General features: G+C 42.0%; 2 protein-coding genes across 2 annotated transcripts; both read left to right on the top strand.

Annotated features, from left to right (window-relative positions):
• The first annotated feature begins 11459 nt into the window (after nt 1-11459).
• On the top strand, nt 11460-43980 carry LOC142969630 (fibronectin-like). The gene is made up of 49 exons (XM_076109628.1): nt 11460-11634; nt 12676-12801; nt 12935-13072; nt 13408-13539; nt 13809-13946; nt 14371-14529; nt 15140-15337; nt 15558-15740; nt 16056-16232; nt 19725-19880; nt 20280-20408; nt 20602-20745; nt 23860-23981; nt 24134-24302; nt 24671-24856; nt 25074-25202; nt 25443-25532; nt 25657-25851; nt 28664-28942; nt 29192-29455; nt 29887-29981; nt 30376-30544; nt 30703-30789; nt 31109-31300; nt 31980-32252; nt 32859-32973; nt 33096-33172; nt 33262-33351; nt 33543-33809; nt 33926-34042; nt 34247-34411; nt 34521-34676; nt 34804-34917; nt 35038-35307; nt 35481-35692; nt 36089-36176; nt 36388-36573; nt 36676-36765; nt 36997-37188; nt 37307-37396; nt 38350-38458; nt 38635-38854; nt 39213-39383; nt 39476-39614; nt 39885-40052; nt 41017-41142; nt 41374-41480; nt 41649-41768; nt 42573-43980. Exons 1-49 carry the CDS (start codon nt 11505-11507, stop codon nt 42639-42641), a joined length of 7518 nt encoding a protein of 2505 aa, XP_075965743.1. The 5' UTR covers nt 11460-11504; the 3' UTR covers nt 42642-43980.
• Nucleotides 43981-44857: 877 nt separating this feature from the next.
• On the top strand, nt 44858-49468 carry umps (uridine monophosphate synthetase). The gene is made up of 10 exons (XM_076109616.1): nt 44858-45094; nt 45368-45521; nt 46050-46174; nt 46308-46495; nt 46572-46669; nt 46900-47060; nt 47144-47261; nt 47355-47530; nt 47638-47752; nt 48093-49468. Exons 1-10 carry the CDS (start codon nt 44945-44947, stop codon nt 48269-48271), a joined length of 1464 nt encoding a protein of 487 aa, XP_075965731.1. The 5' UTR covers nt 44858-44944; the 3' UTR covers nt 48272-49468.
• The last annotated feature ends 5901 nt before the right edge of the window (nt 49469-55369 follow it).

Below are 55369 nucleotides of genomic sequence, written 5' to 3'. Positions count from 1 at the left end.
GCAAGAACTTCACAAAAGCAATAAACCAGAGAGGAGAAGAGGAAGGACATTTACCGGAGAAAGCAGAGCAGAAAAACAGATGCTTGAGAGGGTAGACATAGAAAGTAAAAGACAACCTCTGCCAGACGACTTGCACACATTTCCAATACCTCACTACTAAAAAGTCACTGCGACCCTCCTGTGTGGCTGAATGGATGACTGTAAATGTGCGTAGTGTTGTGGTTGGCAGTGGTGGTTTCCGTCCAATGTGAGCAGGGAACTGGACATGTTGAAACACATATCAGATGCACCAGATGTGCATCTCAACACACTCTAGATAGTTCTAGTTATTAAACACTGTAAGTATACATTATAACTTCAAAACAAGTCCCGTCACAGCCAAGCAGGGTTTTGAATGCTTGTTGAAGCCCATTCTATCTATTTGAGGGGATGTTTGCTAAAACATTGTATGAGCTAAAGAGAAAAGAGAAGTTAATGTGAGAACCCATGTGAGCTGGCCCGGGAATCTGGCCTGGAAAAGGTAGAAGTTGGATGTATGAGAGAGAGAAAATTCTTTCCTTGTAACACCAGCATGCGTTATATAATTAATAGCTGCTACAGCACGCCTGCTTCGTCTAGTCTGAGTCTCTTGCATGCTTATTTGCTTGCAAGAGACGTCCGAGTGCTTCAGCTCACGTTGTCCAGCTCGACTCTGCCACGCATCAGCTATTGCTGCAACGTTAGTGGATCCTTCTTGTAACATTTAGTTTGTTTCAGGTGTGTGCATGTGGGCAAACAGCGGGACGACAGCTGCAGTTTATGTGGCGTGTTGACACATAAATTGCACTATGCTACGTGAATTACAGAAGTGCCATTTGGGGCCGGCCATTGCTCTCATTTGGGTTTTCAAATCAGAGCAGACAGCCTGTGTGTGAGTACTGAATGATAAATCAGTTGTAACAGCAACCTGCACCAATGCTGGCAGAACGTTATTAGAGTAGTTTACAATGACCGCAGCTGGTGGGCAAAGAGAGAAGTTTGTGCTAAAATTGTATATGTTTTTTCAAAAAACAAAAGCGATAATGTTGCAATGTCCGAGGCAACCAAACATGCGCACGTACACACACACACACACACACACACACACACACACACACACACACACACACACACACACACACATCCAGAGCAGCAGACTATGTCCATCTATGGAGGGGAAAGTGTTACAGAGTTTACAGAATGTGAAACTAAGTTGTGAATCATTGTTATTTCCCTCGAATTTAACAACCCAAACTGTTTTTTCTCTTTATTATATTGACTCATGTGCTGGTTGTTAAAGTGCTCTAACTTTGACATACTCTCAGATACAGAAGAAAAAGCTATCCATGTAGTTGGATCTGATCTCATACAGTCTAGAAGCTTAACAAGTTCCTAATTTAATTATTTTTAATTATTAAGTGGGCGTGGTCATGTCATGTTTGCCCCCCAAAATCTACCATTTGCTGCTGCACTCCTCACTACTGAGCCATCTATGATGTGGCATTTGTCCCTTCTCATTTCCCTCTCTCTTCTCTGCACCATATATTACCAGAGGGATTAATAAAAAGCTTTGGGCAGCCTGCCCTCTATCCAACAGTCCCTCTTCTGTTCTGATAGCAGAGCAGATATTTGGGCTAAGGTCACTGCGCAACATCAGAAGAACCGACCTGATTTCTCTGTTCTGGTTCAGTGGACAGGTAGCAAAGGAAAAGAGGCTCTTCTAATAATGCAGCCCATCTAAAGACATGAAAGGAACCAAAACCTTCTCTTGATCTACTTACTGCACACATGCACACACATGCATACTTCTTTACTTTAGATTTAAATCCCCCGCTCCTCAACAAAGATCTAAGGATACAGGAATTCACACTGTTAAATCCTGCTCAAGCACCATTACATTTATATCAAATCTTTTATATGAACAGCAACGTAAACATGCTATAACAGAATTGATCACATTTGTGATGCATAAATGCACTGAGAAGTGTGCGCACACACACACACACACACGGTACACTAGTATATACACACACTGCCCCATCCCTCACTTTCTCACTGGTTTCCCTGTAATAACAGCCCAGTTGATGTATTTCCAGTGGAGTGTCTAGTACAGTACAGAGCCAACTGCAAGTGTATGAATTTCCCAGTCTGTTTCCACTCACACCAGACGGACCCATGCAGGTTATGGTGTGACACTCCAATTCAAAGAGGGGTAGAAGGAAAATAAAGCTGCAATCTATACAAACCAATACCATAAAGCTAGACGACGGGACGCTGGTAAGTAGACTCAAGCCTGCAACATGATTAAAGGATCAGTTCACAACTAAAAGGTAAGGCAGGCAAATATAATTAGTTTCTCAAATCACATCTTTAAGAAAGATTGTCCGCACGGTTATTTGCATGTGAACAGATCCGATTTGTCTGTCTAGATATCACCAACCTCTAATCTGTATGGGTTTGCATACTGTCTGTTGCAAATGGCGTTTGAATATCATTTGCAAAAATCGCATTTCTTGTATTTTGTTTTGCTGTCCAGACTTTCTAATCTGTATACACTCTGGATATGCCTAAAAAAAAGGCATCAGCATCAGTTACGTATATCAGGACCTCCTTCATTTAAAGGAAGAGCAAGGAATGGCACTGAAGGCTTTTCTTGATGGAAAATACGTTTTCTCTCTTCTCCGGACTGACTTCGGTAAGAGTTTAATTGACAGACTCATACATGCAATCACGTTGCAAACTATCTTTTTGGAAGTGCCGATCCTGCCCTTTTTTTCCAAACAAACCATCTGGCTGGAGTCGCTGAGCCACGTGTGATAACCTGTGTTGATGCCATGGCTCGTGTAAAGCTGCTTGATCTCCCTCCAACTACTCTCATAACTCAACACATTTCAGTAAACTCCTTCAGCTCCGTCTTCCCTCGTGGAAGAGGGATGGAAAAGAAATGTGATGTGAGGCAGGAAGATATTCCTCAACCTCGGATGCCACATCGCAGTGTTCTGCGCACAATGTAGTCATGATACTGAACTCTGCCCCAAGAGCATAAAAACACACATGCAAATAGATTCCCTCACTGCTCCATCCGGGACACACATACACGCAGCTCTTCCCAAAACATCTCCATCTGTAGTTATATACCTCTAATTAGAACATGACTGTGTATGACTCAGACGTTTGAGGGAAGTCATCATTTCCCAGCTGTCCTCACTTTCCATGCCCGCTGTGCTCAGTGACTGTTTTTGTAGGATATAATAATGGCTCAAGCTAACATATTTTGTGCAGGTTTTCTTCTTTCTTTCAATCTCTCTCTCCCCCCTCATTCCTTCCATTCAGTATATGGTTCAACCCCCCCCCTTTCCGCTTGGAACGGACAAGTTATGACTCTGGAATTCCTCACCAGTGTTATATGGTAACCATGGAAACCTCAATTCTGAATCTCCCTGGGTAACTAACACCAGATTTTTAGCTTCATAAAGAGTTGAGAAAACAGTCAACTCTGGCAAGTGACAACTGCCATAATAACAATATAACATATGTATCTTATTTTGATCACCTGTAAGCATAAACAATTGGATTAATAAGTCATTTTACTGGAATGAGGTAACATTATTCTCTTAATTTATTTCCTATTTCAATATTTCCCACGTAATTTATGTTTAGAAACTCGCACATATGCAAAGGATGTTAAATATTTCCAGGTCAGACAGGGGACAGCAGGGTCAGACGGGTCACTGTCTGGGGTCATACATCTCTGTTAAGTAGCCCAAAGAGGACTCTGTCCATTCAACCACTAATGCAGAGTAACATTTTTCAATCTGCCTCGACGTTTACAAGGCAAACCCCTTCTTTCCTCAATAACCAAAGGCAGGAAAAACATATCATTCTTGTCCAGGGGGTATTCTGTGTTTAGTAGAAATGGACACCTGATCTGGGAACCAACACTAAAAAATAAACCAGAGGTTGATTTGTGATCCCAGACCAGCGTCCAAATTTCAATCATGGGCCCAGACTTGTGAAAACTAGTACTTCTGCCATATATAGTGACGACGCCTCAGAGAGGCCTTTTAACACATGTTAGGAGAGTGATTATCCAGAGTCTTGGTCTGAACTGAAAACGGATGAGATTAAAATCGGTCCCCAAGTTATTGTTTCAAACGGTAAGTATAGTGTTACATATTTTGCATATTTCTGCAAACTTTTTAAAAATGCTAATGAGAATTTTTCCAAATCTTCAGTAATCAGATCTTACACGTTACACCTTTAAGGTCTTGAGTTCACTTTAATTCAATAGCCTACTATAGCACAACAGTTTGAAAACAGCTGCTCTGAGAGGCGGTGCTGTAAATCCATTTGATCCTTATTAATAGATGCTATAGGTGTGTGCAATGGCCCTCACTGAGGGCTGCTGGGAGAAAAAGGTAGAGAATATACTTTTATGGTGCCGTTAGGATACAGCACAATTCGCATCTGTCTGTGAGATCTGTTGGCTGTAACTCACACAGAGAGACCACCACACCCCCCTTGTAACTTCTAACTTCCTCTTGGGTTCCCTGCGGGGGTCGACAGCCCCAGTGCATTGTGGTCTGTCACCAGGAGATAAACCAAATGCTGCAGTGATGACGTCATCTGTCTGTTTGTTTACAGGGGGTCGAGGGGGGGGGGGGGGGCGATGGAGAGATGGGACGAAGGAAGAGGGAGGGATTGGGGACATTCGAGGAAAGTGGGGTCTTGAGAAAGACGGAGAAAGGGAGAGGAGCTGACATATAGAGAGAATGAAACAGGATGCATTCATGAGCCCTGAATAAGCAAATGTAACCCACTTCTGGACACAGTTTGTTTAGCCTGCAGTATGCATAATCAAACACTCACAGTTTTCTCTTACTGGCTGTTTGCTTTCAGAACACAGCTGCTTAGTCTATGGGTGAGCTTTTCAATTAAGTCTAGCTTCCATCTGTGTATTATTCTTTGAAGTTAACAGATATGTCAGTACTGCATACCGCATATCTCCAAAAAGTCGTCTCATTCAGGAACTACTGATTTTCCTTTGGTTTAATGATTTGGTTCGGGGGAAAGATCATGAAATATTGTCTACATGTGGGACACAGTTATTGGTAAAATGCAGAAAATACATGTCTCAGTGTAGCTCCAAAATAGCTCCAAATATCTAGAAAAGGATACAGGTCAGACAGAGAAACGTACCAACTGGGCTAGACTCAATCAAATTGACGCAAAGTCCATCAGAAAAAGTCACAACACCAACAACAAAGATAAGAACAAGAAAGATAAAAGACAGTTATACCAATGTTTCCACAGGGGCGATACCGGGGATCATACAACACCAACAAAAAGAAGAACACTTTGTTTTTTCTATCTGAAACAGTACAGACTTATTTCTCATTTAATTTGCCTAATCACAAACGGTGACGTATAAAAAAAGCTTACGAGCAACGAATGCAAGGAATGACTATTGACCAAACTTCACTTTGGGTTTAAGAATAACAAAAAAAAAAGCTTCTGATGCAATAATAAAAGGAAAATGTTGCGTAAAGCAAAGGTTTTTGATAAACAATGCAGAAATACTATTGGAACAAAACAAACAAAAGTCAAATTAAGTCGAGACCATTGATAGCCTCATATTTCTCATGTATATAGATGCATTGTACATTATGAATTGTACTAAAATGTACTAAAATGCACACGCAAAGTCTTAATCATCACATTGTTATGCATAGAACGAATAATTCACTTTTTACATTGCCACAGCAGATTGGCCATTACGTTGACAATCCTGACTGTTCCATTTTCCACATGAATGAAAAAAACATAAAGACAGTCCTCATTACCACGGCAATAACGGTGGAAGTGGTCCATGAGGTGTACATGACACACTTGGAAGTTTCCTGTCTATCCGTAAAAATTCAATGGTTAGAGATCTGAATCACTCATGTATGTGGTGTACTGTAGCTAGTTGTGGTTAGGGGGTATGTTGCTCTCACGCTCTCTTGTGACTTTTCTTGCACGTCTCCGAAGCAAAAGGCTATGAGTGAGGTCACACAGAGGGGGCAGATATCAGACTCTCCCCCACTAAAACAAATTATATTCACTCAATATGAACTGAAGTAAGATATTCAATATCTAAACATTCCTGATACTGAGAGACAAATGTTGAGAGGTGTTCCTGCGGCTACCGAATGGATGAAGGATATCAGGACAATAGTTTAGCCTTCTCAGTTGCACAATGATTTATATCACATTTCAAACCAGGTCTGACCAGCTATAAATACCGAGATTTTTTTTTGAAGATAACCAGAACTTATCCAGAACTTATCCAGCTAAGAAAAGTGTGGAGTCTGAACTCCTAATCACTCCACCTTTCCTCAGACTGTGACCTCATCTCCCTGGAGGATGGGGGAGGCTGGAGGAGGAGGAAAAGAGAAAAACAGGGGGGGGGGGGGGGGGGGAGGGAAACAGAAGAGATGTTTACAGAAGTTTTTTTTTAAATAAGACATGCAGGAAATCCTACTTGGATGAATTGGAACCTTTGTTGTAAATACATTAATCGTGCCCAGAGGATAAAGCCCTCTGAGTTCGATGATCTCCTGACTTTTCCTCGAATGCAACCATAAACCGACATTCATGCTCCCCTCAGGATGAAGTGCAATAACTTTTCCTCTCGTGCCATTATCAGGTACAATTTATATTTGTCCTATACGTTGGCTACAACTAAACACCTGCAAAACTAATGACATTGCCTTGAGCCTCAGCTGTACTTTTTGTTGAGTGCCAATTAAAAAATCTTAGCACGCTAACTGTGAAGCCAATGCAGAGGTTCCAGGACCTTGTCTTCTTTCTAATGGCCTTCAGGGGGCGCCTCCTCTGGTTACAAAAAGAAGTCTGATTGTATAGAAGTGTATGAGAAAATTACCCTACTTCTCACTTGATTTATTAGATCAGTAAACATGAGTTTATGGTCTAAAATTGCTAGTTTCAAGTCTTCTTCAATACAGCAAGATGTTCATTTAGTAAACTGAAGTTGTCTGGTCTGGGTGTTTTTGTTTTACAATTTTAACCCTTTCACGGTGTGTTTTCATTTCATGAAAATTAAGTTAGTGAAGTAAAGTTGAAAGATTTTGGTCGCCTAAAAATGTTTATTTGTACTAAGCTCCACCCTCTTGTGTCACTTCTGGTTCCAAAAAACCAAGATGGCGATGGCCTATATACTGAACTCGAGGCTTCAAAGCCGTAGTCCGCAAACCAATGGGTTATGTCACAGTGACTACATCCACTTCATATATAGTATATACTGTATATATATATATATATATATATATATATATATATATATATATATATGCTAGAAACCTATATAAGCAAACACCATACTTAATGTGCTTAAAGTGAGAGGAATGGAAACAAAGACAAGAGGTACAGGATAGAGTGAGATCCAAAGATTAAAGATGCAGTGAGGCACTCGGATAGAGGTATGCAAGAAATTCTAAAAATGGGAAACATTGTATTAAAGGAATGCTGTAAAAGAATAGTGTAAGACGAGACGAGCAAGCCAGCGGAGACTGCTCTGGGATGTTGCAACTACATGTGAGGAATGACCAACTATTCAGTGCAAGGACCAAGGGCTTTTCATGATGCTAAACCGCAGTGAGGGAAAGACCACCTAAAGAGTAACATTTTGAGGAGATTTGGAGAGGAGACGGACTTGGAAGGAAAAAGTTGGATGAAAATGTGCAGCAGCTGTACGGAGCCTTTGCAGCTGTGACCTCTTTGCTCACCCTTGTCCCGTTTCTCAGGATGATCATTCTGAGTGTATTGTGTAATGCAAATCACAAAGTTACAGTTTGATTTCCACACGTCGGCATTAAACTTCTCAAATTTCCCAACTCTCAATTTAGTCGCATCACGTTGCCTCCATTTCACTCACTACACCCACTGTCTCTTAGGATTATTCATATCTCCCACTGTCACACTGAAACTCCTCCAAAGATTTCCACACTAGTTCCTTTAACATCACATATTTCTCTCTCTCTTTTCGTCTCTCTGTCCTCTCCATTTCATTTTCTCTTCTCCCAGTCCAGCTCTTACATCCTCTGCATAAGGCCATTCACATTGTAAGGTTCAATGAAGATAAGCTCAGTACAGTCTCATGTCTATTTTTGTGTATGGGACTGTCAACAATGTAACCAAGTTGTGTACTGGAAATGATTGTCGCTGTTTTCATTGTGACCATGCTGATTCACTTTTAATGTCGAATTACCACATAAAACCAGTCCTCATAACCATAGGAATGTTGGTATATTCATATATGAAGCCACAGTGGGCAGTGAGCTTGCACAATGACTAGATAATGGCTTTAAAGCAGAAAGTGGTTTGGAGATGGTAACCACAGGGAAACTAGTTCTCTTTGGGGTAGTCGTGTGAGGGGGTAAAAGAGACAAAACTGTTGTCAGTAAATAATGATGAAAAAGCTACTTTACCATATTTTGGACAAACTTAGCATGTCAAAGTATGAAATGCTCGCAGATGAAAGAGTCAAAGGGCTCGAAAAGATGCCACCACCTGGAGAAAATGTTATATTTTGTATTTTTTTTTCTTTAAATGCATTTTAGTATAACTTAATCTCACTACATAAGATTGATGACAAGGATTAAGTCATTACTATCGCATTATGTAATGACACTTATATTGTTTTCCTCTCTTCTGAGGCGTGGATGAAGTTGATTGTACCGCCGCGGTGTCACAAGCTCTAAGTTCAAGTTCAAAACAGAAACATGCCAATGCCTCCGTGGTTAATGAGAAGCACACTCACGGTCAGTAGTTTATCAGATGACCTTTTCACCTCTTTACCTTCATGTGACATCGCCATCCAACAAACATGTCCATATATAGATGGGTGTAATATGAGATATAGATGAGTGTTTTAGTTGTATATGCAGGTAGATTGCATTTACACAGTTAGTCTGTAACTGAAAACATATGTGGAGCTTCTCTGCTCAGAAGTGATGTTTTCTCACTTCTTGAGCTCAACATATTGTAAAACATGTAGCCTCACAAAATGTGAAGACGCAGACATGTCTGTGTTACAGTAAGCCAACATGCCAGCCAACAGATTTCCCATGCATGGGACAAAAATGTAACAGATCAGTCCTAAGGCGAATAAAAATAACTTCCCTCATAACTAATCATAGTGCGGAGCAAATGCTCAATAAAAGACATTGATAACGCAAATGTCACAGGAGAGCCAAATGATGCCGACACCTCGTCGACACCCCGTAGATTCCCTGACACACATAAGATAAGCCACATGGCCTCAGCTACAGAGTCTGCACTCCCTTTTCACCACGGCTTGATTTGCCAGCTGACTGACGATGTATCTGTTTTACCGCTGTGACATTGCGGCTGGTGCCATGACAGAGGAAATATTGACACCAAGTGAGCTGTTTTTCATTTTTCATACATCGTGTGTCAACGACGATGTATAGAGGGTTAAATGATTTTGTTTTGGGTTTTGTTTGACTGTGCTGAAGAAGTGTCTGCATCATCATTTAGGTGGGACATGCATTTTAACACTTAATTCCAAGATGGCCTGTTTTTGTCATCCTCTTGTTGTTCTGTTTATGTATTGTCTCATGTCTTTCAATAAAAATAAAACAAATTCCAAGATGGACTCAAGGGAGTCACAAAACAACCGTTTCTGTTATTGACGAGAAATTCAGGAACTCACCATGGATGACTGTTTCAACCTCAGAATGTTCTGGAAGTGACTAAAGACACTGCAGGAAGTTTGCACTCATAGAGAGGGGGAACCAATGAGTGACTAGGCAAAACAGCAACATTACTGTAGGTTTCCATTTAAAACCTACAGTAATGTGGACAGAAAATACAATCAACACGGAGCAAAAGGGACAGAGTGACAGTGCTACAGAAAACTATTACTGTTCCAATTGCAGAATAAAACTAAACAAAAATGCCCAACTGACCTAAAATGGGCTTTTCTAAAAATGTGTCAACTTTGAAAGGCTTTTCCCAACACAAAGAAGTACTGAAGAAGCAGCACTAATCAAAATAAAGAACGCTAAGGACAGATAAATAGTTCCCCTCTTGCTTTAAATGGTGTTGAAGACTTAAACTGGACAAACAGATGTAAATAAAGCCAATGACAACGACTAGCATGAGAAAAGAATTGATTACAACTGATAAGGAAGCACAGAGAGTGAGTCGGAGAGGAGAGGAGCAAGAGAGAAAAAGAAAATTGATCTTTTAACTCGCACATTACTGTTAGCTTGCATCACAGAGAACTCATTTTGATGAAACTCCTGGATATATAAACAATTTCCAGACTTTGAAACTCTAGGCTACTGGAGACTTTCCAGATGCTGGAAACCTGACCTGATTCCTGCAGATCACCACCAGGACTGTGTAAAACCTAAGGGCCAATATACTGCAGAGGATCAACGTCCTAGGTTGGGCTGCTGAAATAACATGAACCAGCAATAAGTCAACTCTCGATGACAATATCACACAACAATAAAGACACAGACCCCTAGATTTCTGATGGTGGATATAAATTTGAGCAAAAAGAAGTGGGAGAGGCTTCTTTTCTTGTTTCTTTAACGCCGTCTCTCAATATGAATTGTCATGTTTAGGACAGCAGTGAGGGACATGAAGCTTCTGCCCTGTTATAAGGATACAACAAGACCCCTTTCTGGCTCTAAATACATGGTTTCAAGCACAAAACAATCACAACATTTTACTTACATCTACTTTTAAACACACCTGGGACTCTTCAGACACAATGTGGGCAGATGGTTGTATAGGTGACTGTATAAGATAACAGTAAAATTAGGCCTAGAGGAGATTTGAGTTGTCCTTGGATGAAATTTTAAAGATAGAGAGCAGGCAGAGGACAGCCTTGTGGCCAACAGGGTCCTGAACTCCAAACTTTTACAGCGAGTGGGATGGTTCTGGATCCAGGCCCCTACATCTTTAACTGGGTAATTCAAATCTGCTAATGGGGCACTGCCTCTGTATCATGATATCAAAGACACATCGAAGTGTGTTTGCCTCTGTGTTGCGGGTTGCCTGGAGACAATTTTATATAATATTTCTGTCTTGCCTCATAGGTATAAAAAAAGAGTAAGAGAAAGACCTGGAATTTGTAACCATCTTTGTTTCGTAAAAGTTGATCTGCCCTCTTCGTCTACGTGCTGCATGGGTAGTCGGTCTTTTTGTTGGACCTCCCTCCTCCGGCTGAAACTAAGCCATGCCCAGATAAATCACTCCCACCGACTGGTAACCTGCACACTGCGGCCGCAGACTGGAGAGGAGCAGACTGATCTGGGAGGTTGGAGCGCGGCAGAAAAATAAGCGTTGCACTGGAACCGACCTCTCTCTCCGCCAATCGGTGAACTAAACTGAAAGGAGCACCTGTACCCGCGTTCTGCAACAGCCGGGTGGCTCGCATTTAAGAAAGTATGTCCGGCAGCACCATAGCCAGGGTGCTGGTGGCGCTCTGTATCGGGAGCGCGGTGAACTGTATGCCCAGAGGAACGCACAGGAGTCGGCGACAAGCGCAGCAGCATCAGGTCTCCTCCGTCTCTCAGGGTAAGTGTTTTACCCGAGTTATTAGTCACAAGAGAGATTTGGTGTTGCAGTAAATGGCTTCTTAGCTGGGGGCCACCAGAGGTCACTTGACGGACCTCACAGGTTGAGGGTAAATGATTAAATTACAGTTCATTTTGATCATGCGTTTGGCATTTTTAGTTGTAAGCAACATGTATTTTCTATAATACACATCTTTTCAGGTCATGTGTCTATAGTGTCATTTTTGAAGGATTTGCAGTTAAATCGATTGGAAGCTCCATAGATTAGGTAATGCATTGTGTATTTGTTTGAGAAACGCCACAAAAAGCACAATCAGTCTCTATGATTGGATCATTGGAATCATTGAATTAAACTCAAAAACAACAGTAAAAAACCGTTTCTGATCTCCTCAACTTCATCCGTGTGTGAATGCTAATGATCCAAGCTTCTGAGAGAGAGAAAAAAAATAGGCCCAAGTAAAAACTCTTGGCTTCAATTTTAAAGTTGGGAAAAAAAAAAAAAAAAAGATGCTGTTGACATGTGAAGTCATGAGATGTGAACAAAGAACATGCCTGGTGGGGGAGAGAAAGAGTAAAGGTGGATATAATTCTCCACTCTGTGCAACTGATGTAATACTCCGCCCTGGGGGCCTTATGAAGTCGAGTTAACACATTCAGGGTCAATTTCACAGGCATGGGTGGAGTGTTTATATGTTTATTCCAATGTGGGGTTTGCTTCTTTTGCTATATATATAAAAACATGTTTGTCTTCTAACCAATAATACTGCTCTATGTGTTTTGTTGTTATGGGCTCTACCATTTTCCAGTGGCTTCATTTGTCTTTCCACTTTGAAACAGGACATGGTAAGCAGGTACAGTGTTTTGGGGGTGTGTGCGAGGGTGGAGTGTGTTTTCTCTCGCTCACATTTTCCCCTCCACTCTGTGTGTTTTAGTGTAAGAGCAAAGGGAAGCGGTGCGTTTCATTTGACCTCCTGCTGCCTGATTCTAGCTTGTGCCAAAGTCTCATTAGCTGTATTTTTTTCTGTTCTCTTTTTTTGGTCAGATGGTTGTGTAGAGAATGGTCAGTTATATGGTATTAATGACCAGTGGGAACGACCATATTTGGGCAGCATTCTGGTCTGTACCTGCTATGGAGTCGCTGGCATCAAGTGTAAAAGCAAACCTGAAGGTTAGTTTTGTGTGTATTGTTCTCATTTCTTTTTTTAAAGCTTTGTTCAAACATCCCCACATCAGTCCATCTTCACTTCCCTCAAAACAAACATAAAACACACCCTTTTTCCCATTGTCCCCCCCCACTGTAGCAGAGGAAAAGTGCTACGATAAGATCAACCAGCAGTCCTACACTGTGGGAGAAACCTATGAGAGACCCAAGGACGGCATGATCTGGGACTGTACCTGTATCGGATCAGGGAGGGGCAAGATCAGCTGCACCATCGGCAGTAAGTCTGTGTTTTTGTTTTCTGTGAGTGCCGGCTCTACAAGGAGCTGCCCACGCTGCCATTAACTGTTAACCCCAGACCACACATCCTAGCTCATGTGTTTCTGTGTATATCCTGGCCTACCAGTCCAATGCCAGTAAACTGGTTAATCTCCATATTCTCCTCAGCTGATCAGCAACTGGTGCTGTACAGCTGTTAGCAGATAGCCCGGTGGTTAGATAATGGGAGAAATGTCTGAGTGTGTGTGTGTGTTTCTTTTGCTTTCTTTCTGTGCAAACACACACATGCACATTGACCTCAGTCTAAATTCGTCTTTTTTCTTTCTGTCTACCCAGACCGCTGTCATGAGGGTGGGGCTTCATATAAGATTGGTGACACCTGGAGGAGACCCCATGAAACAGGAGGCTACATGTTGGAGTGTGTCTGTCTGGGTAACGGCAAGGGAGAGTGGACCTGCAAACCTGTCGGTGAGTCATTCACACAGCCACTGACTAACAGGCGACTGGATTTACCTGCTGGGAAAACTGTCTGATTTTTAGTTTGCCAGAAAAATTTGGGATGATTGATTCGATTATTATGTATTCATCATTCTCTTGTGTTTCAAAGTCAGTTAATGAATAAACTTAATTTTCAGGGTATTTTTGTATTGAGTGTTTGGTACAAAAAGATTTGATTAGTCAAAAATAAAAAAGGTTTTTAATTGATTTAGTAGCTCACGAGTCTCTGTTTCCTGCAGCTGAGCGATGCTACGACAACTCAGCGGGATCATCCTATGTTGTTGGGGAGACGTGGGAGAAGCCGTACCAGGAATGGATGGTGGTGGACTGCACCTGTCTGGGAGAAGGAAGCGGACGCATCACATGCACTTCCAGAAGTAAGAAACCCTTTCTTTCATCTGTCGGACTGTCACCTGTCCTGCCACTGTGCGTAATCTGTACGGGACAGAGCAGCATCACAACAATTGTTTTTTCAATTAGGACCATTACTTGCCTCCTTAATGATGCTGGCTGATGTAACAGATGAGAATGAACGTTACTCCCTGTTGGCTTGTTGTCGCATGCAAGACTTTAGGGAGGCCTTAGATGTTTTCGTGTCGGAGGTTATCAATAAATTGTTATCATGCATTTGTTGAACAAGTTATCAACAAAGTCTCAAGGCACAAACATGGAAACAGCTGGTGGCCAGGAGGAATTACTCCCCACAGAATCGCTGCAGACTCCCATCCAAATAGGGCCACAATGCCGTCTCACAGTTTCGATCTATTTCTAATGAATCCCTCTCGTTCACTTCTCTCCTAGATCGCTGTAACGACCAGGATACTCTGACCTCCCACCGCATTGGAGACACCTGGACCAAGACAGACGCCCAAGGCCACTCGCTCCAGTGTCTGTGCACCGGTAACGGCCGAGGGGAGTGGAAGTGTGAGCGACATGCTTCACTTCATACCACTAGCCTGGGTGAGAACTGAATGATAATATGCCTGTCCCTTTTGTTTTCTCCTGCTGTGTGAGTGGAGAGAAGAATGTATACCAGAGACAGATGCTGTGAGGTGGGAGAGATACGAAGTGGCAAGCGTTGAAGTGAGAAAGACGGGTCTGTTAACTCATGACCATGACCTCATGAGAAAGGGAGGAGCTGAACAGGGAAATGCGAAGGGAGAAATGAAACATGGGAAACCTGGTGGGAGAAATGTGCTTGAAGTGGTTTGAAGTGATTGCTGGGTGTGAGACAGGAACACGTGCTTGTCGTGACTCGGGGACAGTAAACTCATTGAAAGCTTCATTGTAGCCGACGCGGTACAGTGCTGTTTCAGTTGAAATGAAAGACAGATATTTATTTTAGTTCGTATGTTATACAGTACAACACACCAACTATATGTTGTTTCTGCCGAAGTCATGCATAGGCCTTAACTCCAGTGACCGTTGCATGTTCAAAGGTGTTTGTTCTGGTGTTTAAATTAAGTACATTTCTTATGTTTTAGCTGCATCATCACCTAATAGGTCGATTTTAATTTGGGAAGTTTTTATGTGATGTCACCCGTGACCTGGATCCAACGTTTCATTCCAGGCACTGGCTCTCGTGTGATCACTAACATCCAGCCTGCGGTCTACCATCCCGCCACTGTTCCTGAGCTTCCCCAGGAGGGTCCCTGTCGGATGGATGCAGGACTCTCCTACTTCATCGGCCAGCGCTGGATGAAGAACCAGGGAACCAAGCAGTTGATCTGTACCTGTCTTGGCAATGGAGTCAGCTGTGAACAGTGGGGTAAGAGATGTTCCTTCTGTCTTTACAAATCAACAGCGTTCACCAATAGTGGCCATCATTTTATAAGAATTTTGTCGACTGGAATGCAACAAGCTCACTGTGGAGTTGTACGATTTAAGGACACAACCCAGCACGTGAATGCAACTGAGGTGATGAGCTCATGGTCATACCTGTATGTTTAGTCATTACTTTATCCGTGTGTGTTCCTGTCTTCATACAGATGGACAGGCTCCAGTGTACGGTGGCAACTCCGGAGGTCAGCCCTGTGTGTTTCCCTTTGCCTACAAGGGGAAGACCTACCACTCTTGTATCTCTGATGGACGCAGTGATGGACAGCTCTGGTGTTCCACCTCCTCTGACTTCGAGACAGACCAGAAATATTCTTTCTGTACAGAGAGGAATGGTGAGCAGATGTGTTGAATGCTATTAAAGGCGGGACTTCTGAAGTGAAATTGGTAGTAAACAAGGACAACAACAACCTTGATTTAAAAGAGCGCATATAAATGTACTCAGCTGTAGCTAATTAGCTCTACACATACTGGTGTACCGTTATTATTTTGACATTCGACCCTGGCAGTGCCTCAGCAAGCACTTGCTTCTTATCTGAAGTGTGTGATTATGCTTGGTAGTATGTATAAAACAGGAGTTGTATTGGGGGTTGGATGTCGATAACTATATAGTGATGACAATTTATACGGCTGTGTTTTTCTTTTAACAGTAATTGTGACAACACGGGGCGGTAATTCGAATAGCGCTGTCTGCCAGTTCCCCTACCTCTATAATGGCCGAAACTACACCGACTGTACTGCAGATGGTCGTAGAGATGGCATGAAGTGGTGTGGAACCACAACAGACTATGATGGAGAACACCGTTTTGGATTCTGTCCCATGGCTGGTAAGTCTGTATGTGGGTGTGTGCGTGATGGAGAGAGAGGAAGGGGGACAGAGAGACTCCATCTGTGCATTCCAATACCCTTACTACCATACTGTTTAGTATGCCAGAAAGATATGTCCTACTGCATCCGGTTGCATTTTGCAGTATGCAAGCTAGCATGCTTTTCCGGCTATTCTGACCCACAATCCTCTGCGCAGCAGATATATGGCGGAGTAGTATGTTTCCAATTGAATGCATACTGCATGCAACAGATCCATCATTTGTAAGGGCAGCTGCAGTATGTATTGAAAGTTAGTTAGTTGGGATTTGGAATGTAGTCCAAATGCTGGGGCTGGAGATGGTGGTGTGACACATGTAGGCCACACTATTATAGATGACATTTTAAAATATCATTCAAATGTCCGTTTAAAAAAAAGGAAACAAAACAAAAATAACTTTAAAAACTATTTTTCACACACATTAGTTTCCAAAATGTTTGTTTTCTCGCCATAGGGGCCACTAATGTGATTAGCACAGCTAATTACAATATCCCTCCTACTCTTAAGTAAAATGTATCTCCGCCCAGTCTGAATCGGCGCACAGCCTTTGTAATAACACTATTCTTTGGCAATTAAAAGATTTGAATGGCAACCTTATTTAATTTACATAAAAGCTATTATCAGATTGATGTTAAAAAGGAGTCGGGGCTGATGGCGCAGACATCTAATTTACAGTTCTTACACCTTTATTTATTTATAGCGTAGCCAAACTCGCATTGAAGTCACTGCCTAGTGAGAAATGTGTTGTTGTGTTGTTTAGGTGTCAATTAGGTCTCCACAGGTAACAAAAGAGGCTGACACACTAGGGGGTAATTAACACTGCACTAATGTCTGTGAAGGAGTAATGATATGGTAATGATGATACCGACATGCCATTTAACAAAGAGAGACACTTCTTTAGATATCAGGCGAATGCATGTTGATGTCTGAATGAGATGCCTGATAGTCTAATTTATAAAAAAACAACAACACATAGTCATGTTGAGTAATGCCAAAGCTAGTTGATACAAACACAGCTGCGTAGTCACAACAAATGGGACTTCTTAGGCATTGCTGTGAATGTCCGAGATCCCGGCTAGCTAACATGATTGTAGACGAGCACTGAGGTTTATCTCAGGCATTGCTCGAATTTAGTGTGTACAGACGGATGTAAAACAATATCCTCAAATAGGAAGGAAGATTAGCTCTGCTTTAAAGAAAAAAATCCTTCTTACTGCTTTCTACATCAAAGTAGACGGTCAGAAGATGGAATAGTCTGTTTGGCAGCAGTCTGTAAGATGTGGAAACATCTAGAAGACTTATCTGACATAAAGCAGTCTTTGAATTCTAAGAAAAATGCAGCGCTGGATTCATTTTATCTCGTAACAACTTATCGTTTGTAGTTTGTTAATGCAGCGTGGCAAGACAAATAGGCGAGCATTTTAGGAAGTACAAACTTTTTTTTAACTCTGCTCTGAAGTCAAAGGATTTGGTTGTGTGCAGAGGTTTAGAGTTAACACGGGTGCATGTGGACAGCCTATAGAATAATAATCCTTGTTTTATGTTGTACTTAGCGAGCACATCGCAAGTGATGGGATAATAGATTGTGCTGATTTCTTGGGTTTTTTCAAAGCTACAATTTTCTCCAGAATTCCTTTTTATTTGCCTACTTCAATCCTGGGACCGACACCCTGTTGTTAACAACACCCTCTCGAGATTCAAAGAGGGGGAAAAAACCTCCGTTATGCCCTTTAGCCAGTGCCAGAGCGGGTTGTCTGTGTTACAATCAGTCCAGCCATCAAAGCAGCAGGGGGTCTTTGATATTGACATTAATGGCTTCACAGGGATTGTCAAAACAAACATGGTACTTGAGCTGTTAATGGCGGTGTTTTAAAGAACAGTAATAGTCTGGAGCCCCTTCTGCTCCACCTGTGGCAGTCCTCCGGGGAGAGTCTGGACAGGCTGATCTGGTGTCTGTCATGTGCTCTTGGGATGGTAGGGGCTCTGTCTCCACCACCATTATGCAAACTGCACCATTTAACATTCTTAGATCAGCTGTTTTCTCTCTACCTCAAAAACAATTGAAAAATAAGACTATAATTATTTGTATCGGCCCCTCTTCAACAAGATCACCAGAGCTTTGGTTTTTCCTCTGCATCTCAGCTGGAATCTCCTGTCATACCATCAAGCAGTGATCGGTTTTGCCTGGAGGAAATTGTCCCTGGCTGCAAAGCAATGTCCAAACCACCAGTTAAGTTTTAAATGGCCCCTTTCAGAGTCATTAAAAAGAGTAGTTCAATTACCATAAGAAAATATCGACTGGTTTTAAAGAGATCATTGAGTTGATGCCAAATACATTCAGACCTTTTGGAACAGATTGAAGCCGTTCCATGCTTGGAGAACAGATTTTACGTTGGGAAAAGCAGCAGGTCACCCTCTAGCTACAACTGGGAAGGGTGGGGTGAAAACGCATCCAGACATTGTCTCCAATCATTTTAAGCCATACTGATAGCACAGGAGAAGCCCTGGCCGGCAATTAAAGAGACATTTACAATATAATGAATGTACAATGACAATAAAATAACCTTGTAACCTTGTTCACCAGCCGCTACTTGGATCATTCAAATGCTAAAGTAGCTTGAGCCCCAGGCCTGGCTACTGCACATCAAAAACCACCGCCTGGGTACTTGACTATTCCCTACCATGTCCATAAAAATCTCCGGCCCCTGTATTTCTGCCCCAAGCCACAGCTTTGTTGCATAGCCACCAAACCAAGTCCAAATGATCTTTAGTCCAAGGAACCAGATGGTCTGGCTCTGGTCCAGACTCTGCATGCCTAAGACAAGTTTGGGCTGGGCTTGAAGACAATATATCTGCCCTTTATCTCTACCTCCACCTCCCCCCCCCTGTATGGAGTGTCGAACGTTCATTCATGCACCAGGCTTGCAGTTTAAGCAGAAAGACCTATGCAGGTTTCTATCTTTCCTGAATTAAAAACTACTCGCTCTTTTAATTACGGGAGAACATATGGTGAACACACACACAGCCATTCATATACACAAGGACATGAGACAGCCGTGTCCGGCTTCCAATCCAGGAAAATCTTCTTCTTTTCTATGGACACAGGTGTTCTGTGTTGGCTGTATCCTCTCTACGACCTTGTGCAGTAATTGTAGGGTAGAATCTCCAAGGAAGATCATTCATCATAGTGAATTGTGTGTGTTTTTATCTCAATGTCGGTATGCACTGCTTGCGTTACTAACAAGATGTATGATGTGTTTCCTAGCATGTCTTTGCATCTGATTATTTTGTGTGTCGTATTTGGTGGTTTTGTGTTTTCAACTTAAGTATGAGTTTATTGTTCCAGTTTTTCCCCAAAGTCCAAACTTGATTTTGAGCTGAAGTGAATCAAGAACACAACATATTTGCATGGGCTTTTGTAACTTTTTTGTTGTTGTCCTTCTGTGTCTTCTAGACCATGAAGAAGTGTGTACGACCAGTGAAGGGGTGATGTACCGCATGGGAGAGCAGTGGGACAAACGGCACGATGTTCTGGGTCACATGATGCGATGTACCTGCGTCGGCAATGGCAGAGGAGAATGGAGTTGTGTTGCTTACTCCCAGCTTAAAGGTTTGTGTTTGTGTGTGTGTGTTGCAGCGAGAGATGGAATAGGTTACATAGAGGAAGAACAGGTGGCTGACGTGGCGGTGTTTTTGTCTGTAATAATTAGAGAGTGATATTAGAATACTCTGAGTGAAGAGGTGAAAGGTCACAGGTGACAAAACCACTCTCCTGCCAAAAGGTTAAAAAGCGAGGCTGCACACCTGCGCTTTATGGGGCTTCAGCTGCACCTGCATCACAGAGACGCACACCTACAAACACACATACACACACACACACACACACACACACACACACAGTTCAGAAGAGCAGCTGTGCAAAAGCAGTGAGGTACTTCGAAAAGAAGTTACATTTTGACTTTTCTCCTGCATGCCAATGCATATATCTGTGTTTGTTTGTCTGTTGCAGACCAGTGTATTGTGGATAGTCTGACCTATGAGGTGAACCAAACCTTCACTAAACAACATGAGGAGGGCTACACGATGAACTGCACCTGCTTTGGACAGGGCCGTGGTCGCTGGAAGTGTGATGCCGTTGGTGAGTTTACCTTGTTACAATCATTTAGCCGATTTCACCGTCCAAATTCGGTTAGAAAATTGCAATTGCAAATTTTCATTAATAATTCTGTTTCCATCACTTCCACAGATAGATATGCACCATTATTGCCAGCTGCCCGAACTGTATTGTGTGGTCCCTGTTACACCATCTGGTTTTATGACTCTGTCCTCAGATCAGTGCCAGGAGCCGGAGTCGAGAGCCTTCTATAAGATTGGGGAGTCTTGGGATAAAGTCATCCAAGGAGTCATGTACAAGTGCTATTGCTATGGCAATGGCGTCGGAGAGCTCAGCTGCGAGCCCCAGCAGTCCTACCCCGGTAAGATGTTAAACACATTAGGGTTCAGCAATGTAGTGATATTGTGTATATACTGTAAGACAATATACATTTGTCACCACTGAGAAATGTTGCCAAGTCTATAGAAGCTGTGCCTTTGACGTATCTTTTTTGACTCCTGAACCTGTCTCAGTCCCTGGTACTATTTTATGATGTTGACTGCTGTTTCAGACTTGGTTGCACCTCTCACCATCTAATTTTAGTGTCGGTAAGGCTTTGGGTCTTTTTAAATAGTACAGCCAGATTGATGCCTAGTATGAATTCTGGTATTGTACAGGGTAAAAGGATGAAATGTTAGCGGTAGCTGTCAAAACGTAATCTGCAGAAAGTGATGGTAATATGAGCCAACAAATTACGCGCCATCTCCTGCAGGGAAATGTATTTGTTTAAGTCACCTTGAAAATGAGGCCCTTGACTTTGATGTGAAACAGACAGCGATGGGAGGGGGTGTGATTTCCTCTTTAACAGATGCACCCCCTACTTTGAGCCTTTGTTCTTCCTAGCATGTGGTACATCCCCTGTGCTGTTGCCACAGCTGTACAAAACATCACAGTGCACGTGCGTGTGTATATACCCCCCCCCCCCCCCCCCACACACACACACACACGCCTACCACATGCACACATTTAAAGCCTGTTGAACAACAGTTTTGTGGATTTTAGCAATCACTTTAAATTGAACATCGTGTCTTAGAGTTTAAGCACTTAGTCAGCATTATATAGAATAAAGTCATGCTTCATTACACAACATTATGCAGCCGTGATGGTTAAGTTACCTCATTCCTGCTGACTGGAAACCAAGCTGGGCTAGTCGGCAACACTGCACACCAACGTTTTGCAAAATAAAGCTTTCACACAGTTCTTTCTTGACTTTAAGTTTTCTCCTTCACAGGCATTTGTTGTTTACCTTTTAGTATTCTGCCCCCTTTGTCATTATAGCTAACCACGTTCTTCACCTCGTTTGGCATGTAATGTTGTTCCCATTCCTTTCCCATTGCCCCTGATTCTTAAAATAGTGATGCACTTGTACGGTACGATGGGCTTTTATGTTGTGTGTTTGCTATTACATTTTAAAATAAGCGAGGCTGTGAAGCTATGCTAGCGGAGACAGAACTTGAGGTTTGACAAGTCTTGTGTAAAGGAACATTTGAACTATTACTTATTTGCCCTGTGTGTGAAGCAGGTTGTCGGGAGACACAAAATGTAGGGCACTAGTCCTCCATAAGTGGCTATAATAGCAACTGTGTGTGTGTGTGTGTGTGTGTGTGTGTGTGTGTGTGTGTGTGTGTGTGTGTGTGTGTGTGTGTGTGTGTGTGTGTGTGTGTGTGTGTGTGTGTGTGTGTGTGTGTGTGTGTGTGTGTGTGTGTGTGTGTGTGTGTGTGTGTGTGTGTGTGTGTGTGTGTGTGTGTGTGTGTGTGTGTGTGTGTGTGTGTGTGTGTGTGTGTGTGTGTGTGTGTGTGTGTAAAATACAGCGTGCTAAGATTTAAGGGCAGCAAGAGTCAAATCCAGACTCAGAGTCAGTTGGCTTACTGGGGAAAACACCATAAAAGGTAAAAATGGAAAATCCCAGTGACGGATCTTTTTAAGGGTTTTCACAAGTCTCAGATTTAGAACCACATTGATACGATCTTCTGAAAAAAAAAAAAAGTTTGTTTTCTTTCCTGCCCTCTGCGTTTATCTCTTGTCTGGAGTGTAATTTAATCTTTAATCTTTTTGGGGTATTTCTTATTGTTAGGGTGACTCTCAACATTGCTTCCCTTTGCTGTGGTCCTTATCACCACCTCGCTGTGCCTCTTGTCTGTATCAAGAATTAATGTTGTGTCTGTGTGTGCAAAGTAAAGGGGATGTCTGCATGAACGTGCGCGTGCTTGTACGTGTGTGCATTTTGCTGGGAGATCGTGTGCGTGTGTGTGTACATGCAGTTTATCCACTGCAAGTGTGCATCCGTTTTCATTTGCGTCCCACATCTGATTCTATGTAACCCTTACCCTCGCCAGTGGCCTGTGGGTCTGTAATAGGCAGTAATTGGTCCCAGATTGTTTTTGAGGTTTGTGTATCTGCTAGCAACTTCTGGTTAACCGAGCCACTTGCTCAGAAACTTTGATTACAGGTCTGCTATTTGGAAAAGTGGTTAGAAAACCTCGGTTCTTTATAGAAGCTACCAGTTTCTATCAGCACAGCTTATGTCAGGAATCTGCTTGCCACATGACTTCTGTTTACATTAAAGATGACTTGATATCCTACGTTCACTTCCGAAACCAGTAAAGATCCAACATTTTTGAGCTTCTGCTGATATCTTTTTTTCTTTCTCTGCTAAGTTACTCTTAAGCCTGGACCGCCACTTTTTGCAATACAGAACCCAACTTTAGTCAATGTGCTGTCAGATGCACTAATGACACAATACACATGTTGAAGCTCATGTCGGCGACAAAACTCACCACCGCAAGGTTTTCCAAAGAATCCACCAACAAACGTGCATAGTCGTTATTTGTCACTTGTTAAATGTTGTTTGGCAGCGTGTACCTACGTTCAAGGAGCTCAGTTAAACAGCCAAACCCACGTTTCTAGGACTGAAACAGCGCAATAAATTCCGTGATTTTGTGTTATCGGCTTGGCAGCTTCTTTGTTGCTTCCAACTATTTTTCTTGTTTCAGCATACTTTCTTTTCCTGCATGCTCGCTGTTTGTAAAAATGCATCATATCCCTTTGTGTGATACTTCTGCAAGTGTTTTCTAAAACTTATGACATGGAGAAGGTTTAAAGAGACGAGAAAGTAGAGTCAAAGGTTTCTCTCCTCCAGCTGTTGAAATCTGGGCTGGAATCTCGCAGCGACGTGCTAGTTTTCCTTCTCTTTCTGTGTTCTGTTCAGGAAAACACTGCTGCGCACTCACTCGTACTCACTGTTGAGGTGGAATATGTAACACTGCAAATTTCTCGGATTGTAGAATAGCCAGTATCTCGCCATGTTAGATGCTAAAGATATACGATGTGTTCAACATTGAAAATGCACAATATCACATTATGATGGTATCTTTACTCTCCAATAGAAAGTGAAACTCCTCGTCTGTTCTGTCTCTGATCTTTCGCTCTCTCCCAGGTGGTAATCGTCCCGTCCAGGTGATCATAACTGAATCTGGAAACCAACCCAACTCCCACCCTATCCAGTGGAACGCCCCACAATCTGCTCACATCACCCAGTACATCCTCAAGTGGAGAGTGGTGAGTCTTCTGATTGAGCTTCACAGTTAACAAAGAAATGATGGTTCTGATGCAACCGCAACCTCTATCGACATATCTGCATGCAAAGCTTTAAAATACTCTTGCATCTCTTTTTTTTTTTTTTTTCTGACATTCTACATCACATTTTCCAGAAAAACACTCCTAACCCATGGAGAGAGGTGATGATCCCTGGCCACCTGAACTCTTACACCATCTCTGGTCTGAAGCCGGGCATCACCTACGAGGGTCAGCTAATCAGCGTGTTGCGGTTTGGACGCCAAGAGCTCACGCGCTTTGACTTTACCACCAACTATGGATCACGTGAGTGGAAGGAGTTGACAGATCACTGTTTAAACACCTGTATTGGCAGTTTATTTGGCTACTTTTACAGTTTAGGCATGGGTATTTTTTTTTCTGCAGATCTCTGCTTAATGTGCGCACTGGTTTGCAAAATAAATATGAAAGATAATTTGGAACACGGGGCTCTGGAAATGTGCTTGCAATATTATGAAGGCAACTTTTTGTGCTTTATTTTTTTATTCTGTTTGGCTCCTTTTTAATGTAACTTTTATTCAACCAGAATCTCCTCACTGAGGTTTAATAACATTTCCTGGACAGTGTTGCCAGTTCTGATCTCAGAGGCAGCAAGTAACCAACTCTCCTATATTCCGTCTCTGTTTTTCCTGTAGTGGCGACATCACAAGGTGAGACCACTCCACCTTCGCCTGTGGTTGACATCTCAGAGTCGGTGACCGAAATTACCTCCAACAGCTTTGTCATCTCCTGGGTTTCCGCCTCCGACACAGTTTCTGGTTTTAGAGTAGAGTATGAGCTCAGTGAGAATGCACAAGGAACTGGACAACCCCTGGTGCTTGGTAAGTGCAGAGATACACTTATACAAACATAAATACATTCACAAATATACAGTAGGGTTTGTATCGATGTCCGCAATCATATTGTGTATTCTATTTTGGCCTGATTTCAAAATAATGGAAATTTTACCAAGACAGACTGCTCTTAGTCAGAGAATAAAATATCTTTATTTAGCTGCTTTTCAATGTATTAAAACCAATGTCATTTTCTTCCCATCAGACCTGCCCCATACAGCTACCTCAGTGAACATTATTGAGCTTCTACCTGGGAGGAAGTACACTATTAACGTCTATGAGGTTACAGATGGCAGAGATGACAACCTCATTCTAACTACTTCACAAACCACTGGTTAGTATGCACATGCACGCGCTTTCTCCCAGTTTATATTCCCGTCTCTCTTCTCTGATGTTCTTTCCCGTTCTCAGAAAAATTACAGCTGCTAGACTGAAATGTTGTCTTGAATCCCAGACCTGCAAGCGGCCTAATGAACATGTGCCAGGGGACTATAAATCAAGTGGTCCAGTTAAAAAAAAAAAAGGCTGTGGTTTTAATTTCCCTTCTCACACTTATACCCCATTTGTTCCATAGCACCCGATGCTCCCATTGAGCATGAAGTGGAGGAGGTTGGAGAAACTTCCATGGTGATCAGCTGGGAAAAACCACTGGCTCCCATCACTGGTATGTTATAGCACACGTCACAGCCAAAATCTATCCTCATTCTGTTGCTAATTTGAACCCGCACCTATTCATCTGTGACAGTCCCGTACCCACAATGAACCGCGTGGTCTCTTCCTCCATGCAGGCTATCGTGTCGTCTACACGCCATCACTGGAAGGTGAAAGCACGGAGCTGACTCTCCCTGACACGGCAACATCTGTGACTCTGAGCGACCTTCTACCTGGGAAGTTGTACAACATCAGTATCTACTCTGTGGAGGACAGCCTGGAGAGCGAGCCTATCTTTGTACAGGTCAACACTGCTGGAGATTCACTGCCAGGTAAAAGACTGAGATGTGTAAAACAAAGGGGACCTAATTGTTATTTGGAAACCCTGAGTCAGGTTGTTTTTGTGCTTGTGTTAGGAAGAGAGAGTGTCAGGCAGAGTTAATACCATTTGGATGGATGCCTGAAGAAGCGTTCCTTAATATGTGGGTTTTCTTTAACTTCTTTGAAGTCCACACTGGCTTCCATATGTCAATATTTAGGTTTTAATTGCTCGGGTTTTTGTTTTAATCTCTACCACCAGCTCAAACCTTTGTCTGTTTACTGGTACAGCCTCTAAGGAGCCACTGTATACTTACAAATGCGCACGGTGTATGGGCTAATATTTACCCAAACAATTGTTTTGGTGTTAAAAAAGTGACTCTCAAGAGGTTGAATTGCATCTCCTGAGGGAAAATTGCTGGCCCTTTTGAAAGCACCCACAGCCCTCCAGACACTATGAAAACGATAAGCCCAAAGATAGAGTAATATGTTATATTCTCTTAGGAAGATATCCTGTGTCCCCGCCCCCCCTCCCCTGCTCTGCTGTATGTTCATATGTCGTAATGTCGTAATAAGGGCACCTTCCAGAATGCTGCAAGTCATCCTGTGGCCTAGTCACTGATCTATGTGGAAGTTTCCAATTCTTAATACTGGAAGTAAAGAGTTTTCCAATAGAAAGAGGAGTCACTGAGTTCGCAGCTGTTCTACTCTTATTCTGCTTGACTGGAAAAGTGTGTGTCTGTGTGTGCTTGTTTGTACAGTCTGTGTGATGGGATAAAGATACATGACTTGGATGAGACTGAGTGTGTGCTGCCATCTTCGGACAGACAAGTGAACTCTGTAGATGTACAGTATGACAAGTGATTAAACCAGTGTGGACTCTGATGATCTGTAATATAACAGAAAATGCGTTGAATGACATGAGCTACTTTTTAATTGTGTTTTTTAATCATCTCCAAGATTAAAAAATACAGCCATGAGCTCACGTGCTTTGACTTTACCACCAATTATGGATCGCAAAATAAATATGAAAGATGATTTGGAACACGGGCTCTGGAAATGTGCTTGCAACATTATAAAATATCAATTTTTTGTGCTTTATTTTTTCCTTTTTAATGTAACATTTATTCAACCAGAATCTCCTCACTGAGGTTTAATAACATTTCCTGGACAGTGTTGCCAGTTCTGATCTCAGAGGCAGCAAGTAACCAACTCTCCTATATTCCGTCTCTGTTTTTCCTGTAGTGGCGACATCACAAGGCGAGACCACTCCACCTTCATCTGTGGTTGACATCTCAGAGTCGGTGACCGAAATTACCTCCAACAGCTTTGTCATCTCCTGGGTTTCCGCCTCCGACACAGTTTCTGGTTTTAGAGTAGAGTATGAGCTCAGTGAGAATGCACAAGGAACTGGACAACCCCTGGTGCTTGGTAAGTGCAGAGATACACTTATACAAACATAAATACATTCACAAATATACAGTAGGGTTTGTATCGATGTCCGCAATCATATTGTGTATTCTATTTTGGCCTGATTTCAAAATAATGGAAATTTTACCAAGACAGACTGCTCTTAGTCAGAGAATAAAATATCTTTATTTAGCTGCTTTTCAATGTATTAAAACCAATGTCATTTTCTTCCCATCAGACCTGCCCCATACAGCTACCTCAGTGAACATTATTGAGCTTCTACCTGGGAGGAAGTACACTATTAACGTCTATGAGGTTACAGATGGCAGAGATGACAACCTCATTTTAACTACTTCACAAACCACTGGTTAGTATACACATGCACGCGCTTTCTCCCAGTTTATATTCCCGTCTCTCTTCTCTGATGTTCTTTCCCGTTCTCAGAAAAATTACAGCTGCTAGACTGAAATGTTGTCTTGAATCCCAGACCTGCAAGCGGCCTAATGAACATGTGCCAGGGGACTATAAATCAAGTGGTCCAGTTAAAAAAAAAGGCTGTGGTTGTAATTTCCCTTCTCTCACTTATACCCCATTTGTTCCATAGCACCCGATGCTCCCATTGAGCATGAAGTGGAGGAGGTGGGAGAAACTTCCATGGTGATCAGCTGGGAAAAACCACTGGCTCCCATCACTGGTATGTTATAGCACACGTCACAGCCAAAATCTATCCTCATTCTGTTGCTAATTTGTGTCCATCTGTCCATCTGTGACAGTCCCGTACCCACAATGAACCGCGTGGTCTCTTCCTCCATGCAGGCTATCGTGTCGTCTACACGCCATCACTGGAAGGTGAAAGCACGGAGCTGACTCTCCCTGACACGGCAACATCTGTGAGTCTGAGCGACCTTCTACCTGGGATGTTGTACAACATCAGTATCTACTCTGTGGAGGACAGCCTGGAGAGCGAGCCTATCTTTGTACAGGTCAACACTGCTGGAGATTCACTGCCAGGTAAAAGACTGGGTCAGGTTGTTTTTGTGTGTGTGTGTGAGAAAGAGAGTGTCAGGCAGAGTTAAGACCATTTGGATGGATGCTGAAGAAGCAATCCTTAATATGTGGGGCTTTTTTTACTTCTTTGAAGTCCACACTTGCTTCCATATGTTTGTATTGTGCTCATGTTTTTGTTTTAATCTCTACCACCAGCTCATACTTTTGTATTGGTATGACCTTTAAAGAGCCACTCTATCTACTGTACCTACAAATGCGCACGGTTTATGGGCTAATATTTACCTAAACACTTGTTTTGGTGTTACAAAAGTGACTGTCAAGAGATTGAATTGCACTAAAACACTGAGGAGTTATTTCTCTAAATAGATACAAACTTTTAATGCAATGTTTTTCTCTTCCTGTCAACAGAAGAAGTTTCCTCTCCCACAGATCTGCAGTTCTTCGAGGTGTCAGATAACAAAATCGTTCTGACCTGGACCAGCCCAGCCAGCGCCGTGTCCGGTTACCGGGTCACCGCCGTCCCTGTCGATGAGTCTGGTTCTCCACAGAGGGAGATGACTCTGCCCGTCAGTCAAAACTCCTACATCGAAGTGTCAAACCTCCAGTCTGGAACACTGTACCGCTTCAACGTCTACACCATTCACAATGGAGAGGAGAGTTTACCACTTATTGGGGAGCAAACCACTAGTGAGTATGACGGATGCCCTCGGGTCTTCAGGGAAATGACTACACATGCAAAAATCCGTCTCTGCAAGTTGATTTTCAAACCACTGTGAAACGAATTGAAACAAGTGTCTCTGTGGATATATGCAAGTTTTACCCTATGAGCTAAAACATGTGCAAGCTCCACTACTACGGTCCTCACAAAATGTTTCCTTCTTTAAATCAAACGGTCCACATCTAACATCTAATCTATTAATGTCTTTTTTTTTTTAGAGCCTGATGCTCCCACTGATATCCATTTCAAGAATGTGACCGAGGACAGTGCTGTGATGTTGTGGTTTGCCCCTCGTGCCAAAATCACTGGCTACCGTCTCTTCCTCACCGTGGAGGGCTCTAACCCCAAACAGCTGCGCCTGCCTGCCCGCCTTTCTCAGTACACCCTCCTCAACCTCAGGCCTGATACCGAGTACACCGCTATGCTACACGCAGAGCAAGAGAATACCCTGAGTGTTGGAGAGGCTGCTGTGTTTACCACTAGTGAGTGTCTGATGCATATACAAATGAGTATAAAGCAGTGTGGTCACTGTATATGCTCAAAGGCTGCATGTGTTTTAGAATCAGAGTTACGGTTGGATGGGTGGAATATTTGTTTGACAAAGTGAGGGTGCGTTTTTTAAATGTTTAACAATTTTAAAGTAATTATCTTACATGTGTCATGTAGAATACCCACAAAAAAATTGGCAATGGTCAGCTTATAATAAATAAGAAGAATAATTGTAAAGGTTTTGACCAAAATTAGTCATTTAAGATGAGTAGAGGACACTGGCGTTATGGATGCAACTGAGTGGAAAGTGCAATCTTCTGAATATGTATGCACTCATATGTAAATCTTCACACTGGTGCTTATATCTTGATATACTATGACTCAAAAACTGATCAAAACACACTTTTACTCTCCTTGTTTGTAGATCTGCCAATGGGCAACGCTCCTAATTTCAGCACTGATGTGACTGACACCTCCATTGTTATCTCCTGGACTCCAGTTCCCCACATTGGATACAAGGTACACTCACTGCTAATATATAACATACAACATGTTTTAATATCCCACCACCCACAAATTTATAAATCTGATGTTTCCTATTCTTTCCCATAAAATGAACAACTGGATCGTGTGATCGTCTTCAGATGCAAATAGTTTCCTTCCGTTTGCTGTGGAAAGGGCACTCCAGTTATTCTTGGTTAAGTGTAGGCCCCATTGGAGTTACATAACATGGAAACTACAGACCTCAGGGTTCAAATCTGTTTGGTTAGAATATGTCGCACCAGAGATGAGAATGTTCTACTGCCTTACATGTTCTTGGGAAACCATTGACCTCTGACCTTCACCTCCTGTACCCCCAGTCCATGTCCCGCTCTCCGCCGTCTCTCTGACACTGTGTGCATTTATCTTTCAGCTGACGGTACGTCCCAGTCAGGGCGGAGAAGCCCCCAGAGATGTGACCTCTGACTCAGGAAGTATTTACGTTTCTGGTCTGACTCCGGGAGTGGAGTACACCTACAGCGTCCAGCCAGTTATAAACGGCCACGAGCAGGGAACCCCAATCACACACCGTATTGTCACACGTAAGAATAAACCAATGAATATTGAATCCATCACCTTTTCATTCTGGTCTTTTCCCTTTTATTGCCTGCTGTTTTGTTTGTTCCACCAACGTCTCTTCTCTTTGATTCTTTTACACTTTTCTTCTCCTCTGAAACCGGTTTTTCTTCTTTGTTTCCAGCTCTGTCTCCTCCTACTGACCTCAACCTGCAGTCCAACCCAGGCACCGGAGACCTCACAGTCCAATGGAACGGAGCCAGTATACCAGGTACACACACACACACACACCTACATATTCAGGTGCGCTTGAAACACAAAATATTCAGCCACATTTAACACTTCATCATATCAATCAATCCAAACAGCTTAATAGTGTGCCTCTTTTGTGTGTTTTTGATTAAATCAATCAATCCGTCAGTGAGTCCAGTTTGATTGAAACAGCTCTTAGCTGTGACATTTGCAAAATGTCATTGAAATGCCAAAGTATAAATGTCAGCATCTTATTGTTCCTCATTGATGCATCATTTATTTTTCTCATTTTCCACGCCATGTAAATCTTCCTTCTTTTTTTCCTCCCTTGCTCTAAGACATCACCGGCTACAGAGTGACATGCACTCCCACCAAAGGGCAGCAAGGAAATGGTGTGGAGGAGTTTGTGGAGGCTGGTAAGAACTCCTGCACCCTGGAGAATCTCAGTCCAGGAGTGGAATACAACATCAGTGTTGTTACTGTTAAGGACGATATGGAGAGCACTCCGATATCAACTACCATTACACCAGGTGAGTGAGAGCTCAGCCCATAATCCTGGAGTTTTAATGTTTTTTTTTTTTTTTTAAGACCATGAGGTATGGATATTTAACATGCGAAAGCAAAATGAACCATCATTTCAGGGAGTCTGTTCTGATTCTCATGATAATTGTATAAGGGAAACGTTTGTGTGGCCAGTAAGAGCAAACTGTCCCCATTTGTAAATAACATATGTTGAAAGTTTATATGTTAAAATAACACAATAGCTTTCAACATTTAACATATCCCCTGTGTTAGCATCACTGCTCTAACTTAGCACCAGTAGCTAAAGGACTGTCCAAAACAGCAGTAGGACTGTTTTGCAACACTAATGCTATATTGCTCATTTATATATTACGATTTCTCAATGGAGTCGTTTCATTGAATAACAGATGAAACCTCAGGAGATGTTAATATATAAATGGAAAATCAGCTTTGCATTAGCTCTTCCATGGGTGTGATATGTTGAATATCTCACCCTATTGGAAGTAGACAGTTTATATTGCTTGCCCTGACCACTGCTGTCCTTTTGTTGTCTGTTGGTTTCCCCTATGTCCAACCCCTCCCCTTCACTTCCGCCTGTCGTTTGTTTGGCGTTTCTGTTGTCTTCTCTCTTTACTTTCTTCTCCCTTCTACTTCCTTTCCCTCCAATCCTCTATCCACCCCACCCAGAAGTCCCAAAGCTGACGGACCTCACCTTCAAGGACGTGAGCGACACCACGATCAGCCTCCGCTGGTCTCCGCTCAACACGACAGCCATCACCGGTTACAGGATCACGGTGGTGGCAGCCGGCGAGAGTGTACCCATCTTTGAAGACATGGTTCTGTCAACGACCGGCCAATACACTGTCTACGGACTGGAACCCGGTATCGACTATGACATTAGTGTGATCACTGTGACGGAGAACGGCGAGAGCGAGCCCAGCACAGTCACTCAGCAGACCTGTAAGATTCCCTGAATCAAAGAACACTTCTTCTTCTACTACTAATACCATTAACAATACATACATGCGTGTTCTTATTGGAGGAGCCCTTCAGTCATAAATACGAATACTAGAACTATAGATAGATAGTGTGACCTTAGTCTCCAAGGAGGGAGTCACAAATCACATTGAGTTATATAATGTAATAAGGTTGTTGTTAAGCCTGAGACATTACTTATTAAAGCAAACCTTTTAAGTTGCTGATGTAATTGGCATGTTGCGTTGTCAGTATAATAATCCCCTTGTGTATGTGAGGACCATCTGGTTTTAGTTTTGGGGTTTAATCATACTGAGGCTCATTTTGCCCTCCAATGCAAACGCTGCTTGTTCTCTAACTTTTAAGATGTCGTAAAACTTCAGATGGATTTACACTGACACAGACTCTTCCCCTAAATGGTGTGAATTATTTTCTAGTTTAGTCTAGTTTTCATTATTTTGTTGTTTCTTTCTTATTTCCTTCCTCACGCTTTCATAAAACTATTGCAATTCTCTTGCCCCCTTTTTTATTTGCGCACCACTTGTACCTTTTGAACACACTCTGAACCAAGCTGCTCTCTCTTTTCAATAGCTGTACCAGCACCCACTAATTTGGGCTTTGGCCAGATTGGGCCAGACAGCATGCAAGTCACCTGGGTCCCTCCCGTTGTCCCTAACACAGCTGACATCAACAACTTCCTCATCAGGTACGAGAAGCAACATAAAAAATACTTATTTCTGATTCAGGTTTTATCTTTTATTTTTTTACTACACCCACATGTAACAAAGCAACACAAGTGACCCCTCTGTTGGTCCCCTTATTATTCAGGTATCATCCCATTGACGATGAAGATGACATTACAGAAACCAGTGCAGACGGCAGGAGTAACAACGTGGTGCTAAGGAGTAAGTTACAGCAAAAACAACAAATGCACAGCAACACACAGGCACACAAATGACTACATTTGTATTTACGTATTTTTCACTGTCCACAGACTTGCTGCCTAACACAGAGTATCTGGTGAGCGTGGTGTGTGTGTATGAGCAGAGAGAGAGCTCGCCCCTTGTCGGCACCCAGCAAACAGGTGAGTCTAACATGATCTAATTTAACAACAGGGGTAAATCAGTCCAGAAATGGCATCAAACAGCTTCTTTTTCATGGTGCAGATGCTGTAAATGTTATTATTTAGGTGATCTTTTAAAAAAAAATGTTTTGATGGCTTTTGAAGGAGGACCTTCATGCATCCTTCTCTGTATCTCCCGACCTTTTTTTCAGCTCTGGATTCCCCAGTCGGCCTGCGTTTCTCTGAGATTTTCACCAACTCCTTTACCATCCACTGGCTCGCTCCCCAGAGCAAAATCACAGGTTACCGTATGCGTTTCCAGATGGTCAGCGGCGGGAGGGCCAAGGACGAGAGGCTGCCCCCGTCCAGGAACCACTTCACCCTGACAGGACTCACTGCTGACACAGAATACTTGGTCAACATCTACGCAGTGAGCAGGTCCAAAGAGAGCCTGCCGCTCAACGGGAAACAGAAGACGAGTATGAAATCCTGATTTCTTCCGGTTACTCACCATGTTATCATTATCATCATATATGTTGTTCACTAATTTTGTTATTTCCGGCTCTTCACTCTCTCTCTCTCTCTCTCTCTCCAGTCTCTGATGCTCCCACAGACCTGGAAGTCCTCGACTCCTCCCCCACCAGCATCACCGTCCGCTGGGATGCTCCACCTGTCACTGTGCGCTACTACAGGATCACTCATGGAGAGAGTGGTGAGCTAGTATTAATGGCTTAAGATGCATTTCTTTTTTTGTGCCAGGAAACTCTTCTCAGAATGTTTTTTTAAAATTCTAGTTCATACAGTGTTTATTTATGGAAATGTATTTGCGTTTGGTGTTTCCTGTCACTGTATCAGTTCGTCAGTCTATTGAGTATTCAACTGTTGGTTTCTCAAACACTTATCATTCTTTATCCAGGAGGTCACAGTAATCCTAAGGAGTTCACAGTGCCTGGCTCTCAGTCCACTGCCACAATCACTAACCTGACGCCTGGTACTGACTACACGGTCACTGTCTACGCTGTGACTGGTAGAGGAGACAGCCCCGCTTCCAGCACTCCAATCTATGTCATGCACAAGACAGGTACACACCCTCTGAGAGACATAAGTCACCCATTTTTAGTTATTATCCTGCTTCCACATATTTCCACTCACAGCTTTCTCCCCTTCATCCCTCCTTCCTCCTCTTCTAGGTGTCGACTCTCCCTCTGGAATGGAGGTGATGGAAGTGAATGACAACAGTGTCACAGTGAGGTGGAGCCCTGCCCAGGGTCCAATTAAGGGATACAGGGTGACTGGGGTCCCCAGAAATGGACAGGGGCAGTCTTTCACTGAGGTGGTGGCTCCAGGTACGGGGTTTGATACTCCAAATACTCCAGTATTTAGTGTTCATCTGTATTTCAAAGCTTGACTAGATTTAAATTTGTTCTGGCTTCTAATGTCTCTCTCTTCCCTGTTTTTTATATCTTTTTCCAGACCAGACAGAGATTACGTTCTCTGGACTGATGCCCACAGTAGAGTATGTTTTGAGTGTATATGCTCTTGGACAAAATGGAGAGAGCTCTCCTGTGGTGGTGAATGCTTTAACAAGTAAGGGTTTACACTTTCTAGAAAGATATTTGTTAAATATTGTACCTCTTGACCTCTCCACCTACGTCTCTAACTCCACTACCTTGCCACCCTTCTCTCTGCTCTCATCACCTTTTTAAGATGTAGACCGTCCCAAGGACCTGACCTTCTCAGACATCGACTCCTCCTCACTGCGGATCACCTGGGACAGTCCTGAGGGAATCGTCACATCTTATCGGGTCTTGTATTCCAGTTCGGAGGAGGGGGAGAGAGAGCTGCGCCCTGCTCCTCGAGGAGATGCTGAGTCTACTATTATCTATGGTCTGCAACCCGGCACTGAATACACAGTGAAGGTCATTGCTGTGCATGATGACACAGCCAGCACACCACTGGTCGGGATACAAGCTACAGGTACGGAAGTAAATTAGCTCTATATGTAATAACAACAGTGAAAAATGTGATGCAGATAAGGTGACTATCCTTTATTCTGACTTGACAGTATTCAATGAGCACCTCCGTCTGCCGATACTGTGAGTACTGTCTCTGTCTAATCCTCGTTTATATCTTCTTTCCCCCCCCCACAGCCATCTCACCCCCCACCAACCTCCAGTTCTCCCAGGTTAGCCCTACCTCTTTCACCATGCGCTGGGCTGTGCCGGGTCAGGAAAACCGACTTACTGGCCTAACGGGCCTCACAGGCTACCGTGTGGTGGTGAACCCAAAGAACAAGAGCGGTCCTACCAAGGAGATCAACTTGGCTCCAGACGCCACACAGGCGCACATCTCTGGACTCATGGTGAGTGTGGCTCTGTGAGTCTGAACGGGGGACTGTTCTTTAGTGCAGTACTTTCTACATTAACATCAATTTTAAACTAGTTTAAAGGTGGTTCCCCACCTTCCAGATACCCATTGGTTTCCATCTGTGTTATTAGTTAGTAGAGTATGAATATGGACTAGTAGAGACGTCCGTCACAGTGAATGTTCTCCGTCTTGAAACTCCATTACCTTGCAACAAAAGCAGATCTAAAAAAACGTGCAGTGTTTACAAAATGTAATGCAAACACACACACAGGCAGACTTGCATACCTGTGAGCACACATGCACTAAAAGTTATGTTTGTAGCTGCAGACAGCATAATTAAACTGCACAACACTGTGAGAGACTGAAGTGTTTTTTTCTCCGTCTCCCTTAGATTGCAACTGCCTATGAAGTCCATGTTTATGCCTTGAAAAACTCTCTGACCAGCAGGCCAGTCCAAGGAGAGATCACCACCCTGGAGAGTGAGTTTGTAACATAGAAATTGTGAAATTCTGAGAAATGAATGGATCCTTTTGATGCATGTATACAGAGCGATGGCATTATTGTAACGTTGTTATGGAATGTCTTGTGTTGTGCAAAAAGCCATTCTCGAGTTTATCCCAACTTTATAAACCCTCCTGGTTTCGGTCCTTCTCTCCCTTACTTTCTCTCTCTTTCCTCGTCTCCCTCAAGATATCAGCCCCCCTCGTCGCGTTCGTATCTCTGACGTTAACGACTCTTCCATCACCCTGACATGGCGCTCCAAGACGGAAACCATCTCTGGCTTCCTGGTTGAGGCCACTCCCACCACCTCCTCTACAGGCTACATACCCATTCAAAGGACCACTGGCCCTGACTCCCGCTCCTTCGTTCTTACAGGTACACAGACATGACAATGCACAAGCATTTACCTCCACAAAGATGTAGTGTAAACCCACAGCTGTAACCCCTCACTAACCTGTCTCTCTGTCTTCACTTCAGGTCTGGAGCCAGGCACCAACTACAAGATCAACATCTATACACTGAAAGGGAACGCACGCAGCGCACCTCTCACACTCACTGCCACCACGGGTAACCATTCATTTCTAGCCTACAGTGTCAGTCAAGAGGAGTACATTACTTTGAGTGTGAAATGTTACTTCTTTGCCGTGACGGTGAGAAACATAACATTGGTAACAACAAAAGACTTTATCAATTTGGAATACATTCCACTTTTATTAAGATGGCCGCTTGATTACACGACAACGTAATAAAGATATTTAGTTAAGTTTTTACGAGTATTTTCTTACTTGTCTCTTCCAGCCAAACCATTGGTCATCCCGCCCACCAACATCCGCTTTACCTCCCTGAACCCTAACGGCATCTCTTTCACCTGGGAGCCATCACGCAGTCCAGGGGTTACTGGGTATTATGTCACCTATGAGGAGGCCGGGGGTTTGCCTCGAGAGGTTATCCCCAGACCCCATGCAGGCCAGAGCTACGCCATTATCAATGGTGAGTGTGGAGGATGAGATTTTCTCTACTCATACGTACATGCAAATGCATCGATTACAAATTGTGGCAAATAACAAATGCTCATAACTTTTTTTGTATTTTTTGTGTTTGTCCATAGGTCTGAAACCAATAACCGAGTATGTCATTAAGATTGTCGCGCTGCAGAATTCTTTAAGAAGCACACCTCTAGTGGGCAAAGCCAGAACACGTAAGTACATTATGTAGATTATGGTATTCTGATACTGGTGCTGTAGGATAATAAAACTAGCTGCTATCAAGTCCTGCTTCCAAAAGTTTTCATAAAGCTATAAAATACGACATGGGCTTTTTTATGTTTCCCACATTCAGGGATTGTGCCAAGAAATGCACTAATTAGTTGAGGTAATCTTGTGTCTCCACTGGAGGAGAACTTGGTCTGGTTATGCTTATTTGTCGTGATTGTTGCAATGAAGAATACCTTCTCTTACAGACACTTTTTTCCCCCCTATAACTTAATTATATCATATTAGCAGAATTTTTTTTCTGTTTGCAAAACCATTGTCCAGGTAATAAGTTACAATTGCCATCATTTGCTATTGCTATATGTTTGAGAGCTATGCACTGTTGCCCTCTACTGGCTTTCATGTCTAACTGCTGCTAATGTAGAATTACAGCATTATAGCCCTTGACATTGATTGTCATTCATATTCTTCCACACTAAAGACTGATGTTAAGATGGGGAAATCTACACTTCAGACAGAGGGTCAGTTGTCAAAATGGGCTGCAACTAAACAGCTGAAAGGCTGTCAAACCGCAAATCTATGTTTCATAATAACATTACCATATAGCCAGTAAACACTATTCAACAACCCATTTGGAGCAAAACATCCCATTTAATTATATCCACCTAAAAAGGCCGTATAAACTACACAACCAAGTCCCGACTGTAACCACTGGAATCAAATGCATGAGATGTCTGAGCTGGTATGGATCCATTAGATGCATTTTCACCCTCAAAATCTTTATTTTGGTTATCCTATTGAAAATGATTTTATAACTATTAAAGTGGAAACACAACGAGTGTGTGTGTTCACCTGCTAATAGTTCAGCTGGTGGATCTGTACATTTGCTTTGCCCTGCTTGCTTATAACAGCTAGCATACATATGTCTCTTGTCCAACAGAGCCAGCTCCAGATCATCCGCTATTGGTCCCCGAGCTGCCACAGCTTCCTGTTCCTCACCGACCCACCACTGACATCCTGGATGTCCCAGAGTCCTTCAATGACAAGATGTAAGAACCAGCATAATCGTAATGAAATGATTGATTCAGAACAAAAATGCAAGACCAAAAACACCTTACATATCTGTGCAGTTAAACTTTCTTATTTTTGTTCATTCATGTTCCAACTCACATCTCCTGTTGTTATGCCTTCCTCAATCCTCTCTTTTTTTTTTTTCTGTGTGCAGTTTTGACACCAACCATGTTCACTTGTCTGGTACTAGTGGCCAGAACCAACCAGGCCAGCAGGGCCAGCACATCTATACTGAGTTCCAGAACCTCGGCCCCAACAACGGACTTCATGGCCCCTTCAGTGGACCCAAAGAAGGCCAGAGACCGACTCTCAGAGAACCTCTGATCTATATTCCTGTAGCAGGCCCTGATGGAAACAGAGTACCCTTGGTCAGGGTGTGTAAGACTTAAATTATCTGTAAATCTGATGTACCTCATGATATTATTTTAATGTGAAAATGTTGTATTAATCCACTATTATTTCGATTTACATTATCTGGAGTTTGGGATTGTGGCTGATAACAAATAACTGGCCACACGAAACTGTGGTGTGAATCATAAAGTCTCATCGGATCTGATCTCACTGTTCTGTAACGCATAGCTTCAAACTATTCTTATAAAGAAATATAGAACTTAAACAGAAGTTACTAATGCATTAGCTGTCAATCGATATCCATCATAAAAATGTATATGTGACATTTTTGGTGGTTTTATGACTTAACAATATCTCCGTACTGTACGTTTGATCCTGTAGGTGAGCGACGGTCCCCTGCCAGGTTTTGCTTTTGGTTTCCCTGACAATGAAACCGAGTTGCCCCAAGAAGCACAGACAATCACAACCATCTCCTGGTCTGGGGTTCCTCATACTTCAGAGTATGAGGTGTCCTGTAATCCTATTACACACCTGGAGGAAAGAGGCTTCCAGGTATATACACACACACACACACACATAGTCTCTCACACACACATATATCTATTGCTGGAGGTGTAAGAACCACTTTCTCTTCCTCCATATAGATGCGTCTTCCTGGCACCTCCAACAGTGCTACACTGGTTGGTTTGACATCCGGAGCTTCCTATAACGTCGTGGTAGAGGCCATGAGGGGCGGGGCTAAAGAGAAGGTTTTGGAGGAAGTCGTAACCGTTGGCAATGCTGGTACAGTAGTCCACACTTGACAATAAAGTTGAATAAGTTTAATATGCATTCCTATGTACCACATGTATACACAAAGATGAATTAATTGTATAAAATCTCACTATGAAAAGTAATTGTTTCGACACACTTTAATAACAACATTTTAATATGATATTATAAATGTGACGTTAAAATCAAATGATGGAGCATATTGTGTGTATCATCTGTCTTTGTCAAGGTAAACCAATCAGTTGGTTCAATTTTAAACACATTTTTGTATCCATCCCTTAGTTCCAGGTGACATTCCCATTTCCACCAACCGGGAAGTGTGTTATGACACATTCACACAGACGTACCACGAGGTGGGCTCAGAGTGGGAGCGCATGTCTGAGACGGGCTTCAAGCTGTGGTGCCGCTGCCTTGGGCTGGGCAGTGGCCATTTTAGATGTGATTCATCCAGTGAGTGGCTTAATAACCCCATCCCAGCATGCTTTGCAAACACACCATGGAATTATACATCAAATAATTCTATGTGATTTACTCAAGAGGAATTTATAAGACAAAATCAATGTATCATAGATACAAACTGAACAGACTTGTTGGAGTTATGTGCTACACAAAACAATGAATACATTTTACATTATGTACTTTATAAATTCCTGAGCTGCAGTTGGAAAGACATAGAATTTTACAGTTCTATGTGTGGCAACACAGTAATAAAATGATGGCATGGGCAGCCTTAGCAGTGTAACTAGATCATTTACTGCAAGTTATTTTATGAATTCATCATAAAGAGGATAATTTCTTTACTATGTATGAGTCTGTCTGTAGTCTGCCCATGTTGGTCTCCCTGCTCTGCCTCTGTAAACTGCGAAGACCTCACAGACCTCAGCTAAGCTAAGCTAACTGGCCAGCGTCAGTCTCAGTTTTTTGTATTGTCCATAGAGCTAACACGACAATACCAGAAACTGAGATCACCATCCATTCGCCATAAGTGCAGTGCCATTTCACTGTCTGTATGTCTATGCGTGTGTGTGTCCCCACTGGGACAATGAATGTATTCAACTGGGAACCAGTAAAACTCACTGGGGCTCTGTCAAATTTCAAGGATGTGATCACGTGTTGTTTGAAGTACAAATGTATTTTGGAGATTGTGTTTTATGCTTGTTTTACAGAGATTGTACATTTGAAAATCTGTTTCTGTGAATCTTTGTCCGCCGTGTGAAGAGAAAAAGTTAGACTTTTGGAAATGTTGTCAAATGATCTTCTCTCACATATCCACTTCACTCACTCTTTGCTCTTTCCCATCTTTGCCATTTCAATGCAATCTTCCACCTTCTCCATGCTGTCCTCTTGCTTTTCTCTTCTCACTACCTTGCTACCTTTGTTGTCCCTCGCTCGCTACTTCTTTGCGCTCCTTCAGAGTGGTGTCATGACAACAATAATAACTACCGCATCGGCGAGAAGTGGGATCGCCAGGCTGAGAACGGTCACATGATGAGCTGCACCTGCATGGGCAATGGCAAGGGAGAATTCAAATGTGAACCCCGTAAGTATAGACTGGTGAACACACACAAGTGAACCTAAACTCCCCGTAATGTCAGGCTTGTTTTTTTGTTTTCCAGGACATGTTTGTTTAGTATATTTCTTCTTTCAATCCTTTCAATCCTTTCTGAAGGATATTCACTTCACATTCATGTCTGTTATGAAATGACATGCATTAAGAAAATACAAAATTCAATTTTTTTCTAATCTTTAATATGTAACTCACCCCCTCCAGATGAGTCGACGTGTTATGACGATGGGAAAATGTACCAGGTGGGAAACCAGTGGCAGAAGGAATACCTGGGCGCCATCTGTACCTGTACCTGCTATGGAGGACAACAGGTGTGTAACACTGTGTCTGTGTGTGTGTGTGTGTGTGTGTGTGTGCACTCAAACCTATTCACTGCTGCTTCATGGGGAAAGTGTACTACCATCAGAGCTGCATTATGGAGTCCTTGTGATCAGACTGTGTTAATGCGTGTGCGTCATCCTCTCCCTCCACCTCTTCAGGGCTGGCGTTGTGAGAACTGCAGAAGGCCGGGAGGACCGACTGATGTGGACGCTGACCTCCTTCAACCCGTCCATACGGATGTCTTCGACCGTTACAGAGAAAATGCTCTACGCAAACTGGTCAGTGTCTCACTATAAGTTTACCGACTAATAATCTGCTCTAAAATAAAAAAAACAACAATAAATTAATATTACAATTTAGCCACAAATATGAATACACTGTAGATATAATTCAACAACTTTAAACTTTAATTAAGGATTAATTAATTAATTTATCTCCACTGATTTTCAAGTAAACCTGTTACAAAAGCATTAAGTATTAAATTCAGCATAGTTTTGGTGATCTGTCATTTTTAATTTATTTACAGCAGTGCTTCCCAGACCGTTTTTCTGGAGACACTTTTGAAAAAATTGTGAGACGAGCTAATTTGTGTGTAAATCAATGTTCCATGAACCATTTTTACTGCCATTTCCGCTTTAGCTTATATTATCTTGAAAAGTTAAACCAGCCATTTCACAAACTTATTTTCATGCATGTTATTGAAAACATATAAACGTGTTAAATGTTATAAATATGACCAAATGAATGCATTTAGGCAGAGTTAACAGGTATTATTAGTCTTGTCATTTCCTCTCATCAGTAAAACAAACGGAATGTATGCTTTCTTATTATATTCAATGTTATAAGTACATTACAAATATCTACAATATTAACATTCATGCTCCCTCATGTGGCTCAAAGGTATACTGCAGACATAAATGTTCAATAAAAGACCATGAAAGAAACTCTGTTAAGTTATTTGGTGACCCCGTCTTTGGGAATGACTGATTTAGAAGATGTTGCTTTAAATCCAGTCAAAACTAATAAATCACATCTCTTTTGTCTTTCCTTCTCTTCTTGCCCTGCCCTTCTCTGCTCTCCAGAACATCCAATGTCCGATTGAATGTTTGAGGCCGGAGCTGCTTGCAGACGCTCAGAGCCCCTTAGAGTAGAGAAGAGGGGAATATGAGTGAAGGAGGATGAAGAAGTGAGACCCCTTACAGCGTTGATACCACTTCAAGAAGGAAGCCTCCTCCTGTTTTCATTCGAAGAAGACATTTCCATCAGATCTTTGCCTTTTAAAGGTTTCCCCTCACCAAATTTAAGTGCCTTAACAAGACTTTGCTACACCAACCTCTGTGCCTTTTCAAAGATCTGTTCGACTTTTCACGTTTGTTGTGATCCTTTCTTCTTCGTGAGGAAAAAAAGGATTTCTTCATCCAAGGATTTTTTTTTTTTTTTTTTTACATCAATCTAGAGCACAAATCCTGCTGCTTTATCACCTCAAACCTGCCTACCCCCAAACAAACTGGTGACACACTCCAGATGCAGTGTATTTGTTGTGTATTTTTACTGTTGGGACTTTTCAAGAGTATTTCAAAAACATTTTAAAACATTCCATGACCAAGACAAAACACACCAAATGTGTCTGATTTTATGTAATTATGTTCCCTGATGATAACGCGTGTGTTACATTCCCCATTATTTTGAGTCTCACTGTGACTAATTCATATTCAGAAAATATTTAGGTAATGGTACAAAACATCTTTTGGCTCTTTAGACATTTCCAAATCAGCAGAGTGAGATTATTGCAAACAAACTCTATATCCATACAGTATTTTTACAGTTTTCCTGTCTCAGCTTGACTTCCCTAGATAGATATGACGGTTAAAGTCAGATTTTGATTAGACAATTTTTATTAACTTGAATCAACATTCTTTGCAATGAAGGAGATTAAAGTGGTAAAAGCTGTACAATACTGCAAGTGTCCTGTCTGCAGAGCAACGGGTCACTACGAATTCTCTTTAGATTACAAGAAAATCAAAACAACACATTTTCCTTCAAAAAGATAAGCACTGTTACTTTTGAGTTGGTATTACAAAACGTTGCCTTGCTATTATTCCGGTATAGGCTCTTGAAGTCAACATGTAGATGTGATTCTGTGATCTGTAGTGTGGATATTTTAAAAGTAGATGAGGTATAGCACCTAAGAAATCTATAAAGCAAAAGCTGACTGACCAAAAGTGAAACTGTTATTTCAACAACACAAATATAGGTCTATTGGAGGATTCGTTACTATTTCCAAGTGAAATGCATTTCAATTACATTCATGTTTGTATTTTTAGTTTATTTTTTAATTCATTTCTTTTATTTATCCCTTTTATTCAGGCATTTGCTTAATGCTTTTTTGGGGTGTACACTTTATTTTTTAATTAACTTGTTTTTATATTGTTGGTGCCAAAATCTGAACTACTGTGGACTGAATCTTTTTAATAAACTGAAAAAAAACAAGCCAAATGTCAATGTTTTTTTTGTCTGGAGAGAATAAACATGTTCTAAATAATTTCGTTTTCCACATGTGTACAAGAAACAACAGGCTGTGTTTTTTTTGTAAGATCTGAATTGTTTGACAGAGAAAATAAATAAATATAAATATATATATATATATATATATATATATATATATATTATATATATATATATATATATATATATATATATATATATATATATATATATATATATATATTCGATAATAACCTGTAACAACCACACATACATACAACATAAATAAGGATTTGAGCCAGCTTTCGATTCCACAAGCCCTTGGTATGTGGAAGGTCTGCGCTTTTATTCTGAAAAGAAAAAGAAACCTTACACCGGAAATTCACTCTCCCCCGCGTTCTGGTTGGTTCTGCCTGATTTCCGGTTAAGGTGTATTTCCTTCAGAATATAATTGCGGGAATGTTTTCTTGAGTAAAATGGTGCACTAAAAAGCTTGAATTAATGGTAGTGGCAGAAAGAGAACACACATTCATAATTTTGCCAATCTGGGTTTCTTCTGTTAATGTAATTTTCCTCATGGGATCATAACGCCTAATCTTAACATATTCATATTATGTGTAGTTTGTCAACTATTGAGGGCGTACCTTTTAAAACGGATTGTTGGTATTCTCGAGTTCCTGCAGACTGGCACTTTAGCTTAATTTTGCACTCATTAGCCTATATAGGCTTCATTAAAAAATAATCAATAAAGGCCCTAAACAATTTCGCTGAACTTCTAGACCTGACATTTTACCTGACATGATTGTTAATGCACAAAAAAATATAGTATATCGAAAAACATCCGATCGGAGGATGATGCTTTTATTCTGACGAAATCAGAGCGGAAGTGTCGTTGCCCAGAGGAAGTCTCGAACACGCGACTGCTGCAACTTCGAAAGAACTTCTGTTAAGACTCCAGAATACAGACGAGATGGAAAACGTTTCCATGGAAAGTTTGATCGTGAAGCTCCACGATGTGAGCGGGGTGAAGTTCGGAGAGTACAAGCTGAAGAGCGGCATGCTGACGCCCGTTTACATCGACCTGAGGGTTCTCGTGTCCCACCCAGCGCTCATGAACCAGGTAAACACGTGCTGAAACTCCTCGCGACACAAATGCACGAACTAAATCATATGCGATGAAGGAACAACAACTGGAAAATCACGCGCATCTATCTAAAGACTGCATGTTGTTGTAAAGTTAGTCGCGCTATAATGCAGCGTAACCACTCAAAGGTTCCCCTAATAAGCAATTGACTGAAAGTTGCAGAGTTTATTACCTCTAGAGGTCGTTTAAATAAAGTTTAATCATCTGATGTCGAATGCCACATTTCATTTTTACTGTTTTTATGTGCAGGTGTCAAGTATTCTCTACCAGCGAGTGCAAGACGAGGGACTACAATTTGACACTCTGTGTGGGGTTCCATACACAGCCCTGCCTTTGGCCACAATCATCTGTTCTACACACGAACTGCCCATGCTCATCAGACGAAAGGAGGCCAAGGACTATGGTGGGTGGCTGGGCTTGCTGGGGGGGTTATGAGACGTTTTAGAGTATTGTCCTCCATGGAAAGGATGGTGTTTGTGACAAGAGCAGGATAGTGATATGTATTAGAGCCTAAGCCCATTTAAAAAAAGAAAAATAATCTCTTTTTCCGAATATTACCACATCCATATTCTCCCATTAGGACACTTTGACACCCCCGTGGAGCCTATGTGGGTTAAAATGGTCACTAGTGGCACAACTCTTATCAGTGATGTTAAAGCACGTCTTTTGTCTCAGCTGTCAAACACAATAACCTACAGTACTGCTCCACCCCTGATACACAAGTGGCAACATGATTGAAAGTTTAGATATCTTAAGTTTTCTAAAGCAACGCAGGAGCAGTTTTCTGAGCCGTGTGATCGAGAGCTGATTAAGCAACTCAACTGGCTTTAGACAAAGTGAAAGTGACACAATAACTCTAGTTTGTCAGGAAAAGGGGCTGATGAGACTCCTTGTGTAACCCCCCCCCCCCCCCCCCCCCCCCCTCTTCTAGGAACCAAGCGTATGGTGGAGGGCTCATTTCGTGAGGGGGACATATGTCTGATCATTGAGGACACGGTGACCACCGGCAGCAGCATCATGGAGACTGCTGAAGTGCTCTACAAAGAGGGGCTGAAGGTGCGTTATCAGAAGAGATGATGATAACGCATGGATGCTTTTTGTTAGAATGATCACTGTAACGGTCATATAAGCCCATTAAATAGTAGTAGTAGTATTGTTGCCACCTTTTGAAATCTTTTATCTGTTCAAGGTGACCGATGCCGTAGTACTAATGGACAGAGAGCAAGGCGCTGTAGAGACGTTGGCGTCTCAGGGAATCCGGCTCCATTCCATCATCTCCATGTTCAAGCTGCTCGAGGTGCTGCAGGAGGCCGAACGTATCGACGCCAAAACCGCCCAGAGAGTGAAAAAGTTCATCCTGGACAATAACACTTTCAGGTACAGTCGCACAGCTTTGGTGAGGATAGCGTTTGTGTTTAAATGCGTACTAACGTTGCAACTTTTCCTCTTTCAGCCACAAGGTTGGTAACTGCAACGGGGTCCCTGCCACCAAGAAGGCGTGTGTGGAGAAGAACATGGAGCTGAGCTACGCAGACAGAGCCAAACTACCAAGTATGTAGCCAAGTGGCCAGCACTAGTACGGCAATGTGTTTAAAAACTTAACAGTAATACTTTCCACTCTCTTGGCCTAGCGGCATGATTTTAGTGTTTAGTTCAAAGCATTTCTAAATGTTGTTCTATGTTTCCAAACAGTTATTTTGTTCAGAGGTGCTGTTGTTTTTCACTGTGAAATTAGTTTTAATGAAGCTCTTCACCCAGCCTCTCCCTCCCCTCGTCTGCAGACGTTCACCCTCTGGCGTCAAAGCTGCTGAAGATCATGGAGGCGAAGCAGTCGAACCTCTGCCTGTCCGCCGACGTGACGAGCAGCGAGGAGCTTCTTCGGCTGGCGGCCTCTCTTGGTCCCACCGTCTGCATGCTGAAGATCCACGTAGACATCCTGAAGGTCGGAGTGAAACCGGTTCATGTTTCACGAGAACAACACTGTCAGGACAATTAATCAAATGCTATTCTGACGTCTGCCAACAGGACTACACGGTGGCCTTTACCCAGAAACTGCAGGCTTTGGCCGAGAAACACAACTTCCTCATCTTTGAAGATCGCAAGTTTGCAGACATTGGAAACACAGTAAAGCATCAGTATGAAGGTGAGAGGATTTTATATTCAAATTTGGGCTCATGTATGACGTACACCTGACTTCAAGATGCCATTTGAGAAACTGTGTTTTGTTATTTCCCAGGTGGTATGTACCAGATCTCATCTTGGTCCCACATAGTGAACGCCCATGCAGTGCCGGGCCCCGGGGTTGTGAAGGGCCTGAGCGCTGTAGGAAAGCCTCTGGGCCGAGGCTGTTTGCTCATAGCACAGATGAGCTCCCAGGGGTCACTGGCTACCGGTGAATACATACAGGCTGTGGTAAGGGTGTCTCTGCATTTTCTTAGTTTACTCATATATATATATATATATATATATATATATGTCAATGATTCATGGTTTACAGTATATCTCTGTTATCTTTACAGCTGGCGATGGCAGAGGAGCAGTCAGACTTTGTGATTGGGTTTATCTGTGGCTCCAAGATCACCAAGAAGCCAGAGTTCATCCACATGACCCCTGGGGTCCAGATGCAGGCCGGAGGTAAATTTGACTTAATATAAAATAAAAATGTTTTTTTTAAATTCTTTTTTTTATTTTACATACATGCATACACATTTATTTGGATGCATACGCACAGACTCCAACTTGAATATTATTAATCTGTGGTGTTCATGAATTGTAGGAGTTGATTTTAGATGCATTTTGTGTTGTACTTTCAACTCTTGTTTCTTTTTGGTGTTGTGTCTCCTCTTTAACACAAGGAGGAGCTGTAGTGTAAGAAATGATTCCTGGACGCGCTATCGATAGTCGTCCTCTTGCTCCTGAACAACCTCTCCCTTTCTCCGTCTCCTCACCCCTTTCCCCCACCCCTCTCTTACAGGTGATGGGTTGGGCCAGCAGTACACCACCCCGGAGGAAGTCCTCTACAACAAAGGCTCTGATGTCATCATCGTCGGTCGGGGGATCCTGGAGGCCCCTGATAGGCTGAAAGCTGCTGAGTCGTACAGAAAGTCAGGCTGGGAGGCTTACACAAAGAGACTGGGCCAGAGTGGCCAATAGGAGGTTAAGGATCTGCATCGTTGCATCTGATTTCAAATTTTTACCTGCAACTTTAGTAAGAACTTTTGCGGAGAACCTTTGAGTATTTTCTCTTTTACTTTTTTAGTAGTGTGCGCATAGTTGTATACATCGATACGTGCGTAGGCAACCATGCAGAGAAAAGATGGATTACCTTGAAAAGCTAGTTGTTGTTTGTTTTTGAGTTTGTTGGTAAACTCCTAAAGTCCCCCGAGGATTTGTTTGTTAAAGCAAGTTTACGCGGTGTCGTTCCCTTGAGAAAGACTGCTGCTTCCAGTCAGGATGAAGTTTGTTTTTCATGTAATTGTTGCAATACTAGACCACTATTGTTGTACGAATAAGAGGGGGGGTACGGGCAATACTTTTCAATGGTTGCGTAATATTTAGGTTGTGATTCGGGGAATGTTCCGGTACGGTCTTGTCCAATCTGGATCTCAAGCATCACTTTTCATATTATATCGGACATACTTTTGGCTGCAAGACATAACTCCATACCCAAATCTCTGCTAATCATTGCGTCATTAATGAACTCCAGTTTCACAAAGTAGCAGTAATAGGTTGATTTAGGCCTGAACGTACGGTTAGCTCATTTCATAGCAAATGGAACAGCTTGGTCAGTCACAGTTCAGTAATGGACGATGGGTTTCAAATACTTTATGTTATGAATGTCATATTTCAACTACAAAATGATACCTGATTTGCATGATTTGATTGCAATGCCCTAAACGTAACTTAAAATAGCAAATGCTGAGGTAAAGTATCATTTTCCCAAATGGCTGTAGATTCAGTCATGATGTGACTTGATCAGGTATCTCACTTGTTGTCCATTGTCTATGTTCTGTGTCTCTAAGAAGAGAGATGCTTTTTTAAGACCAGAGAAAGTTCCCTTCAGTTTGTGAGGCCTCCCTTTAAAAGCAAACGGATTCTTTCATTAACGGTGTGTCCTGGAGCCATGACAGTTGTGCTGTTACTAATAGGCCTACATGCAATGAAATCGGTTCAGAACATTCTTGATGGTTTCCTCACACTTGCTTTAATGGATAGATGTTTATCTAACATACCTTGTTTGGCTTTTCCCCTCCGTGCATTTCTATTAGGACTGAAAGAAGAAATGCAATGTGTTTTTTTTTGGAAAGTGAGAGTGAATACTTCAATAAATGTTAAGTTTAAAGAAAACAAGTTCAATGTTTGTTTTTCCTCCCCTACTGTACATATATGCACCTACTGTAATAATACTGCTATGTCATTTGTTTTGAAGCTTCCACTGTGATTTAGCTAGATTAATATACTGTATTTCACTATTGTAAAGTACTCACATTGGGGGGGGAAAAGGACACCAGTAATCTGATAAGGCTTTAGATAATAGATAATGCACCAACAATCAATCAACCATCAAATAACCTCTGGTTATTATTACATCACATTGGAGAAATTCCATCTTAAACTGATTTTGGTTGGTTTCCTTTATGTTATACTACCTTAAAGGTGTTAAATTCCAAATACAGGGCTTATTGATTGTGGGATTGCCTCTCAACATGGCGACGGCTGAGCTGGCAGCAAGCAGCTAACAGTGGTAACAGCGCAAACAAAGGCAACAATGCCCGACAGAGCTAACCGCGTTGAACCGATGGGTGGGTGTTCTGCTTCAGCGGCGGCTTTTATCAGCGGTAACCGCCGTATGAGCAGTGCGGACCGGCTCCGGGGCCAGTGGGGCACACAAACGGGGACTGGAGTGCACTAATATGCACGCGTGGCCGGACTGGCTACACTAACAAAGCTCTGATTACATTACTCCATTATATCTTCACTTAAAACGTTGCCTGCGGCTCCATTAATGCTCTGAATTTGGAATTTAGCTGGTGTAAGTTGAAACCACTGTTTGTTGACTTGTATAAGTCCATTTAAGGCTTCATGAACGTTATATGAGAGATAAGTCAACTGAGCTCTTTATTATGAATTTAAAAAAAGACAGTCAGCCAGAATACAATTCCAGTTTGATCACTTCTGATCAAATCAAATACTGTCAATGTGAGTCATTAGTCTCACAAAACCCTGGTGTTGTGATGGCTACAAATGGTTGAATTTAATATAACAATGTTGTCAAGAATATTTTGTTGGTTTTGATCCACAGTATACTGTATATATCATGAAATATAACAAATGTGTGCAGAATTATAAAATCAAGTAATTCAATGTAATAACTCTTCCTCACTTTAAATGTATTTCTTATTGGGTTGAATGTTCATGTTTTATCTCTATATCACGTTTAATTTATTTTCTTATCTCTGTATTGTGCCTCCATAATGGTGGGGGATGGGAGGAATAGTCCAAATGAAAGCAGCAGGGGCTGAGTTATCACTTGTAGTCCTTAGCATTAGTCAAACTTGGATCCTACAATTCTCATAATGCAAGTCGATTGGATCTTTTTTTAGACCTCCCCTGCCTGTTTAATTATCACCTTTTTACATCTTACATGTTTACATCTTTTTCTCTGATCGGTTGACTATCATTGTTCATGTTTTGTGGAACAGGTTCAGCTGTCGGTTGGAAAATAATCTTTCATAATCTTTGCCTTACAATTAAATTGCCTTACAACTAAAAAATGTCCAGATTCCATGATTGCATTACTTATTCAGAGGCCATTCAGCTAAAGAAAATTAGGAATCAGCTTCAAGCACTACTGTCATTTGACCAAGACCGACTTGATCAAATGACATACTTCTCCTGTTTGGCGTGAGTTTGGCTAAATCATTGTTTCGTCATGTCTCAGTGTGGATTTTTTTCTTCAGTGGCAGTTTGAACCCTGAGCATTTTTCCTTCCACGGCACCTGGTAGATCCCACAGAGAGATTTCTTTCCCCAAAGTTGTCGGGCAAGGTGAGCCGCCCATCAGCAGAAAGTCATTTGCAAGGCATATGATATGGAAATTATGCCCGAACAGACTCTGAACAAATTGAGTTGGCAGGTAGCGACCTTACAATGCGCCTTTCTGCAGATCAACGCAGGCACAAAGGTCAGACACGTTGCCTGGCACAGAGGAGGAGGAGGAGGAGGAGGAGGAGGGAGGGAGGGAGGGTGCTTTGGATGGAGGAAAAGGGCTGGTAAGAATAATGCATTGTGTGTGTGTGTGTGCGTGTGTGTGCGCGCGCACCCCTCCCCCTTTATGTCAATATTGGATCAGAGCAACACACCATGCGACAGGTGTCCGTGCATGCCCCGAGGATCATCCGTGTCGTTTTTATCCATGAGGGGTGGAGAGAGAAAAAGAGAGGGAGAGAGAGAGAGATAGAGAGAGAGATAGAGAGAGCATGAGAGGTATAAAAGGTGTATACCTGACACAAACCCCACACATCCGATGCGCGTAAAAGGTGAGCCGTGTCTAACCCAGCTTGCACATTTTGGCCTTCATCGCTTTGCTTCTTATGAAGGTGGGCTGTATGGCTTTTTATTCATTTTCTTTTCAATTTCCTTCAGAGTATCCATTCTTACAAGGGTGTACATTTGCTTGGTGTTCTAACTTCTCCCAAATCTTCCTCCAGAGGTTACCTGACAACAGAGAGGCCAGCTGTTACTCGCCCACTACCTTGATCTCTCTGCATCATCGTCACACGGTGATCGTTTCTGTGACTTTTTCATGTCCGTATTTGCTTCACGTTGAGCCACACGTACAATACCTGAAGATTAAGTTTTGTTCGTTCGGCTCGCGTTATGCAGGTATGGGTTGGCAACTGGGAAAGACACAAAGCTTATTTTTTTCGTCACTTGGAGCATCACTGTTGTTGTTAACACTGTCAAGTGTCAGTTCAGACAAAGAATGGAGTGTTGGTTTTGGTTGAGTTGTTGTAAAGTTTGTTTTAAGGATGTTCATGAGCAGCACAAGTGAACCAAATTACAGTAATGAAAGTCTTGAAAATCTTCAAAAATGTAAAAGACATTTCTGAAAAAAAAACACATCAGCCATAAGGTCAGGAGTCAGGGTCATTGCTTTATCTAAGATGACTTGATAACAGCGTAGATTCGTTGGCTGAAGCACCAGGTGTACAGCACATTTCACTGAATAGATTGCCTTATTTGCATACAGCTGGCTACAGGCAATGCTCTAAAGAAAGCCATGTCAGCCTTGGACAACATGTTGCCTGACTACTGGAGTCATTTATCTGAAGGTGAATATGAAAAAAAAAAAGGAAAATCCTGGAAGATTAATCTCCTGACTCATTTGAGAAAGACATTTAAAGACATTATAATGTGAATAGGTGTTTGTGTCGAGCAAAGGAAAGCACAAGAAGGGTTACAGCAGGTCAACTTGGTTGACTGAATCAGTGATTCAGGTTATCAAGAAAGGATGTTCATTGATAAAAAAGATCCAGTTTAAATACTGAAAAGGTAAAAATAAGATTATGAATTGCAGATTCAACCAGTCCATATGTTCACGTAAAACCTGCTCGATCTGAACAGACGTACCTGTCTCTCCAGGTACAAATGAAAGACAGTATCACTACTGATGTAACTGACATTAGGAAAGTGTCCAAGTGATGGTCACTCACTGTTTCTTTTCTAGCTAGAGGTTGAACTCATCTACATGTGCCTGTTTGAGCTTCCCCTGGATGATTCCGTATGTGTGCTGAAAAGGTTGAGATTTACAACGATAGGCATGATTATCTCCGTATCGTCCCTTGGTGCCTTTTTTTTTGATAATCATTTTCCCGTTGGCACATTCATGTTGACAGCATGCATTTTCCACTGGGCCTATTCATTACTGTCCATCTCCTACGTCACCAACTGAGGCTGCAGGCGAGCACCAGGGAGCAGAGAGATGGGCTTAATGGGAGGCTATGTTAATCATTAACTAAACATTAACCACTCACATACACACACACCAGACATCTGATATGGGCCATCTGCCATTTGGATGCTATGGTACAGCATTCATCTCTCACACTTTTACAAGTCATTATGTGTATTGTTCCTTATGTTTATGGGTATATCTTCTTTTCAGTGCTTTATTGTGTTTATCAGTGATTTAAATGAACACTGGTGTTTTCCTTTCATCCAGCTCTCGGATGACGAGGCTAAGTGTTTTGGATTTCAAACAATAAATTGATGAAGTCGGTGTTGCAGCCATACGATTCCACTTTACTAAAGAGTAAACTGACATTTTACATTCCCAATTCAAATTGATGAATTCATTCTGAAGCCGCGCTGAAGCTGCGTCTTTGTCATCTAGTGGAAAAATAACAACGACATCCAGAGCTAACGTACGGTGCCAAAACACATTATACACACACAGATTGCGATCCCCGACCAATCTAACTATTGACTAATTGTTTATTGAAATAATACATTTATATGAAAAAGAAAAATTTCTGCTAAAGAGTAGGTTCAAACACAGTATATGAGCCGATGCTAAATCACTGATGATCACTTTCTCTGAAAGTCGAACACATTATGTCATACATTTAAAATTCACTTTGAGTGGTGATCTCTGTGACTGAATATGTTCCCACACTACAGCATGTCCCATGTATGCTCAAACTGAAGTTACGTACAATATACAGTGTACTTATCTTTCATACCCGTGGCCCCGCCTGCAGAATTGTCCTTTAACTTTAACATTGTGTTCATTTTGGTAGATCCCCTTCACACTTTATTACCTCAAAAAACATCTCGTCATCACATTACAAGAAGAGACATTAATTGAAAGCCGGCCCAGCATGTCATTCTTTACATGAAAGCATATTTGCCTCTGCTTGAAGCTCTAGTCAATATTTGTTTAACGCCAGAGGAAGGGGAAGCTCGCACTCCTCAGTATCCTGGTTACCTTGCCCCGATTTAAACAGACTATCCCAACTGGTCCTGCTGCTGCTACACCCTTCCTCCCAGCTCCCGGAGCTGGATTAGCAAGCGGGTAATTTGTTAACGATTCAACGTACAGGTTTAGACAGATGCTTTTTTTCTGTACAATTAAAAGGAATGAATGTATATATTCAGTGGAAATTGATTTTTTTTTTTAAATCACCATTTGAAACAGTATGAAACCGGTGGGAAATATTACATTGAATTTGTGTAGAGATATTTTCTCATCTTTAAAAAAGGCCTGACAATTACCCTCTCAAAGAGGGCAGGTACTGATTGTTTTAACTAGGATCATTGTGTACTGTAGCATTACTGTAATTACTTTAAAACACACAACAGGAAAGAACTCTGTAGCCATGAAGGCCAGATGATGCAAAAAGAGGTAGAATCCAGAAACATGCAATATAAATACATGTATTACTTTTCTATAATATACCCTCTGGGATCATTTTCATTTTACCTTTATTTCATATGGTTTTGCCTGTTTGGGCAGCTAAATGCAAACGGAGAAAACATACACAAAAATGATATTAATATTGAGTTCGGAAAAGAGGAATCAGCAAAAAATATGATGTTTTAAGCAATTAATGTTATATTGTCATTCTGCAATTCAAGTTCTAATTCTACATGTATTGCATGCGTGTCTGTCCTGGAAGAGTGATCCCTCCTCACTTGATCTTACTGAGGTTTCTCCCTTCTTCATTAAAGTCATATGTCCGTCTATATCAAGGGAACAATGACAGAAGCTGTTGTATGTATATTAAGCTTTTTTTATTTTTAATTTTGTGCGATATAATCTCATTTCAAGACTCCTGCCGCCCCGGCCGTGACCCTAACTCTGCTCTGCAGGGCCGTACTGTATCAGTATCATTAAGACTACTGTTTGTATCTGTACAGCGGGGCCATGATTACATTTGTGCTGCCTGCCAAACTGTTTGCTGCTATCTGTAAATGGTAAAGGGAGTTCTTCCCAAAGGCTGTGTGTGTGTGTGTGTGTGTGTGTGTGTGTGTGTGTGTGTGTGTGTGTGTGTGTGTGTGCTGCCTGTGGGCTGTGTGCTGTTTCCTCTGACAGTTACCGATAATGAAGAGTCATGCAAATGGCCAAGCCCTGTTCTCTCTCTTGGTTGGCTACTCCCTATACCTTCTCTCTTTCTGATAATATGGAGTGTGGAGTGCTACTGGATGAAAGTGAGCATTTGAGATCTTGGAAAGGAATTATCTCTACAAG

Source organism: Anarhichas minor, unplaced genomic scaffold, assembly GCF_050575085.1.
Source record: "Anarhichas minor isolate MPS153535 unplaced genomic scaffold, ASM5057508v1 ptg000004l, whole genome shotgun sequence".
NCBI lineage: Eukaryota > Metazoa > Chordata > Actinopteri > Perciformes > Anarhichadidae > Anarhichas > Anarhichas minor.
Note: the sequence above shows the minus strand (reverse complement) of the source record. Positions and strands in the feature narration are given on the sequence as shown.

What these genes read in the sequence shown, in the direction of transcription:
- LOC142969630 (XM_076109628.1), top strand. Translation starts at nt 11,505, where the DNA reads ATGTCCGGCAGCACCATAGCCAGGGTGCTGGTGGCGCTCTGTATCGGG. An exon ending in GGCTGCTGTGTTTACCACTA is followed by an intron (nt 29,456 to 29,886) that starts GTGAGTGTCTGA and finishes CCTTGTTTGTAG; the next exon opens with ATCTGCCAATGGGCAACGCT. An exon ending in TGTCGGCACCCAGCAAACAG is followed by an intron (nt 33,352 to 33,542) that starts GTGAGTCTAACA and finishes CCTTTTTTTCAG; the next exon opens with CTCTGGATTCCCCAGTCGGC.
- umps (XM_076109616.1), top strand. Translation starts at nt 44,945, where the DNA reads ATGGAAAACGTTTCCATGGAAAGTTTGATCGTGAAGCTCCACGATGTG. An exon ending in CTGGACAATAACACTTTCAG is followed by an intron (nt 46,496 to 46,571) that starts GTACAGTCGCAC and finishes TTCCTCTTTCAG; the next exon opens with CCACAAGGTTGGTAACTGCA. An exon ending in AGACAGAGCCAAACTACCAA is followed by an intron (nt 46,670 to 46,899) that starts GTATGTAGCCAA and finishes CCTCGTCTGCAG; the next exon opens with ACGTTCACCCTCTGGCGTCA.